At 29.9% G+C, this 72,089-nt stretch overlaps 5 protein-coding genes across 28 annotated transcripts in view; 2 read left to right on the top strand and 3 right to left on the bottom strand.

Annotated features, from left to right (window-relative positions):
• Nucleotides 1-5,586, bottom strand: part of LOC111675201 (S-adenosylmethionine synthase) — a 19,295-nt gene extending 13,709 nt beyond the window's left edge. The window contains exons 1-2 of one of the 4 annotated variants that reach the window (XM_023435926.2): nt 5,556-5,586; nt 2,454-2,741 (exon numbers count right to left, since the gene is read on the bottom strand). In XM_023435926.2, coding sequence (XP_023291694.1) covers nt 2,454-2,574 — 121 coding nt within the window. In that variant the 5' untranslated portion in view covers nt 2,575-2,741; nt 5,556-5,586. Of the gene's footprint in view, nt 1-2,453; nt 2,742-3,168; nt 3,391-3,585; nt 3,737-5,555 lie in introns of those variants that run through there. The other 3 variants (XM_023435923.2, XM_023435925.2, XM_023435922.2) reach the window with 3 other exon arrangements.
• An 8,529-nt stretch (nt 5,587-14,115) lies between these two features.
• LOC111675192 (sodium/hydrogen exchanger 8) lies at nt 14,116-19,108 on the top strand. Its single transcript, XM_023435910.2, has 2 exons — nt 14,116-15,200; nt 16,345-19,108. Exons 1-2 carry the CDS (start codon nt 14,347-14,349, stop codon nt 17,636-17,638), a joined length of 2,148 nt encoding a protein of 715 aa, XP_023291678.2. The 5' UTR covers nt 14,116-14,346; the 3' UTR covers nt 17,639-19,108.
• Nucleotides 19,109-21,104: 1,996 nt separating this feature from the next.
• On the top strand, nt 21,105-24,907 carry LOC111675197 (cysteine-rich with EGF-like domain protein 2). 2 transcript variants are annotated; one of them, XM_023435916.2, is made up of 4 exons: nt 21,106-21,947; nt 23,735-23,968; nt 24,049-24,339; nt 24,555-24,907. In XM_023435916.2, exons 1-3 carry the CDS (start codon nt 21,269-21,271, stop codon nt 24,288-24,290), a joined length of 1,155 nt encoding a protein of 384 aa, XP_023291684.2. In that variant the 5' UTR covers nt 21,106-21,268; the 3' UTR covers nt 24,291-24,339; nt 24,555-24,907. The 2 variants fall into 2 exon arrangements, with proteins under 2 accessions (XP_023291685.2, XP_023291684.2); XM_023435917.2 differs by lacking the exon at nt 24,049-24,339 and having other exon boundaries at nt 21,105-21,947.
• A 1-nt stretch (nt 24,908) lies between these two features.
• Nucleotides 24,909-31,576, bottom strand: LOC111675202 (ionotropic receptor 21a). Its single transcript, XM_023435927.2, has 6 exons — nt 30,887-31,576; nt 27,816-28,150; nt 27,588-27,749; nt 27,146-27,528; nt 26,064-26,256; nt 24,909-25,995 (listed from the first exon to the last, which is right to left on the bottom strand). Exons 1-6 carry the CDS (start codon nt 31,553-31,555, stop codon nt 24,924-24,926), a joined length of 2,814 nt encoding a protein of 937 aa, XP_023291695.2. The 5' UTR covers nt 31,556-31,576; the 3' UTR covers nt 24,909-24,923.
• Nucleotides 31,577-47,524: 15,948 nt separating this feature from the next.
• LOC111675199 (putative mediator of RNA polymerase II transcription subunit 26) overlaps nt 47,525-72,089 on the bottom strand; it is a 163,856-nt gene continuing 139,291 nt past the window's right edge. The window contains exons 4-14 of one of the 20 annotated variants that reach the window (XM_046948061.1): nt 71,192-72,089; nt 67,802-68,090; nt 67,379-67,428; nt 66,280-66,825; nt 60,344-60,739; nt 54,545-54,640; nt 52,587-52,780; nt 52,243-52,471; nt 49,642-50,079; nt 49,367-49,565; nt 47,525-47,936 (exon numbers count right to left, since the gene is read on the bottom strand). The exon at nt 71,192-72,089 is cut by the window's right edge and continues 2,018 nt beyond it. In XM_046948061.1, the coding sequence (XP_046804017.1) occupies nt 47,772-47,936; nt 49,367-49,565; nt 49,642-50,079; nt 52,243-52,471; nt 52,587-52,780; nt 54,545-54,640; nt 60,344-60,739; nt 66,280-66,825; nt 67,379-67,428; nt 67,802-68,090; nt 71,192-72,089 (3,500 nt within the window). In that variant the 3' untranslated portion in view covers nt 47,525-47,771. Of the gene's footprint in view, nt 47,937-49,366; nt 49,566-49,641; nt 50,080-51,636; nt 51,863-52,242; nt 52,472-52,586; nt 52,781-54,544; nt 54,641-60,343; nt 63,737-66,279; nt 66,826-67,378; nt 67,429-67,801; nt 68,619-71,191 lie in introns of all 20 variants that reach the window. The other 19 variants (XM_046948065.1, XM_046948039.1, XM_046948047.1 and 16 more) reach the window with 19 other exon arrangements.

The raw sequence follows: 72,089 nt of genomic DNA, 5'->3' as shown, positions 1-72,089 counted from the left end.
ATTACGTGTATCTCAATATATAGAAAAAGAAACAAATCAAAAACAGAGAGTAAAAAAATATAACAAATTTAAAAAAGCACATGGTGTGCGCATGAATAAGATACATTAAGGTGACCATAGCAAACGACTAAATAAAGGAATTTTAAATTTTTAAATAAACTAATTATTTTAGGGATAATTATTTTGTTTATATTAATATTTAAGCTATTTAAATATACTTTTATTTATTAAAACTTAAAAAACCAAATTTAATATTTTTAACATTTTTAGTTAAGTTTGTTATTTTCCTTGTCAAATAGTACAAACCTAGCCTAGACAATTGGTAAATACTAACATTTCCTTATTTGAAATTGTTTAAGTAACCTTTTTAATTAAATTTAAAATAAACATAATCCTTTTGTTATTACAGCTGGTCACCTTAACAGAAATTAATATCAATTTAAAACATGTACATTTTTCTATACGTATTAAAATTCTAATGTGAAAAAAATATATACACAAACGTATTGAGAGTAATAAATAACGAGTGAATAAAAAGTATAAACATATGTTTTTCCGGAACACAAGAGACCCCTCACAACATAACTTCTATTGAGGTTTAAAGAGGCGCGCGCACAGGTTTTCCTTTTATTTTATTTTTTTTGTCTTTTACTCCTATTTTCCTCAATAATTATTTTTTGCACTAAAGGAATTTGAAAACAGAACAAACAAAAATAAACAGAAAATCAACCAAAAAAAAAAAAAAAAAATAAACGAACATTGAAATAGCCAGACATGTGTAATATAACAAACAAACTTGTACATACATATGTCTGTACATAATAAGAGGTAAGAAATATGATGTTTAAATAAATAATTTGAGATACAACAAGTAAAGTGAGGAGTCAAACGTAGACGCCATTTTGTACTGAGGCGACCACTGACGACGACACAGGGTTTATGTTTGGAAGCCTAAGGCTATAGTACTGAACATTCATATTAAATATATTTCATAACTGAAGTATTATCACATTTTAAGGCATATATACGGGAAGCAAAGCCGAACAATGCCGGGCATCTCCGAATGAAATAGCGAGACATTCCAGGATAATGCTTATTAGAAGCCTTGGATATAACATCTGTCAGGAAAACTGGGAAGTTACATAGTAACTCGATTCGAAAGAAAAAATACAAAAGCTTTTTCTTTTGAATAAAATAGATCAATTCTGCGGCATTCCCCGGCCATTAAGAAACAAATACACAACATTTGTTTTTGTTCAGCTCAAGATCGGTGGTCTCGAGAATATATTTGCTCGATTGCTATGGATCCTCATAAAACATCCTACATATTAGTTCTTAGCAGAACTCATCTGAGTACTCTATTATCAGTTCTTACTGGACATTCTAAGTTCGGAAACCATGCAAGTCGCATTAGTCTTCCATACAATGATTTCTGTAAGAGTTGTCAAAATGAGAACGTATTCTTAAATTTTTAAAATTGTCGAAATAGGTGTGTAATTAAACACACACTATGTTTTACACTTCTGTACAAGCTTTCGATGGCATCTTGATCTATTCACTTTATTCTTCTCTCCTTAATACTATCATTGCTGTCTCTATCGCTGCCTTGTCTCTTTATTTCCTTTCCAGACTTTACAAAGGGACCTAATTAGATCCATGTAAAGCTATACTCGTCTGCAGAACCTAAGCCCCCTGTATTGCTGACGAAATTGAGGCCTGACTACTTGAAAAATAATTATTTGAAATAAACTAAATTCATGAAATAACTCAAAACATTTGTCTAACTATAAGGTCAACATAGTCCATATTATGTATGGAGAAGCAATCTGGGATTAATCATAAGAACAATCTATGTTTTGTAAATCGAACCTTTTAAAAATAATTTTGAAAACTTCAAATTCCTCTAAACTAAATCCTTTAGATTGAAAATTGTTTGAAAATTTCTTTTGTAAATTTTCAAAAAAAGTTTCATTTTAATTTTTTTTAATATTTTATGAAAAAAAATTAAAAAAGTTTAAAAAAGGCCAAAGAATTCAAAAATATATATAATACTAAAAAATTATTTAGTAAAAAAACAAAGTTCTAGAAACAAACAAACTAAAACACAACAAATAGTTATTAAGGGTTTTATTCATTAACATTTTCAAAGCTTTTATTAAAACAGATTTTCATAAAAAACCTTTTTTAAATGTTTATGAATAAGACCTTTAAAATTTACCCCCCTATTCATAAACAAAATTTTATTTTAAAAATGGTTTATAAAACATATTTTGAAATTTTTTTAATAAAATAAAATGCTGTTTATAAAAAAAGAGGTTAACCCTTACAAATTTCAAAAATTTTTCAAAAAATCTAACTAAATACTATGTTTTATTATCATTATTTAATTTATAAAAATCTAGCAATTTCTCCTTTTTTATAAAGATCTAACATAATTAAAACAATCAACTTACCGGGATGTCCTTCACCTACAGATTCGGAAGTGAATAGGAATGATTGTCCATCTTCCATGTCATATTGAGTGCCGTTGCCGTTGCAACCGTTTGAGTGTCCATTGGTAAGTGTTTGTGGCATTTTGTTAAAGTTTTTTTATTAATAAATTCCGGTTCTAAAAAGTAATTTCTTTTGTTTGTTTGTTCTTTTGCTGCTTCTAATTCCTTGTTGAATTTGAAATCGTTGCTGTTGTTCTTGTTGTAGTTTTGCTAGAAGATTTGTGTTCGGTTGATGTGTAGAGCGAATGGCTAAAGAAATGAAATGGAAGGTATATTGTTGTTAAATAAAAAATTCCAACATTTCGTTAAAAAAAAATAAAAGCAATAAGATATTACACACATTATGATGAAATAAGCAACAAAAATAAAAAGAAAACAAAAGAATAATACAAAAAAAGAATTGATTTTTCTCAAACATGCGTTAAATACACAAATTGTTGTTGTTTTATTTTAGTTTTTTTCGGTATTTTTCACACTTTTTTTCAGACAACTTTTTCTTTTACACAATAAGTTTTATTTTATTTCTTTTTCAATAGAACATTTTATGTAACGTTTTTTGGTTAAATGAAGAATTTTTCTGGTTTTTCTTTAACAAATTATTTGCACTAACACTTTAGGGAAAAAATTGTTTTAAAAATATTTAAAATTTGTAAAAAATACAAGCAAAAACACTAACATTTCTGGGTTTGCAATTATTTTTAAGAAAACGTAGTTTTATCCGCTGCGGCCACAAGTAAAATGTTAAATTAAGTTTTATGATTTGTTATATGTATATAAAATTTTATTAGTTGTTCTTTAATAAAAACGGTTGGTTGGTTGGTCGATCGGCTGGCACAACACTCTAACTAGACGTTGACGTCCTCACACCTCGAGGTTTAAATCGTAAAAGAGCGTAAGTTGTTCACATTGTTTTCAATTTATACTCGGTTCTTCTTTCATGTGGTGGCCCAACGCGCCGTCTCCGCTCATTTTGATTTTCTTTTCTTATTTGCTATTACCGCTTCTATTCTAAAGCTTACATTATAATTTTTTATTTTTCCCAATTTCCCTGAATTTTTTCTATAATTTTTTTTTAGTTTATTTTAAAATTTACCTGTTGAATAATTTTTGTACTTTTAATTTTCACTAATATTTGCTAAACTTTGGCTAAAATTTTTATTTGAAAAGATTTCCCTCAAAGAACTTGGCTTCTGCTTTCCATGTGCTGTTGCAATTTTTGTAATTTGTTTTGTGACGACGAGCACTAACTACTCCAAAAACAATGTGGAAATCAGCTGTTTGTTTTTCTGACAGTTTTGCTTTCTTATTATCTTCGTTTATTGTGGTACAAAGGTTACCATATGTATAGGCTTTATCTTGTTTAAATAAAAGGCTGCCAGATAAACTTAGTGTGTTCATAATAAAAACAAACAGTGGTTTAAGCAATTCTTTATTAGGATAATAACTATTGCGAAATAAGGATGTCTTTTCGATTTGTAATGAAATATTTTGTTATCATTTAAATTATCATTTTACACTTATATTATTTATGAGCATTAAGGAGATTTTTTAATACAACAGCATAGGTAAAACCAAGAATTTTGTTATTTAATAGATAATAAATTTCGAACGTTATTGATATTTTTAAATCATTTACTGACGATAAATAGATTTGACGGCAGAGAATTGCATAAATTTTACTAAATACTTTGAACTAGGGTTCTATAGTTGAAACGAAAAGTCGACTTTTTGCATTTTATGAAAAGTCGACATTTCGACTTTTTGCATTTTATGGAAAGTCGACTTTCAACTTTTTGCATTTAGTTAAAAGTCGATTTTTCGACTTTTTTTCATTTAATATTTTATAAATAGTCGACTTTTCGACTTTTTCCGACTTTTCGACTATTTTCGACTTTTGACTTTTTTCGACTATTTTCGACTTTCCGACTTTTTTCTACTATTTTCGACTTTTTCCGACCAGAGTTAAAAATTTATAAAGTTGCCAGAAGTGGTATTATTATTATTTATTATTATTAATAAAAAATTTTATTTATATTTTTTCTATTTGTTGCAATTTTTTGAGTTTTTTCGACTTCTTTATATTTTCGACTTTTTCCGACTTTTCGACTTTTTTCGACTATTTTCGACTTTTTCCGAATTTTTCGACTTCTTTCGACTTTTTCCGACTTTCCCACTTTTTCCGACTTTTTGACTTTTTTCGATTCTTTCCGACTTTTTTTGACTTTCCGACTTTTTTCGACTTTTATTTACAAAGTCGACTTTTTTCATAGACGATAATCGAGTTATCGACTTTTTTGGAACAAAATAATCGACTTCGTCTTTTCGACTTTTTTCGACAAAAAGTCGATTGTTCGATTATTCGAAAGTCGATTTATAGAACCCTACTATGAACTGTAGATTAGATTTACATGAAGATTTACATGAATATATAAAATTTGGAAAACTATTCTGAAATTGTGTTACTTTAAAAATTAGCGGACATTTTTTTTAAATATAATGAATGTAATAAAAACAATATTTAAATATTTCAAAGCCACACATGCCACAATATGTCTAGACAAAAAAATTAATAATCTAATTACGGTTTGTCAAATTAAATCAATTTTAAAATTAGTTATACAATTATATTTCATTTCCGAACACTTTTAATGGCTCACTATCTCTATATTACAGTGACCTGTGATTTAAATTAAAATCTTATAAAGATAACAACTAGATTTTGTTAAGAAATATTTGAATACTTTAAAACTTTGTTCCATAAAACGTTATGGATTTCTTTTAAAATTGGCTTTAGTGCAAAAAAAAATTTTTTAAGGAAAAATTTTATTATAATTTGTGATCACTTTGTATTGCTTAAATCACAATATTAAATTATTAAAAAACTATTCCATTATTAAAAAGCACATACACACACATTTATTTTTTTTAATAATTTTAAGTCCTTTAGAAATATTTTTTAAATTTAACACCACAATTTCTGACTTAACTTTGAAAACTAAAACAATTCTTTTTTTTATTAAACAAAATATTCATAAAATTGTTTTTTTTTTGCATCTAACTTACTCTTCACAACACGACAGTTTAGAATGAAATGTTTTCGATTGACAAATTTCTGTTTCATTTATAACATTTTCTTTCATCAACAATTTATATTAATCACTTTAAAATAAAAACAACTTATTATCAGCGAATAAATAATTAGCTTTCTTCTAAACCGTTTGTTTGTCGATTTAGTTTTAGAATTGTTTTTATTTTTTGACTTGTTGTTATTTTTCTCAAATTGATTCTTTAAAAAATAAAAGACTATTTTATATATGTATGTCTATGTGTATAAAATAAATTAGTAATTAAATTAATATATATTTTTTTTTTTGTATTCAACAGCTCTTTAATATTTCTGATAATAATTTTAAAACTTTTGAGAATTGACAACACTTTTTTTGTTTCGTCGTCAATTGCTCAGTTTAAAAATTTATACATTATTTTTTATTACACTTTTTAAAAAAGGTTTTAAGAAGGAACAATTATATATAAAAGATTTCTGATAATATTAAGGTCTTTCAAGTTCAAGGAACAATATACAATTTTTTTTTTCAAAAAAATATTTAATTCTATTGTGTTTTATGTTAATGCTAAATACAACTTGCAACATGAGTAAGATGATTTTTGTTTAGATATTATAATTTCAATACACTTTTGTAATGTTAAATTTTGACTTTTTTTGCATATTCTAATGTGGAAAATTAAATTTGTATTTTTGAATTTATTATAAATAATTTTCCGAAAAAAATATTGAATAAAATAATTACCCTATATCTCTTACACTTTTTTGAGTTTTGTTAAAAATAAAATGACTTCTCAAATCAGGAGATATTTTGAGTATTATTCTATCACTGTTAGATTTTATTTCAATGATTATTCATCCGCATTATTTTTTTGTTTATTATTCTCATACAAAATAAACAAATTATAACTTATTTTTTTGTTATTTTAAAAATAATAGACCCTCCCTGGAAAATTTTTTGCGAAAACAAAGTTATATATACATGAATGTATAAATATTTCGTCAAAGCTATTTATTATTTCAAAATATCAAATTAAATTTAAAACGTTATTCTAATCTAGGTCATTACGAATTAATAATATTCGAATACAGTATTAGATATTTTTTTGTTACTTAAAAAGAAAATAAAACAATTATTTTTTTTTACAAATTATTTATAATTATAAGAAACAGAAAATAATTATTATCTATGAAATTTTTGGTAAAAAAAATCAGTATGAAAGAAACGTCATAGAAATGTTTTGAATGTTCCTAAAATATTTCCCACACCTTTTTTAATCGATTTCTTCAATAAACTTTTTTCTTGATTTTTATAATAAAAATTTAAAATAAAAATTGTTTTTGATTTTTATTTTTGCTTAAAAAAATCAGTATGAATCTTCATAGAAATGTTTTGAATATTTCTCAGAACTTTTTTAATCGATTTTTTCAATAAAATTTTTATCTTGATTTTTATAATAAAATTTTTATTCTATTTATTTCAATAAAAAATTATTTATGATTTTATTTTAATAATATTCACTTAGTAATTTTTATTTATTGAAACAAAAAATGGAAATAAATCAATGATTTTTATTTTTCTAAACAAAGAATAAAAATCACCTAAAGAATTTTAATTTTCTAATTTTCGAAACAAATTTTTGCAAATTTGTTCGATTATATCAATGGTAAAGAAATTTTACCAATTTTCTTTTAATCTCTGTTTAAACCCGATAATTTTTACTGTCTTTTAAAGGCAAATATCACATAATGACCATATAATACCCTACACCATGAGTATATTTTTAAAATTTTTTACTTTTTATAAAGAAACTTTTATGTTCAATATTTTTTCAAAATATTTAAGCAATTTATTGATAAAAAAAAACTAAAATTTCTAAATGAGGCTTTATATAGGTCAAATTGGGCCGATCCTCGGTAAATTTGGGAAAAGGATATATTTTTAAATAACAGTTAGTTTTGTTGAGTTTCATTGCGATACAAATGGTTACAAGTCAATTTTAGACGTTTAACACATTTTTTGAAGGGGGGTTTGTATGGGGGCTAGGGTCAAATAAGGTCCGATCCTTACGAAAATCTGCAGTGTCATTTATACTTATGTAAAACTTATTTATGCCAATTTTTAGAGAGATAATAGAATATTTGACGTAATTATGGCATAAAAAGTTCAAATCGGGAGGTACGGTTGTATGGGGGCTAGGTGAAATAATGGACCAATTTCAACCATTTTCAATAGGTTTCGTCCCTGTGCCGTCCAAATACGGACGGACATGTCTTGATCGACTCAGAAAATGATTCTGAATCGATCGGTATACTTTAAGGAGGTTATTGGAACAATATTTTTGTATGTTACAAACATCAGCACAAACGTATAATACCCTCCCCACTATAGTGGTGTAGGGTATAAAAATTATTGTCTGATTTTTATTTGTGCCTTATGGTTTAAAAATTATTTGTGTTTTTTATTATTGATTTTTGTTTGAAAAAATTCCCAGTAATTTTTACGAAAAATATAAAAAATACTAATCAAAAGCAATTTGTATTTTCTGAGAAATGAAATACAAACCAAATAAAATTTTTAATTTAATTTTTTTTTTAAATAAAAATAATAACAATTACAGTCTCTGGTTTTTATTATTGATTTTAATTTTTAAAAAAATTCTCAGTAAATTTTAAGAAAAATATGAAAAATACAAATCAAAAGCAATTTTTATTTTCTGAAATTTAAAAATAAAATTTTTAATAAAAATATTAACAATTACTGTCTCTGATAATTATACATAGGTAGATGTATATGATTACTGCTAATCCATCCCGATTTTTTACAATATAGCTTTTTTCTAAGCAATACAATTTTTAATCAACCCTTCTTGGATATTCTGTTACATTCAGAAAAGTAATTTATAAATAAATTACTTTAAAATTCTGAATTCAAATAATTATCACTGCAATATTTTTTGGTCTAAATTTCCAGATGTCAAAATTAAGTGCTGTGACGTGAGCAAATACATAAACTAGTACTCACCAGTATATGGTCCCTATTTTGGAAGGTATATAAATTTGTACTTAAATATATATATATATATATAAGACCATACATACTATTTTGTATTATATGCTCTAATAAAATGCTTATCATTATATTTAGATTATACAGTTTTTTAAGTACAAAAAGAAAAATATTGCAACATATATAAATATTCAAATATTTTATTGAAAACTTTAACATAATAGGTTGTTTATTTATTATTTTCGCATTCATTAAGTTTGACTATTTGACATTTCTTTATTCTAATGACATTTTAAATGATAAGAAAGTTCATTAAATTTTAAAATTAAAAAGAAAAATTTTCTATAAAAAATATTTTATTCGTAGGGGGGGGGGGGGTGTCTTAAAGTTAAATATTAACAATTGATATAAAAAGACCTTCGTTTGAAGAAATTAAAATTTAAATTACTTTTTCTTAAAGTAAAATTTATATTTAAAAAATTCGGATAAAGTTAGCACAAAAGTTATTTACTTAGCACCTTTATTATTATTTTACTTTTATATATTAAATATTTTATTTTACTTTTCTCTAAAAAACTTTCGCCTGATTTTTTTCATAATTAGAAAACTTATTGCAATTTAGTTCTAAACCATTAGTTTTTTATATTTTTATTAACTGTTTGTTTACGATATTTATTTTTCAATTATAAGGACTATTAATTAAATCTATATATTTGAGTAGCTAGCAGAATATTATATTTTAAAATTCTATGTTATTGCTTTAAAGTTTCATATAAATATATCAAAAATATCAAAATATCAAATTATTATTTACGCTTAAAGAGGCACGTTTTTGACCCATTGACTTCTTCAACATATAGAGCTGCCAAAATAGCGGAAATATAATCGCAGACTTGACAACGAAACTTACAATTATCATAAAAATCATTTAAAAAAAATACTTCTTTACAAACAGTTACAAAAATAAATAAAATGTCTGTTGATCAAATTATTCATCATAAACTTTAGGAAATTATTCTGGTATATTCTTTTTTAAAATTAAAACACAGATTAGGCAAACGATCTAAAATGGCATTGAAAATATTGTTATTTATTCTAAAAATTTAATCTAAAAGTCATAAATACTAAACTATGAAATATATATTAATATTTGGTAATCCTAACACTATCAATCTTTTTTTTTTTTTTTTTGAGTAAGATGCTTGCTCTCGTATTGAATAAAATTTTAATATTATATATATTTTTTTGTTAAATCCCTATAAAATCATTTAAATAATTGATAATAAAAACAAGTAGGAAAGTATAGTCGGGCATGGCCGACCATATAATACCCTACACCATGAGTATATTTTTAAAATTTTTACTTTTTATAAAATTTTAATTTTTTGTAAAGAAACTTTTATGTTGAATATTACCATAATTCCAAAATATTTAAGCCATTTATTGATAAAAAACTAAAATTTCTAAATAAGGCATTATATAGGTCAAATATGGGCCGATCCTCGGTAAATTTGGGAAAAGGATATATTTCTAAATAACAGTTAGTTTTGTTGAGTTTCATTGCGATACAAATGGTTACAAGTCAATTTTAGACGTTTAAGTCATTTTTTGAAGGGGGGTTTGTATGGGGGCTAGGGTCAAATATAGGCCGATCCTTACGAAAATCCGCAGTATCATTTATACTTATATAAAACTTATTTGTGCCAATTTTTAGAGAGATAGCAGAATATTTGACGTAATTATAGCATAAAAAGTTCAAATCGGGAGGTACGGTTGTATGGGGGCTAGGTGAAATAATGGACCGATTTCAACCATTTTCAATAGGCTTCGTCCTTGTGCCAGAAAACATGCTTGGTCCTAATTTCATCAAATTATCTTGAAAATTGCGGCCTGTACCTTGCGCACAATGTTTACATGGACAGCCAGCCAGCCGGACGGACGGACATGTCTTAATCGACTCAAAAAATGATTCTGAATCGATCGGTATACTTTAAGGTGGGTATTGGACCAATATTTTTGTATGTTACAAACATCAGCACAAACGTATAATACCCTCCCCACTATAGTGGTGTAGGGTATAAAAATATATTATTATCAGTCAACAAGAGAATGTATCGATTAAATATTCAATACTTTCCTTTAATGCATATTCTCATAAACAATAATAAACTGATTTTTGTTATATGTCATCTTGGGGTCTTCAACTGAAATCTAAGTACTCGTATTATTATTTTTATATGTTCATTGTGTGAAATTGATAACATGCTTAATCAATTAATTTATATTACATGCACAATTAATGTCTGTTTGCTAGATTCACGGTTTTAAGAAGTGTCATAAAATGATCCGACAAAATTCAATTTCAAATTTTATACTTCTATTTAATTTATTTATAATAACGGAAATTTTACACTAACTTCAAATATTTAACATGTTGTTAATAATTAATATTTTTGCTGATATTGCATTATGTTGCACTTAAGGGGTTTAAAAACTTTTAACTATTTAATTAGGGTATTAATTTACACTAGTAGAATGTTTGTAATATTTTTTTATGAAATCGGGTATAATAAAAATCTTTATTTGGTAAAATTATTGTTTAGAAATAAAAAATTATGTATTTGTGGAAAGAATTCAAATTTGGAAAAACTTAAAAATTATGTTTTAGATGGCAGTTTTATATATTTTTTTTTTAAAATTGCTCTAATTACAAAAAAAAAAAAATAATTTAAAATATTTCATTGGAATTTTTCTAAAAATTTTTATGGAAAAAGTTTAATAACCCAGGAAAAATTTTAGAACTTGTTCTAAAAACTACTAGTTCTAGAACGAGTGAAAACATAACCACTTCAGATTCTTAAACAAAAATTGAATGGTACCGAGAGAAGAGAAAGTTTGCTGGTTGTAACGTATATCCATACAAAAAATATTTTAAAAGATTAGAGGTGCGGAAGAATTATATTAAAATTTACGTAAGATATGTATATACATATATGTGCAAGTTTTGTAAATAATATTGGTACAATAATAAAAATCCTCAACAATTTGTCAAAATTTCACCTAATCTTAAAAATTTCAAAAAAAAACGCTAAAAAAGAAATATTTGTTTATACGTTCTCTAAAGCCTCCCTGGAACTAGTTTCGAGATTGACAAATTCAAACAACTATCATTGATTAAAGAACTAGTTCCAAAATCGTTCCATAAAACGAGTGTCGGCTTCATAACGCTTCCGCAGAACCAGTTCCGAAGGTGACAATTTCGAACAAAAATAATTGGTTTCAACGCCAAACTAGACCGGGTTCAGGCTAAAATCATATGTTCTAGAACTAGTTGTAGAACTAATACAATTTTTCCTGGGATCGAACATTTTCTATACAAAAATTATTTAAAATTTTGTTTAAAAAAGGAATATTGAATTAAAAGTAATAATGCCACAGTTTCAAGAAATCAAATATTCTTAACAATTTTATCGAAAAAATACCATTTATCGAAAATTTTCTCTAAAGATAACATTTTAACGAAAATTTCCTATAAAAAAAAAACTATAAGAAGATTTTATGAAAAAATTCCATTAAAAATTTAGCAAACATTTTCAATAAAAAAATATAAATAATTGTCTGTTAAAAGAAATATAAGATGATATTGAAAATGTTCTACAAAAATGTCATTTATTTCTATAAATAAGGAAATAATAAATAAATTTTAAATACATGGAGAATTTGTTGAAAATTTTCTTTAAATAGTGAGAAAAAGCATTGTCCTACAATTTATTTTACAATATAAATTATTATTAAATAGTAATTTATAACTGCTTCTGAAAGTTATTTCAAAAGCAGTTATAAATTGGTTCTCATTATCATGAGAAACAATGGGAATTGAATGAATTATTTTTCAGAGTTAAGAAACTCCTGAACGTAATTCCTAAAAATCTTCCAATCAGTGTTAGTTAGGAATGTTATTTCCGGAATAACATCACTTCCAAGATACTTGGATCTAACTTCGACGAATGCCTGGCAGTGGCAAAGAAAGTGCTCCAGAGTTTCAATGTCCTCTCCACACGCTCTGCATACGTCTGAATCCGCACGTCCAATTTGCATTAATGTGCTCGTAATCCTGTGTGTCCACTCAGAAAACGTACTATCATATTAACTTCAAACTTGCTATTTTTGAAGAGATTTTTCATCTTGCTCTCATCAGGGTCACCCCATAGGATTTTCGTGGTTCTACCCACTGTTTCATTATTCCAAGAGGTCTTATGCGATGTAACACCCAAAAATATTGAACCTAGACCCACCTTAAAGTATACCAATCGCCTAAGAATCAATTTCTGAGTCGATTTAGCTGTGTCCGTCTGTCCGTCCGTCTGTGTGTAAACCATGTAAACCTTGTGCGGACGCTACAGGTCGCAATTTTCAAGATAATTTCATGAAATTTGGCACATACTCTTTTTTGGTTCAAGGACGAACGCTATTGAAAATGGTTGAAATTGGTCTATTATTTCTCCTAGCCCCCATACAACCGAACCCCCAGAATCGGGCCTTTAGGCTAATAATTACGTTAAATGTATTATAATGTCAACAAAAATCAACAAAAATTAGTTTTATAGAACAATAAATGACAATACTAATTTTTATAGTGATTGGGCCTCATTTGACCCTAGCCCCCACACAAACTCCCCTTCAGATAAAGACTTGTAGGTCAAAATTAACTTATAATTACTAATAAAACTATTAAAATCTACATAAATGGCTTTGAAGTAGACGTTAATTCATCTACCAAAATTTATAAGGATAGGCCCATATTTACCCCTTCTCCCCTATGAGCCCTGTTGCAGAAAATCTCTTTTTTTTGTCAACAATTAGTAAAAATATTCCACAATAAAACAAATTAAATGCTTTATTTAAAAAAAAATCGCAATTTTAACATACTGACTGGTGTAGGGTATCATACGGTCGGCAATGTCCGACTATAAATTCATACTTGTTTTAGTTCAGATTTTGTTGCGTCGAATGATTTTGCGTTTGTCAGGTTAATTGTATCGAGCTACCTTCCCTTTAAAGCTAATGCATTCGCTTTTCGAACCCTCCCAGAGGTAAGGTTCACATCATATGGGTACCAGCCCACTCGGGAGTAGTCGGTAACGAAAGAGCGAATGTTAAGATAATTTAGAATTTATTGAAAACTTTGCAAAAATAGTTAAATATGTAAAAATAGTTAAAAATATTTAATTTTGTAAAAATAGTTATAATTTTTCGATATAATGACAATGAAACAAAATTTACTTGAATTTCGTTCGTTTATTTTTTATATTTTTGAGAACATTTTTTATTTTTCTCTTGTTTTACTACTTCTACTAAAAATGTATTCAAACAAACCTTTTATTGAAGTATATTAAATTACTTATTTTCTTATTAATAAAATTAAAATAATCTGGCACCTCATTTCTTTTACATTATTGCAATAATGTTCGTTGGGCTATGTTTTTACTTACTGCGAAACGTCAAAACAAAACGAACATTATCTAAACAGCTGTTTGATTTGATTTATCTTGCTTGTGACGTGTTGTTGTAAAAAAACAACGTAAAAAGAAAAATTAAAAAAAATGTAATTGGAAAAATAACCAACAATTGACATTCCATAACGCACTTAAGCCAAAAATAAAATGATTAATAATTCATTAGAATGTTCGTGAAAATTTACAATTTTTAATTCAATTAAAAAGTTAATTAAGGAAATATCAAAATTTAAAGTTTAACCCCTAAATTTAAAGTGTGTAAAAATGAAATTTAAAGAAAATATGTCGAGAAATAAACAATCATTATGCTGGTTACTATTGCTATTGCTGATAAGCACCTTAAGTATTTTCACGGTTACCATAAGGGCAGAAGATGCTCAGGCAGAAACTGCTAATGCAGTAACAAATAATGAAAATTCCTCTAATGGTGCAGTGGAATTTATCAAGTCCGAACAGAATGTATCAGAAAACAAAGAATCAAATGGAAAATCTACTAATACGGGACCAGACGTAACGGGAACAATAAATGTTACTAATATGAATGTAACCAACACTAATATAAACAATGTAAATAATTCAAGTATGACCTCGAGTGCAAATGTAACAAGTGGAACAAATACCACTACAACTTCCACACAACCAGCACCAATCACTAACTCAACGGTACAAGCAGAAAATGATACCAAAGTTGTAACCGAGCCACCATTACCAGATCATCATGCCGTCGAACAGGAACACAACTCTTCATTATCATTATTTTTTGTTATTTGCGTGATAATGTTGGGTATTTTATTGATACATTCTATGTTACAGACAGGTTTCCAATATTTACCCGAAAGTATTGTGGTTGTATTTTTGGGCGCTTTAATTGGTCTATTATTGAAGATTATGTCTGGCGAAAATGCCAGCTGGAAGAGAGAGGAAGTATTTTCTCCCACAGGCTTCTTTTTGGTTTTACTTCCACCCATTATCTTTGAATCTGGTTATAATTTACATAAGGGTAACTTTTTCCAAAATATTGGCTCCATATTGGTATTTGCCATTGTGGGCACAACGATTTCGGCTTTAGTCATTGGAGCGGGTATATATTTGTTGGGTTTAGCTGAGGTGGCATATCGGTAAGTTCAAAGTTATCAAATGATCTCTTTTAAATTTCAAGATTTTAATTAAAAATTCATCGCAAATTTTCTCTAATAAAACAATTCTTGAAAATTTTCTCAATAAACAAAAATTTATCGAAAATTTTAAATAAAAAAAGAATTTTTCAAAAATTCTCTATTATAAAAGAATTAATCCAAAATTTTCTGAAAAAGAAAAAAATTGTTATCAAATGTTCTCTATAAAAAGAGAAATTATCAAAAATTCTACAAAGAGAAAATTTATCAAAAATTCTCTAAAAAATTGCCAGAATTTTTAACAAAAAAAATTTGTTGCTAAATAAATGAGAATTTATCAAAAATTCTCTATAAAATGAGAATTTATCGAAAATTCTCTATGAAATAAGAATTCATCAAAAATTTTCTATGAAATGAGAATTATTTGAAAATTCTCTATGAAATGAGATTTATTTGAAAATTCTCTATGAAATGAGAATTATTTGAAAATTCTCTATGAAATGAGAATTATTTGAAAATTCTCTATAAAAAGGGAATTTATCGAAAATTCTCTATAAAATGAGAATTTATCGAAAATTCTCTATAAAAAGAAAATTTATCGAAAATTCTCTATAAAAAGAGAATTCATCGAAAATTCTCCATAAAAAAGAGAATTTATCGAAAATTCTCCATAAAAAGAGAATTTATCGAAAATTCTCTATAAAAAGAGAATTTATCGAAAATTTTCTATAAAAAGAGAATTTATCGAAAATTCTCTATAAAAAGGGAATTTAACGAAAATTCTCTATAAAAAGAGAATTTAACGAAAATTCTCTATAAAAAGAGAATTTATCGAAAATTCTCTATAAAAAGAGAATTTATCGAAAATTCTCTATAAAAAGAAAATTTATCGAAAATTCTCTATAAAAAGAGAATTTATCGAAAATTATCTATAAAAAGAGAATTTATTGAAAATTCTCTATAAAAAGAGAATTTATCGAAAATTCTTTATAAAAAGAGAATTCATTGAAAATTCTCTATAAAAATAGGAATTAATTGAAAATTATTTAAAAAAAGATAATTTTTCATAAACTCCATATAAAAAAAGATTTAAAAAAATTTATTGATAATTTTCTATAAAATCTAATATTATTTATTTTTCTTACAGCCTCAACTTTTCGGAATCTTTTGCTTTTGGCTCTCTAATTTCCGCTGTCGATCCAGTTGCAACAGTAGCGATTTTTCATGCTCTCGATGTTGATCCCATACTTAATATGTTGGTATTTGGTGAGAGTATATTAAACGATGCCATATCTATTGTTTTAACCACCACCATTACCCAATCGGCCAATAGTCCAGCCTATGCAAAAATGTCTACAGGTGAGGCTATTTTCTCAGCGTTGAAAACATTTTGTGAAATGTTTTTTGCTTCGGCCGGTATAGGTGTAGTATTTGCTTTGATCTCGGCTTTATTGTTGAAACATATAGATTTAAGAAAACATCCATCATTGGAATTTGCCATAATGTTAATGTTTACCTATGCTCCGTATGTATTAGCTGAGGGTATACATTTGAGCGGTATAATGGCTATTCTATTTTGTGGCATTGTTATGTCACACTATACACATTTTAATTTGTCCACAATAACACAAATAACCATGCAACAAACAATGCGTACTTTAGCTTTTATAGCAGAAACTTGCGTCTTTGCCTATTTGGGTTTGGCCATATTCTCTTTTAAACATCAAGTGGAATTATCTTTTGTAATATGGTCCATTGTATTGTGTCTTATTGGCAGAGCTTGTAATATCTTTCCTTTGGCCTATTTGGTGAATAAATTTCGTGAACATAAAATTACCAATAAAATGCAATTTATTATGTGGTTTTCTGGTCTACGCGGTGCCATTTCATATGCCTTGTCTTTGCATTTAGATTTATCTAGTGATGAAACTAGACATGTTATTATAACCACAACTTTGATTATTGTATTATTTACTACACTATTCTTTGGTGGTTCTACTATGCCTTTATTGAAATATCTAAAACCAGGTAAAAAACGTAGATCACGTAATTCACGCAATGGCAGTTCTTCTTCAACCACTGCCAATAGGCAAAGAAGTAATTCACGTAAACGTTCCAAATCGATTTCTTTGTCAAAAACCCGAGAATGGGGTCAAGCTATAGATTCTGAACATTTATCGGAACTTACCGAAGAGGAAGATGTTTCTTTTGCCCAGACACGTATCGCAGGTTTTGGTCGTTTAGATCGTAAATATTTTATACCATTTTTTACGCGTCGCTTTAATAGTCAAGAGTTGCATGAGTGTAAATCACAAATGGCTGATTTAACTAATAAATGGTATCAGGCTATACGTGTAAGTCCTTTAGATTCAGATGAATCTGATGAAGAAATGGGTTTGTCGGCAAGTACTAGTCAAAGTACCTTAAATGCACGTACCTAAATTAGTTAGAAATTAATTTTAAATAAATTTGTAATATAATATGAGGAAAAGTAATTGATTCCCTTTAAAATTGTTACTCAAAGTGAAAAGAAAAGTTTAAACAAAGTTTTTTTTTTTGTTTAGAAACCTTTAATTTTTTGCTTTTGTAAATGAAAACCGACTGTTTAGTGAAAGTTTGTTTGTTTTTTTTTTCTTTTGGGTAGTTAGCAAATTGTATTTTTTCTTATACTTTTTTTCTAATATTTAATGTATTTTAGTGCTGTGAAAGTGTCATTGATATCAATATTGAAGTGATTATTTCAATATACAAATAGTATTTATAATTAAATAACACAAATTTACTTAGTTTTTTCTTAAGTTAATAAAATTTAAACTGAACATTAGATTAGACTAAATACATTTTGCTTTAAAGTTATATTTATGGTTTTGGGTTTTTAGTTATAGGCTCCTACCACAAAATTATATACTTAAAATTTCACTATCACGTGTTGTATTGTACTTCTTTTTCACAAACATTTTGAACTTAATTTTTAATGGGTCAAAGGACTTTCTTTTGCTAAAAAAATATAAACAAAATTTGCAAATTCATCTTTAGTTATATGTTGCTCTCAGTTGTGACTAATATTTATGAACAAATTTCATGATGGATGTTTAAAAAAATTATTAACAAATCTTTTAACAACTTATTTCGAAACGACAAAATTTAATTCCTAAAATATTTCTAATAACATTCAAACCAAACATATTATTACCTAGTAATTGAAATGATAATAACATTCGACTTAGTTTTAAAAACATGTATTATGTTGTATTAACTACAAGTGAGTATTTAAATCTTATATTCCTGTTTACTTAAAGTTTTCAAATTGTATTTTAAGCGAATAAATAAAAAGAACGAAATAAAAGTGAAATACAATTTGTAAATTACTTACTATTTAATTATACAAATAAAAAAATAACAAAAAAAAAAAACTAAAACAAAAATGAAATGATTTGAAATCGTACACATTACTTAATTACTTCAGATTATAAAGATGAAATCCAAGAAGATTATAAAACTCTCTTTAGATCGGCAGAAAGTAAGTTCTCTCACATTTGTACATGTGAAAGAGTACAAGAGATTTCATTTCAGAGCTCATTGCATTAGATCAACAATAAGTTTTCCATTCGGAACTTTTACTATAGAACACAGTCTTTTTATAAACTTTCCCATAGAAAAATAACTTTTTTCTTAGTATTTAAAATAAACACCTACAATCACAAATCTATGGCATATTTCTTTAATATTTAAACAAAATAATTAAGTACCTTTGCCCAGCTCTGCAAAAACACTTCATTCATAAACTCGCATTATTATTTTTTTTTTTTTTTGTACACAAATATCAGTATTTAATTTAAGTTAATAAACAGTTTTCATTATAAAACTTAAATTTTTAAAACAGCCATTTAAAAATTTAAGCTGAAATAATGTTAACTTGAAAAACAAGTATATTTTTTAATAAAATTTATTTAAAATAAATCTATTAAAGGTTTTTTTTGCTAGAAACACAAATATTTTTTTATAATTATAGTATTTTAATTAATTTATCTTATTTATTTAAATATATTTTTGTGTATTTTTTTTAATGTAAAATTTGAAAGGAAAAAATGTTATTTGTATGTAAACCAAAAAATTTAAACTAATTTATTAAAAAAAATAATAAAAAATTATTTTTAACATTAAATTATATATGAAATATTGTAATATATTAACTAATATACAATAATATAAATAAATTATTAATGTGATAATAAATAAACAAAATGAAACATATTTTATTAAACGAAAAAGGGCAATAAAAGGAAAATAAAAACAATATTAAACATTTTCAATAAAAGGCAATTTATCGAAAATTCTGTATAAAAAGAGAACCTCTATGAAAAGAGAATTTATCGAAAATTCTCTATGAAAACAGAATTTATCAAAACTTCTCTATGAAAACAGAATTTATCAAAAATTCTCTATGAAAACAGAATTTATCAAAACTTCTCTATGAAAACAGAATTTATCAAAAATTCTCTATGAAAACAAAATTTATCGAAAATTCTATGTGAAAAGAGAATTTATGAAAAATTCTCTATGAAAGGAGAATTTATCGAAAATTCTCTATGAACAGAATTTATTGAAAATTCTCTATGAGAACAGAATTAAAAATTCTCTATGAGAACAGAATTAAAAATTCTCTATAAAAAGAGAATTTATCGAAAATTCTCTATAAAAAGAGAATTTATCGAAGATTCTCTATAAAAAGAGAATTTATCGAAGATTCTCTATAAAAAAAGAATTTATCGAAAATTCTCAATAAAAAAATCATCAAAAATTCTCTATAAAAAGAGAATTTATCGAAAATTCTCTATAAAAAGAGAATTTATCGAAAATTCTCTATAAAAAGAGAATTTATCGAAAATTTTCTATAAAAAGAGAATTTATCGAAAATTCTCTATGAATACAGAATTTATCGAAAATTCTCTATGAGAACAGATTTAAAAATTCTCTATGAATACAGAATTTATCGAAAATTCTCTATGAAAAAGAGAATTTATCGAAAATTCTCTATAAAAAGAGAATTTATCGAAAATTCTCCATAAAAAGAGAATTTATCGAAAATTCTCTACAAAAAGAGAATTTATCGAAAAGTCTATATAAAAAGAGTATTTATCGAAAATTCTCTATCAAAAGAGAATTTATCGAAAATTCTCTATAAAAAGAGAATTTATCGAAAATTCTCTATAAAAAGAGAATTTATCGAAAATTGTCTATAAAAAGAGAATTTATCGAAAATTCTCTATAAAAAGAGAATTTATTGAAAATTGTCTATAAAAAGAGAATTTATCGAAAATTCTCTATAAAAAGAGAATTAATCGAAAATCGTCTATAAGAGAAAAAGGAGAATTTATCGAAAATTCTCTATAGAGAGTTGTTGATCAAAAATCCTCCATAAAAAGAAAATTTATAGAAAATTCTCTAAAGAAATATTTATTAAAAATTCTCTATAGAAAGATGTTGATCAAAAATTCTCCATAAAAAAAAAATTTATAAAAAATTCTCTAAAGAAACATTTATTAAAAATTCTCTATAGAAAGATGTTGATCAAAAATTCTCCATAAAAAGAAAAACAAACATTTCTATAAAGATATTTTATTACGAATTCTCAATTAAATATTATATTATAGAAATTCTTTATAAAAACAGAATTTATTTATACATATTTTTTATAATAATGTATAATTAAAAAAATTTATATTAATTAGAGGTTAATTTCCTGCTAATGATAAATGTTAACAACTCTGTTTTTTTAGTTGTCATTAAACAGCTGTTCTTAGATAACCGGCATAATGAGAAGAAAACAACAAAAGAGATAAACAAAAAAACTTGACGTTTCACTACATAGTGAAGAAGAAGAACCAATAGAAAAAAACGAATAAGTTCTGGAAAAACTTTTTGTTGGTGGTTGATTGAATTGTATTGAAGAGGGTAGAAAAAAACGGAGATAAAATAAATAAAAAGTTACACGTAAACCTTTATTGGCTGTTGTTTATCAATTTAAAATAATTGAAGATTAAAAGATTTATTAGAATTGTGATAAAAACATGAAGCTTACTGTTCAAAAATGTTTAAAGTTTTTTGCAATTTTTATATTGTGTGCTGTGTCTGCCGTTTCCGCTGATGACCCATTAAATCCTAAGGAACAAAAAGAGAAATCTACCAAACTACCGCCATGTAAAGCTTGCACCACTTTAGTGACATCTTTTAAATTAGGCCTAGAGAAAACTAGTCGTGGTAAACATGCTGGCGGTGATGCTGCTTGGGAAGAGGAAAAACTACGTTCATACAAGAACAGTGAAGTGCGTTTAGTAGAAATTCAAGAGCAATTGTGTCAAGATGTAAGACGTGGTCAGGATCAGTGTCACAATATGGCCAATGATCATGAACATTTGCTCGAAGAATGGTTTACACACAAACAGACGGAAGAGGAAGATTTGCATAAGTGGCTGTGTATTGAACAATTGAAGGCCTGCTGTCCTAGTGGCCATTATGGTGCTGACTGCAAGCCTTGTACCGATTGTCGTGGCAATGGCAAGTGTAAGGGCGATGGTACTCGCAAGGGCAATGGCAAGTGTAATTGTGATGATGGTTATGCGGGTGAGGAGTGTAATGAATGTTCCAAAGGCTTCTATGAAGCTTTTAGGGATGACAAGAAACTGCTGTGTTCGGAGTGTCATAAAGCATGTACTAAGGATGATGGTTGCAAGGGAGCTGGACCAAAAGGTAAGATTTGAGAAAATGTATATGAAGAGAAAAACTATATAAAGAAAATTTATCAAAAATTCTCGACCAGAAATTATTATTCGATAACGCTAGATGAAAAGATAATTTATAGAAACTTCTCTATAAAAAGAGAATTTATCGAAAATTCTTTATAATAAAGAGAATTTAGGATATTTTGAATAAAAAAGGTTATAAAACGAAAATTTTCTATAAAAAAGAAGAATTTATAGAAAATTCTCTTAAAAAAGAGAATTTAAAGAGAATTAAAAATCAGAATTTATCGAAAAATTTTTTTAAGAAACTGAATTTAACGAAAATTCTATATAAAAGTGAACTTGTCAAAAATTTTCAATAAAAGAGAACTTGCCAAAAATTCTCTTTAAAAAACTTGTCAAAAATTCACTATTATAAGGGGATTCTACGAAAATTCACTATAAAAATAGAATTCTCTTTAAAAGGAAAATTCGTCGAATTTCTCTATAAAAAGAGAATTCATTGAAAATTATCTATAAAAAGAGAATTCGTCAAAAATTTTCTATATAAAGATAATTTATAGAAATTTTCTCTAAAAAGTATAATTTATAGAAATTTCTATATTAGAAGATAATTATCCAAAAACTTTTTATAGAAAGTGAAAATTTTCAAAAACTTTTCAAAAATTCTCTATAATTTTTTTTTTCTAAAATTCACTATTAAAAGGGAATTCTTCCAAAAACCACTATAAAAGTAGAATTCGTAGAAAATTTACTATAAAAAGAGAATTCGTCGAAAATTCACTATAAAAAGAGAATTCGTCGAAAATTCACTATAAAAAGAGAATTCGTCGAAAATTCACTATAAAAGTAAAATTCGTAGAAAATTTACTATAAAAAGAGAATTCTCTATAAAAGGAAATTTGGTCGAAAATTCTATATAAACAGAGAATTCGTCGAAAATTCTCTATAGACAATTTATTTATAAAAAAAATTATAAAATTTTCTATAGAAAGAGAAAATTGTCAAAAACTTGTCAAAATTCGTCGAAAATACACTTTAAAAGTATATTTCGTAGAAAATTTACTATAAAAAGAGAATTCGTCTAAAATTCTCTATAAAAGGAAAATTCATCGAAAATCTTCTATAAAAAGAGAATTTGTCGAAAATTTACTATAAAAAGAAAATTCGTCGAAAATACTCTATAAAAAGAGAATTCGTCGAAAATTCTCTATAAAAAGAGAAATCGTCGAAAATTCTCTGTAAAAAGAGAATTCGTCAAAATTCTCTATAAAAAGAGAATTCGTCATAAATTTTTTATAGGCAATTTATTTCTATAAAAAATATAATATATCGAAATTTCTATATTAAAAGATAATTTATCCAAAAATTGTTTATAAAAAGACAATTCGTAGAAAATTACTATAAAAAGTGAATTCGTTGAAAATTCTCTATAAAAGAAAAATTCGTCGAAAATTCTCTATAAAAGGAAAATTCTCTGTAAAAAGAGAATTCATCGAAAAATTTCTATAAAAAGAGAAATCGTCGAAAATTCTCTATAAAAAGAGAATTCGTCAAAAATTCTCTATAGATAGATAATTTATAGAAATTTTCTATAGAAAGTATTATTTATCGCAATTTTTATATTAAAAGAGAATTTATCCAAAAATTTCTTTAAAAAGAGAATTTATAGGAAATTTTTATGATGAGAAAATTTATTGAAAATTTTCTAAAAAAAGAGAATTTTGTTTTTTTTTATCGAAAAATTTCCATAAATAGAAATAACTTTGATGCAAAACTTCAAATTTCTTACAGCTTGTGTAAAATGTAATGAAGGTTGGCGTTGGGATGATACTAACGGCTGCTTAGATATCAATGAATGTTTAGCCAAAACTCGAGCTTGTCGACCCAATCAATTTTGTGTTAATAATGAGGGATCACACAGTTGCTTAGAGTGTGATCGTTCATGTGAGGGCTGTGATGGTGATGGTCCAGATATGTGTAAAAAATGTGCTGCCGGTTATAGTCTCAAGGATGGAAAATGTCAAGGTGAGTTGAAAGCAAATTTGTATTAAATTTTAACTCATACTTATATGATTTATGTATTTATATGTATCTCTTTGTATCAGATGATTCTAATGAAAAACGTGATCAATACGTTAATATAACACGTTTCCTAACATATTTTGGCTTGTGTGTAGCCACTTGTGTTATCTTCCAAAGTTCAACACATATTGCTTATATTGTTGGTGCCGCTGTTGCCATATACATAGCAGCTTCCGAATATTGGCTTAGCTCAACACCAGCTGGTGCCAATAAACCACAAATTGATACAAAACAATTAGAGGAAATGTTAATGAAATCATTGTAATTATAGCAATGCATAATGATAATGATTTTATTTTTTTTTTAGGAAAAATGTAAGCAAATTTATAAACAATGAAATTGAAACAAAATAAACAAGTATTTATTCTGTGAATAAAAAAATTATAAGAATAAAATATTTAGCAAAAAAAAAAAAGTAGAACAAATGCATAAAAATTGTAAAACTAACATTAAACAAAAACACAAGTTTTATTAATATTTTAAGTAATTTTTTGTTTTTTTTTTGTTTTATTTATTATTATTTTTTTAGTTTTATCTCCGGCACAAGAAGATGAAAATACTAACATTAAGCATGAGGAAGATGAAGAATATACACAAATAGAACCTCCCTATGTTAGAGATGAATTGTGAATAATTTATTTAAGTAGTAATAAAGCACAAAATTCTTCCCTCCACTAAACGAAAAAGACACAAAAAAAACATACACAAATTGCCACTAAGTTAATTTAAGCGCATCAAATGTTAACTATTAAGTTATAAAGCAATTAACAGCAAATTTATTTAGAAAGCCAAATATTTATATATGTTTAACACAAGGTATTTATTAAGTTTAATTTTTTTCTAACAATATTTTTTCCAAATAAATATTTAAGTTTAACACCAGCTAATTATATTCCATTTAATCTTTCTTTTCATTTTGTATATTTTCAGCATTTAAATCATCATTATTTACATTCACTACCTCATTAACATCTTGAGTTAACAAATCATTTTGTTCTTTAAACAATTGTAAATTATCTAAAGTTTTAAATTGTTCATCTTTGTTTTGTACAAAACTACCAAAAACTTCCTCTTCAATTTCATCAAAATCTTGAGAGTTGTCTTTGTGATAAGGCATTAAAGTTTGATCGAATGATTTTAAAGCTTTCTCAATTTCATCATTAAGGAAACTTTCTACCATCTTTTCAATGTTATCTTTGGTAAATTCTTCTTCGACTTCTATAGATTTTTCATGAATTAAAGAAGTTTTGGTTTCTACACTAGACTGTCTAGTTGATGTTTCTAGGGATACATCAGAATCAACTGGATCTTCAACTATTATTTGACCATCTCTAAGTACATAATCCGGCTGTGATTTATTATAGTCACCATACAATTCCCTTAAAGTAGTTTTAGTTAAATTAAATTGTTTTCTACCGAAACCTAGTAAATCCTGATGTGTTTTTTGTGTCTCCTTCTGAGCAGCTTTACGTGCCACTTGCCAGGCCGCATGAGCAAATTCTTCTTGTTTGTCCCGAGGCTTTTGTGGTGGTTTAGTTAAATCACCACTATGGCATTTCGAAGACCAATTACTGGAGAAAGACTGGCGTGAGCGTCTTATAATCTGCCGGCATTTATTTGTTATGCCACCCACTATTTCGGAGATCAAGGCAATAGCACCTATGGTATAGCCTATACCCATTAGCAAAAACATACCCTCAATATCGGCCGTAGTTAATTGTCTTTCCTCTTGTATTGTCTCTCTTAAAGGTGAGGAAGAGCTGGCTTGTAATAGTTTGCCTTTATTTGATCTTTGCATTGACCATTTTACTTCATTTTCGATTTTAATCATTAGACCAGCTTGTTGGGCCAATAATATAAGTGAATTTAATTTGGTTTTATAAACCGAATCTTTTGGAAATATATAACCAATCTGAAATAAGGCAAAACATTCCTCACTTAAGTGTAAAGCTGAACGACGTGAAATATTTCTGCAAAACAACAACACAAAAAATCACGTAAAAAGATTTAAAAAGAAAAATATATAACTAACACCTACTCGTTTGTAAAATTAGCTTGTACCAAGTATTCCAATTGTGATCTGGATCCTAGAAAAGCATAATTCCAAAAAAAACTTTGCGTTACATTGCCAATACCCTCTTCCAGCGTAGCAACATATTCCATTTTGTTAAACAAACGTAAGGTTGGTTCGTGTGAAGAATTCTGGAACCAGGTTTCCCAACCTCCACTTTCTGGGAAATCAGAATAGGAATAGAAGTAAACAAACTTAAGGGTAAGTTCAAATTTTATATATATTAGATTAAACGTGGATTTTAAATTGATCAACAAATTTATAGAAAATGAAATTAAATGGATGAAAAACTGTCGTTAACCTACGAAGAGGTAGGTTTTCGATTTATCTACTTAAGTTATTAGTTTTCTGAAACACCAATAGTACTCCTTTAAAGAATTGATCTGAATCCTAATCACAATTTCTCCATCACATCTGGATTTAAATATATCGAGTAGGGTAGAAGGGCGACCATACGCCGCTTTTTTTTGAGGCGGCCTCAAATTAAAACCACAATATATTTTAACCAAATTTTGTTCTACATCACAAGCATTACATATATTTGGCGTATGTGCCCCCCGGGCAGTTCTGGGGTTTAGTTTCAATTTTTTTTGGAAAATTGAAAAACAATTAATCATGTCTGCCTCCCATCATATGTAAAGTTAATGTTTCAAATTTTCAGGGATGATAGATAATCGATAAACGAAAACAAAATTTGATAATGCGATAAAATCGAATACTCGGTTTTCAAGTTATTCGCATTGACAGATGTGCCCCTATGGTGAATGGTCCCCCTTCTACCCTACTAAAGCTTGAAAAGGCCACATGTTTGTCCATCTTTAAGACGTTTAAACAGCGGGAAGACATCCTAGATTCTATAATGTCATCTTAACGTCCGATCCTAACGAGTTTATGCTAAAAGTGTAACGTGTGTTATATCTGCGAGGTATCTGTCATTATATTCTTAAGAAAAGCATTATTGGATCTCTGGATTTTCACTTTTTTTAATCAAACTTTGTTCATCTTAGTCTATTCTTATCAAATTCCTTAAATATTCCTTTAAAACTTACCCAAAGTTCCGACACGAAAAAATAGACCCAATAAATCCATAACAGAATCTACCGTTTCCGGAAATGCTGGTAATGTAACAAACGCTATAATCGAACCGGTATAACAAGCCGTTATAATAATGGTAAAAATCCAATATGATCCAATAAGTAATCTCGTTGAAACCTTTTTCGTATTACACCAAGAATACTTGCCCGAAAATGTTAAAGAATTGGTAAACATACCGAATACGTACCAAAACATATTCTCAATTTCACCCCAATTACCCATTAAATGTCTTAAAGTTAAACGATCCGTAAAGACAATAGGAAATATAGCACCCAAATAAATACAAATCAAAGCTACCCAAACGGGCCATTGGAAAGGACCCATAATGGCACGATATCTGGAATTATACAATTATTAAAAAAAAGAAACCAATAATATTATTATTACAACTAATACTTGGGTAACGCTTTCGAGGCCAATGTTATAAAGGCAGCACAATCCTTTGAATGACCCACCGACATATCCGTGTTACTTAATCTTTCATTTGTTATATAAGCTCCCAGCATGCCGACATCGGCCAAACGTTGCGTTATGCTAAAGTCTAAATTTTCTGAAACACTAAAAAATAGGTGTGATGGTTTCCCCGTATTCTATCTAAAAATTAATATTATATTTAAAATTTACCTTTTTATACCCAATTTTTCCGGTATATCTATTATGTCTATGGAAAAATTCAATTGTTTACCAATCATATTTAATAGACGATACTCTATACCATCCCATCGCAATTGTGCACCACCTCCAAAGTCTAAACTTTTTATACGAAACATATAGGGCGGTTGATTACCAGACATTACCTTAAAACGATGGCCAGCAAAACCATTAGCAAATTTCTTTGGAAAGAGATCGATGTGCGGTCGTGATAGGGCACCTCTTATCCAGCTCGTTAGTACTACAGGGGAGTTGGATCCCAAGCCATCGGCATATAGTTTGTGGGTATATAAAACATAAGGACGTTCCTAAAGTAGAGAAAAGTAGAGAAAATCTCTTGTTTAGAAGAAGATAACAATATAATATTTCTAATTGTATTTCAAAACTTTCTAATTTTATATCCAAAATGTTTAATTCAAATTGACGAGAATTTCAAATATTCCAGCATCTATAGATCTGTTATTTTGGATTTGGTTGAAAGATAAAAGGATCTATTAGGCCCATAATATTAAGCTCTCATTGCGTCGAGCGGTTCGACACTCGATGGTATAACTTTCCCTTGTATCGATATGTTGCAGAGCTTACCACTGGAAGAATATTCGGTTATTGTTCTCTTACATTCCAATACGTCCTTAGATATAACCTCAATATTGCCTCAATATTTTCTGGCTTTCGGAAAGTGCATTAACCTCTGTTGTATCCACTTTCAATCTAATCCATTTTATACATAACAGGATAGAATGAACTTCTGTCTGGAAGTAAGTGTTGTGATTAGGGCCATGTTGTTTTCTCAGTTAAAGCAATCCTGCAATTTTTCACAGTTCTCCGGTATGCGATACGATCTATATACATTGATATCGGTTTTGATCAATTCGCCTAAAGAAAGAGATCGCTCCGCAATAACATATATATGTTTCTATCGGAATGATATCTAGAATGTTTCAAGAGCTCTCCAATGGGATGGCCTTTGCTAATTCGGCAGCAGTACATATAGTTTTAAACGGTAGACTGAAATGTGAATCCATCGAATAATACAAAGTCAAAGAAAAACTCCGACACTATCATACGAGCCTATGGGTATGGCTAATATCTAATGTCTTTTTTAGCAACAGTACCGAACATATCTAGAATTATAGGTTTTACCGTATGTCAGTCTTTTAACTAACATTTTTTCCCGTAAATTTGGGTTAAAAACCTCCGCCACCACATGCACCAGAGGTATCCTGGGACATTTTTTTTCCCGAAAATTTGGGTTGAAAACCACCGCCACCACATGCACCTGTGGTCTACCGTGGTACCCTGTTATATGGATCCCTTAATCGATCTCAGGTCAACTTATTCCAATGAATGGACAATGATACATTTGACACCATAATTTTATAGTCCCGGAGAGGTACTAGTAGAATCTCTTTTTCGCCGAATTGCAATCACACCCAGATAGTGGACTTACGTCAAGGAAACATGCCACGGCAGAGATAACTTTAAACCATATACATACTGCATGTAAAGATTTTTTCTGAAAATGCTTTATATGCGGTTCATACTTTTAAAGACATCTATCTCCAAACTTGGACAAATATATTTGCTGATGAAATTCACACATATCTCTCCATATTACTTAAATATGATTTATGTCATTATAAAGGCCTCAGCTTTTTATATCCGTAGATTCAACGATAAACGGTTGTCAGATCTTACAACGTTGTCAGCAAAATGTTCAGAAAATGTCTAATAATCGTTTGAACTGATATTTTTTCTTTTGCAACGTTGTCAGAAAAAGCATTACCAAAAATATTACAAGACAAAATTTGTAAGTTGACAGTATTATTAGACATTTTCTGCGCATTTTACTGCCAACGTTGTAAGATCTAACAACCGTGTATACATAGCATAAGTAACTGACATATGTATAAGTGCAAGGGTACAAAAAAACATTTTTTAACCGTACATTAAGATTTTGGAGGTGTTTGTCAAATTTCAGAAAAAACTTGTTCTACTCGGTCCCACCTTTCAGAAAAATATTACCACTTCCCAGCTATTTATGAATGTCGCTTTACTGTTATCCATTCAAAAGTTTTATGAGGAAAAGAGGTTCGACTTATTGGTTAACAAGACTTTGGTCTTGCATATCTCGGCTTTCTAGATTTGTAAATAAATACTATCTATATCTAAGCGGATAAGTTACAACTAGTTTCGCCTCCATCTGCATCCGGTCCTATAGCTTAATATGATTCGAAAATCTCGATTTCACACTTAACCGTGTTAGTTGTAACAAATTCATGTATCTCTCCTAGGTTCCCTTTCTCCCCTATCGGATCCTTCATTCCAAAGTTTTTTTGTGGAAAATTGGACCAGCATATTGGTCACCATGATTTTGATGTCGCTTAACAGGGCTTTCCAGATTTTGAAATAAATACTATTCTTGCATCGTTATCTAAGCGGATAAGTAATAACTAGTTTTTGAGAGATTGCCGGAAATATCATGTCATCCTAAGTATGTTCCAAAAATCTCAATTGCATTTTAGTTGTAAACATTTTATCTCTGATAGCAATCTCTTACTTCCGTATAGGATTCTATGTGGTACCCAATCTACATACCTTGCGAGAAATGGCAGTCGATCGGGAGATTGCAGGAAACTGGAATTTCTGCCTGTCAACAGATTCTTGAATCACATAGCTTTTGGGTAGGAAGTGTTTTATCCCCAACTCGTTCTTTACGCTATCTACTAGACCTCGAAAGATCTGGATCTGGTAAATATAAAACTAGTCTGGTAAAAAATAGTTATTTAGCTAGCCTGTTTCATGATACGATCTAATTTATACTTCTTTTTCTTCTCTCTTAACAATTCTCCCCAACAAAATCGATTTTTGAAGGAAATAGTTCCAAAGTAAACTCCTCTTTCAATTTGAAGAGGTTTTAACGAAATCCCTTTTTCGATTTTCAACAAAAATTTTAATTTATATCACAAAATAACCACCATTTTCCACAAAATCAACTCCAATTCTAATCATGGTTTTTGACCTCTGAAGACCACTTTACTCACCTTATTCGCATCGGCCGTCAAAGATTCACCGATCACCAATAGATTGACAATATTCGAAGATAGATCCGAAGCTAAAAAATCCTTCAACTTCCATTGCGTAGACTTTGATATCACAACAACTTTACTCTCTATCTGTGGGCCTATTATATCGCGCGTCATCAAGGGATCCGATAAAAATAATATATAACTTTTACAATTGTTATCTAGAGAATTTTTTAAATTTTGATTTTTTGCCCTATAATTAACATTTATTTCACCATGCGAATAACTAATGGGAAAAGACTTAAAAAGCTTTTCCAAAAGTAAACTATCCGAGTCCTCAACATATTTGTCGTAATAAATAATCGGTGGACATTTATACAGATATTCCTTGGCTATTTTAAAAATTAACATAACCAATGAATTGGTCTGTTCTTTATTTAAATTTAAATTGAATTTTGCTGCTAATAATTCTGAACGTGGTTTAGGTTTTCCTTTAAGAATAGGTTCAACGCGACGACGAATTCTATTTGAAGTTTTCAAACTTTCACATGATTGATAGAGATCGCGATTTAATTGAAAACGTTGTAGAACATTTTCACTAAAACACTTATTAGTAGTTTCAAAAGTTAGCACTTGATTTAATAAAGTTAAATTTAATAATAAAAATATTAAATATATAGTTCCCATTTTTTAAACGCAGAATTTCCAATTTCTCCTTTTAGGTGTTAACTTGACAATTGTTTTGTTCCGTTTGAAATTTTGATTTAATCATCACACATATTTATGAGTTTATCGTTGAACTGGCTGCTTATTAAAAATATAAATTATTATTTACGATATGATTTGTGCTTGTTTTAGACTTTCCTTAGCCCAAAATAATAATAATAAAGGCAACAACACGCTATAGGTCAGCAACTCTATGAAAATTAAATTCTATTTCATTTTAATGTTTTTTCAATAATTTCCCAATATTTTTTATACCCTCCACCACCATCAGTGGTGATAAAGGGTATATGTAAGTTTGTCATTCCGTTTGTAACACCAAGATATATTCATCGGAGACTCAACAAAGTACATATATATGTTTTATGGGTCCTTATGAAATTCTGAGTCGATTTAGATATATTTGTCTGTCTGGTTAAAACACGCTCACGTTAAATTTAAGACAAACAAATAGACCAATTTCACTTGAAATATTTATTGTTGTCCTAAGCAGATTGGTATTAGAAATCAGCAAAATCGGTTCACAACGTAAAAAGTTATGAGTAACAATTTCAGACTAGGGTTCTATAGTTGAAACGAACTTTTCCGACTTTTTGACTATTTCAGACTTGTCGACGATTTTCGACTTTTTCCGAATTTTCGAACTATTTTAGACTTTTCGACTTTTTTCAAATATTTTTGACTTTTTCCGACTTTTTAACTATTTTTGACTTTTTCCGACTTTTCGACTATTTTCGACTTTTTGTCTTTTTTTTACTTTTTCCGACTTTTTCTGACTTTTCGACTATTTTCGACTTTTTCCGACTTTTTCCGACTTTTTCCGACTTTTTTCGACTTTCCGACTTTTATTTCCAAAGTTGACTTCCGACTATTTTCGACTTTTTGTCTATTTTTTACTTTTTCCGACTTTTCGACTATTTTCAACTTTTCAGACTTTTTCCGACTTTTCGAATATTTTCGAATTTTTCCCACTTTTTTCGACTTTTTCCGACTTATTTCGACTTTTCTACACTTTTCGACTATTTTCGACTTTTTCAGACATTTCGACTTTTATTTCCAATGTCGACTTTTCGACTTTTTTCACAGACAATAGTCGAGTTATCGACTTTTTTGAAACAAAATAGTCGACTTCGACTTTTTTCCACAAAAAGTCGATTGTTCGAAAGTCGATTTATAGAACCTTATTTCAGACTACCTCCAAAAAATACGCTTTTTTCTATTTCTTAAGAAGATTTCTCTGAAACTACGGAAGATAATTCGATGAATTTTGTCACACACTATTTTTTTCTGCTCAGGGATCAAGTATGTTGAAAATCATAATAATTGATTCAAAGTTTCCCATAGCCCCCATATAAAGGTACAATAAATCGTACAGCTGGTTATAGCTCCCATATAAGGTCCACTTCCGAAAAATCACTTAAACGCACATATTTCATTGAATTATAAATTTATCGGGATAAAATTTGACTTGAATATGTTTTGTTTACACATCAATCATTCCACCAAAATGGACTCGGAACGATCCACTATTGGTGGTCATATAAGGTCCACTTTTTTAATAAATTAATAAAGCAATTGGGATAAAATTTGACTTGAACTGATTATGTACGCAAATAAATCATTACACAAAATTTTTTTCATTTGGTCCATAATTGCCCGCAACTTCCATATAAGGTTCATTTTCGAAAAATACTTAAACGCAAATTGTCAATTAAAGTTTTCGAGATTAAATTTGACATAAATTCGTATTTCTGAAAATCACTGTTTGTAAATACACAAATCATTCTCCTATTTTTTGGCTCTTCATGATCTATTTAAAATAAATTATGGCATCCGTACGAGGTCCACAACCGAAACTTTGTCTGGACCTAATTAAAATTATTTCCACACATGCATAAGTGTTAGTACCCTCATTACGGAAACAAAACTTTTGTCGAGTTATCTAATACTTAAATGGGTTTTTGATAAAAATAAGCTTACTTGTGGAGGGTATTTAAGATTCGGTATAGCCGAATGTTTTTATGTTAACGCTTTAGATTTACTAAAGCGAACAACTACAATAGATTAATACTCTTAGATTGCACCTGTTTTTTTCAGTTTGTGGGAAGTTAATGTTTTTAGACGAATTTACGAGTAGTTTTTCAAACAGCAACAAACTAATTTTGTTGAAAGAATTGTTTGCAAAATATTACAAATTATTTGAGCTTTAACCTCTTTACAATATATTTTCATAATATATATTCTGTTGCTTTTTTTTACTATTAAGATTGATTTCTGTATTTTTGAAATGTTTTGTGGATATTTATTTTAAGACCCATACTGTAAGTATTATTAGGAGACTTAAAGTTAAATTCTTTAAAGGTCATTTTGATTTTAACGGTGATGTACTAATTTTAAAGATTACATTTAATTAAAAAAACATTCCTTAATTATGATAGGAGATTAGTCGCTTTTTGAGCATTAAAATAAACTTGCAAACAGTTATTCAAAATTTTCTTGAAATGCCCAAAAAGATAGAAATATTGATCATAGACCCACAAAAGTGTATATATTCTGGGTCTATATTAAATTCTAAGATCTGGCCATGTCCGTCTGTCTGTTGAAATTACGATGGGGGCCCACGGATAGAGCTAGATACAAAAATTCTCTATTGCTAAGGATTAATTGGTATTGGAAATGGTAATATCGGTTCACATTTTCAGATAGCCCCCATACAAGTGGATCCAAAAAAATTTCTTTAACGGCCATTACTGTTTAATATTACACTATGCGACAAAAATAAATGCCTAGGAAGTGATCCGAGTAGAATAAGAATATGTTTTGAGATTTGCCAAACATCTCTAAAATCTTGAGTTACGGATAAAAAACCGATTTTTCGTACTTTTAAGCACTTATGAGTCAGTAACTTAGTTGAATCTGAACCGATTTTAGGGTTCTAGAGCAGAAGCTGAGGCATTTAAAGAACCTGGAGAGATATGTGTGAATTTAACCAGCAAACTTATTTTTATTTTAGTTTTGCACCGTTGTTCAAGTTTGGAGATGTTTTTTGAAACTTTTGTTTTTAAAAATCCGTTAGCAATAGCTTCTTCCTTGTTAGGAATTAGGTCTAGGGTTAATTAAAAAACTCTGTTATACCGATTCACAACACAACTAAGTTTATATAATATAAATCTATATAATATTTCCAATTTTCAAAATGAAATAATTTCCTCTTGAAAAACATATTCACTTTCAGCCTTATTCATAATTATTTATCAAATGTTTATAGAATAAATTTTGTATGAAAATTTGATTTATAAACCTTTGATAAAATTTTACGAATAAGGCCCTTAATGTTTATCTGTTTATTCAGGTCTTTAATATACGAATCATATTAAAAGTTCAATTAATTTTCTTTAACACAAACAGATTTAATGCAAATGATTTATTACTTATGTTTTAGTCTTGTAAATTTATTAACTTATAGTTCTTGGCCAATGACACTCAATAAAATTTAACCTTCAACTTTTTTACAACCACTACATAAAATATTTGAAGTTTATGAAATTTGTCATTTCGTATGTAACACCTTGAAATATTGGCCGTAATCCAAAAGATGATTTAAAGTGTTACATAAAAAGATTTTTAGTTTTTCTCTATACTCACCACATGACTTTTATTCCCCAAAATTTGGTCAAGGACTTTGTATTCAGGAATTTGTATTCATTTCCATTCTCCTTTTATGTTGTTTTCCTTTAAGATTTTTCCATTATTCTATATCTTTATTCTATATCTGTCAGACCCTCATAATAAGAGAATTAGCTTTTTCTCCGGTGTTTGGGTGCGCAAGGCCTATTGAATTTCCAAGTAAAGAACCGACCATGATTTTCACGAGAAATAGCTCTAATTATTAATTTGACCATGAGTCCCTATCTGTTGCGGTTGAGCCTGCGAGTTTAGAAGCTTTTCCATCCTTCTGCATAGGTAATTTGAATGTTTGAAGTATTAGGACAATTTCTACATAGAAGACAGGTTTAAGTCCAGTTTTATACCCTACACCACTGAAGGCCCAGGAGGCCGGGAATACGTCGTTAATGAGGGTCGTTATTGAGTGTTACAAACATCAGCACAAAATCAGTGCTGATGTTTGTAACACTTAATAACGATCTTCATTAACGACGTATTCACGGCCTCCTCGGCCTTCCTACATAGGTAATTTGAATGTTTGTCCCTAAGAAATATGACAATATCTTCTACGTAACAGACAGGTCTCACTCCATTCTCGGTTAAGTCTGGAATTTCAGGCTTCATTGTAAAATGTTCTAAGTAATATTAATACCCTACACCAATGAACGAAGCCTATTGAAAATGGTTGAAATCGATCCATTAATTCGCCTGGCCCCATACAATCATACCCACGATTAGTGCATTTGAGCATACGATAATGTTAAATGTTGTAAAATCTCTACAAAAATCGATAAATCTTAGTTTTATATTGGCCTAAATGATACTGCCAACTTTGGTAAGGATCAGGCCTTATTCTTTGCTTTCCAGGTTAGGGAATAAGTACTTAGAATGTTTACCTATATGACTATAAAATTTGTCTTAGCCGTATATAACATTCTTACTAGTTTTTATTCAGATCAGTTCTAAAAAAACCTGTTGCATTAAATACTCATATTTATGTTTACAAAATTAATTAATCAATTTTTCTAAGTTTGTGGTCATAAACAAAAATCGACATTGAATAAAAAATTGCAAAAGATTTGAGGTGATGGTGTTAAACTTCAAACTAAATCGATTAACATTTATTTAAAAAAAAATGTTAATTGCTAATAGATGAATTGTTTTAAGTCATAGACAATCTTTAACTAGCTAAATATAATTGATTGCATTTTTAAGGTACTTTTTTTTTACTTCGATTTTCATATATAAAAAAGAATAGTAAAACTTGTCATAAAGTATTTTTAAAAGTTAAAAATTGCAATAGTTTAACCTAAATATTTTCACTAATTTAACAATGAAAATTTTTGTTCTTTTTTTAAATATTCAACAAAAACTTTAGTGTTTTTTTTTTTGAACAATTGTTTGGCATCATTTGCGGTTGCGCTTTTATATTGAATATCACCCCCATTATAATGATCTTTTTTTTGGCGGCAACGTAGTCAACTATATGTTTTTATTTGAGTTAAAATATAATACTGACTTTAGTCTTTGTTACAATATTTATTAGTTGACCTCAAGCGACATTGTCTATGAGTTGTATGATGCTGATTCATTTGAAATTTTGCATGAGTTATATGTACCCTATTTCCGGTATATTTGGAATTTCTTGAATTTTTATACCTTTCACCTTTATAGTAGGGAGGGTATTATACGTTTGTGCTGGTGTTGTTTTGAGTCGATTAGGTTAGGTTAGCAGCCTGTCCCTTGCTGTTCGCATTAGGGGCACACTTGGGTCCATGTTGTGATCCCTTTGTGATACCTCAAAAAAGAAAGAAAACGGTCGGCGTAATGAGGAACTCACTTTAACAAGAGAGTACGCGATGGTATTGCCAGGTATCTGTCGATGACCTGGAATCCAATACAGTCCTACTGTAGAATGTTTCACCTCCCCCCGGTGGCATGTTACCTTGGCGAAGACCTCCGCCTTGGTGTTATTGCAATCCCGGGGTATAAAGAGGGCCTGTTGGTTGAACCCAAATTCGCGGGAAGAGAATAAGTGGCGGTTAAAAGACTGATGCATGATAATAGTCAATATTTCGGGATAAGGTTCGGTGCTGTTGCCGAAAATCAACAGATACCCCACAGAGGAGTGACTGTGGGACTAAGCGTTGGAAATGAGTTGGTGTCAATTGTATTGAATATAGAATGAATGTAGAGGTATACGGGACTTACCCCACCCGTATACCTAAATGAATGTGTCGTATGTTTTTCTCTATGAATGTGTCGAATAAATGAGATGTGTGCTGGGTTGAATGATGATGAATGAAAGATATCATATACAAGAGATACCGATTAAGTTTCCTTCCTTGTCCAGATATGTTCAGAGTTTACTCTGTTCATATTCGACTTGCCACAGCGTGTCACTGTGAGTAAGAACGATGTCTACGGCTTATTGAAGGATCGTGCTTCGTTGCACCGGTTACGTCTCTAGGTGCTGTTGCCGAATCAACAGAGCCATAGTAGTGTGGTTGTTTTACAACGTGACTACTTTAGCAAGAGATTAGATAGCTCGAGTACTCCAGCAAAGTACTTGCGCATGGTACCGGTCATATCCAATGTGCAAAAAATGCCACCTGCGTCTTCATCGAAGACAAAGGGGCGATGGTAGACCGTTCTCAAGTCTACCCTGTGGATGAAAAAGACCACCGTGAGATAAGGCCGACACGGCAGGTGCTCACGTTAAAACTCTCGACAGTCTGTAGAATGTTTCACCATAGACACCACTTATAGCCCTTACGGCAGCCTGACTGTCGGTATAAATTCGGTATATCAAAAGATGGTTTGGGGGTGCAGATTTCAATGTTTCCTGGAATTGCTCCTAGGAAGTTGATTATGGTAGAGTGGCCTTACTTAGTCATATGCCACTTACCGATTGTACTGAGTCTAATCGCTGAGTTGAGGGCAACCTCCTGAGCCATTAGATCAACAGGTAACCAATGACATCATGACAAAGAGAGCCTTTGATGGAATGGTACGAAGGGCACCTGTAATCATAAGCGTCGATGCGCGAAGGATTCCTTCAAATCTCTTTCGGTGGGATCCAATAGTAGGGATTTCCACCAGACGAGTGCACCATACAGTAGTATGGGCTTAACTACCATGTCGAAGAGCCATTTGGTATTCTTAGGATTAATGCCCCAGGATTTACATATTACTCTTCTACATGATTATCTAGGATCACTCCTAGATATTTTGCACTATCAGATAACTGTAACTCAACCCCATTCAAGCGAGGGAGAGTGAAAGTGGGTAACTTGTATTTCCTGGTGAAAAGAACAAGTTCCGTTTTGGCTGGATTTACACTAAGTCCACTGTTTGTACTCCAAGTACTGAGTGATCAAAGAGCAGATTCCATTCTGTGCGATAGGTACTTTCCAGATACTACAACAGCATACGCAATGACCCCGAATCCCTTGGACCTAAGTTCCATGAGTCGATTAAGACATGTCAGTCCGACCGTCCGTCTGTCCGGCTGGCTGTCCATGTAAACCTTGTGCGCAAGGTACAGGCCGCAATTTTCAAGATAATTTGATGAAATTTGGACCAAGCATATTTTTTTGACACAGGGACGAAGCCTATATGTTTGAAATCGGTCCATTATTTCTCCCATATAATTACGTCAAATATACTATTTTCTTCCTAAAAATTGGCACTAATAAGTTTTATATAAGTATTAAATACACTGCAGATTTTCGTAATGATAGGCCCTTATTTGAACCCTCTTCAAAAAATGTCTTAAACGTTTAAACTTGACTTGTAACCATTTGTATCGCATTGAATCACAACAAAACTGACTGTTATTTAAAAATATATCATTTTTCCCAAATTTACCGAGGATCGGCCCATGTTTGACTTATACTCCTACATAAAACCTCATTTGTTTTTTATCAATAATGTGCTTAAATACTTGGGAATTAAGGTAAAATTCAACATAAAAGTTTCTTTATGAATAATAAAAATTTTAAAAAATTTATACTTCCCTACTTGTTTTAAATATTAGTATTTGCAAACGGAATGAGGAATGAAAACGGAATGAATCTGTTAAAGACTACGAGAACAATACTTTTAAGAATTAGTTTAATAATTGCTTCTATAATACATGAGTTTAATCTGTGTTCGTTGGAATCAATGAGACGTGTTCGAACTTGTCATTTTCAGAACTAGATCTTAAGTATAAACTTAAAGCTAACATACATGATTAAAAGATTACGAGAACTAGTTCTTTAATTAATGCTTCCGACATAAACTCGTAGTCGTTGTATATTTTAACTTTTTTAAGAAACAAAAAAATCTATTGATCAATATTTTACAAGCAGTTGGTGTCATTTAAACTAAACGTTCATGTATGGTAAATTGAATTAGTTGCACACTTTTTTGTTTGTCACTTACGATCAGTTTCTTTTCAATATAGATTTTACTGTCATTGCAATTTTAACTCTAAAGTCAACTATGAAGTAGAATTCGTACACTCATAGAGATATTGCAACACAGGTTGATTTTTTTCTGGCCTACATTTTATGTAGAAAATAGCAAGTAGTTTTTTTTTGAGTTGAATTTTACTTGACAATTTTTAAAGTTCATTGTTGTTTCAATATTTCGTAGTAACAAAAAATATAATTTTTTTTTGATTTTCCATAAAATTACACATAAATTGTCATTAAAACAAGTTACACCAATAATGTTATTCACATGCAAAGTGTTACTTTTTTGCTACAGTCAGATCAAATGTTTTTACTTTAGTGATTTTGAATTACTAAAAAATTGCTATTGATTATTTGAGCACAAAAAGTTATTGATCACGACTCCACAAAAAAAAAAAAAAAAAAAAATGAATTCCTTCATGTATTTAAACCCTCACAAGATTTGTGTAAATATTTTTTTCTAAAAATGTGGTTAAAAAATGAACTTGTCAGTTGCAAAGCTTTTTCGGGTTATTGCACAAGATTTCATTGAATTTTAATGTGTTATTGGAAATTCAGAAGTATTTACAATATTAAGTAAAAATTTAGCATTATTATACCCTAATCCACTATATTTGGGGGTTATATGCGTTTGTGCTGATTGATTTTGGGTAACACCCACAAATATTGGTCATACGCCCATCTTGTAGTATACCAATAGAACTTGTGCTCACACTACAGGTCTCAATTTTCAAGATAATTAAATGAAATTTGGCACATACTCTTTTTTTTTGGTCCAAACACGCTATTGGCACTCAATTCTCTAAGTCAATGGAGCGTTGACAGCGGCTAGAAAATACAATTTCGATAAGTTTGACCTTCCCCGATTAATCGGGGTCGTACTCTCACTTTTAGATAGTGCGAAATATCTAGGAATGATACTTGATAGAAACTATCACGGCCAGAGTGAATAAAGTCTTAAGAAGGAAGGCCATAGGCAAGAGATGGGGACTAAACCTGTATACTTCTTGACAAGGTTTTAAGGAGGATAGCAATCTTTATAATAGGAGCGCTGAGAACAACATCCACCAAAACTCTATTTGATGTTGCTAAATTGGATCCATACTGATCTGGAAGCCAGGAAACTTGCACTTAGCACTACCCCCAGACTCAATGCTATAGATGTATGGACATATAGGCCATACGGCCATGCAAGTATTATAGAAGAGAAATCCTTTCTTGACTATTGCACACCCAAACCTTTGCTCCACAGAGATTTCGACTACATTATATCCAAAAAATCTGCATCGGAGGAAAATAGCTTCACAAGAATCTCGTCTCATTATATACAATCGGTTCTAAGAAAGGGGAACGAATGGGAGGAGGAATTTTCATCCCTAGGATACAGTTTAGGATACAGAATAATTGTAGTCCACTACAGGTTAAATTATCAGCCATAAAAAGAGCAGCAAATTGGCTTTGGTATTATCAGGAGTATCAGACAGAGATATTAAAATTTAAACCAATAGCCAAGCTGATATCAAATCCCTGATTTGATAGCAGGAATGCCGGGCATCCTTAAACAGGATGGCGAGACATTCAAAAATCGTGCTCAAATGGATACGAGGATTGGATTGGCAACAGTAGGAGCGAAAATAGGAGCCTCAATGCCCGATAGGGACATAGACATCTTTTGCGGTATACCGTTAAAAGCTTGCGTAATGAACCAACTTGTATCAACGCCAGGGAGATATGGACCCATATTTACCCCAACCCTCAAATGAACCGCCTTATGGAAAATCTCTTTTTCTGTCAAAAATAAATAAAATTTACCGAAATTTATGTTAAAAACAAGTTAAATGTATTATTATTAAACAAATTACATTTTTAAAGTATTGACTGGTGTAGTGTATCATATGTCCCCCATGCCCGACTATATATTCATACTTGTTATTGAAATATTGAGCTAAAACCGAATATGACCTCATATCTGGTATTTGAGATAAATTTCAAAAAATCCGGCGTCAAGACAACTTTATTTATAAAATGTTGTATGTCATTTAAAAGTCCATTTCAACTTTTAAATAAATACTTAACATCTGACATATCTTCCTCATTCTGTAAGATATCTTCATCCTATAGACATATAGTGCGGAGGCACTTTGTAATGCTTTATATATATTGCTTATAACGAACACACATATTGGATCCACACCTACCTGGGAATGTTTCAAACGAGTGATTCCGTAAACTTTAACGGGTGATATCTCAGAAACTTCAGTAGAATTTTTTTGATTGTACTAGCACTCAGCAAAGCACTGTGTTCGAACTAGGAAAAAATGGTTGTGGGAAGTATGATAAAGGGAGTAGTGTTTGTAGACATTCATTTTAAATCGTCCTATATCGAAAGTGGCAGGGAATACCTCTTCAGGAAGTTTATTCCATTATAGTGCGGCTGAAGAATGAATTTTCCCTGTAGTGTGTTTTGCGGTCCACTGGCCAATCTACCACAAATGGGTGTCTTCTTGAAGAAAGACGTGTGTTACGCATGAATATACGGGTATCGGGAACAAGTTCCCTAATTCCCCAAACGAACACATTCCCTTGTACGTGAAATACACGTTGCGACGGTGCTCCAGTGAATCGATAGAGTTGGATACCCTACTGTCACCGATAAGTACTTTCACCCTCACTTTTACGCGGTCGAGTAGCTCTAAAATAGACTTTGAAGCTCCGGCCCATATATGAGTGTGTAAATAGTAAGGAGATCAGATGGAATGAAGTATGTCTTTCACCGTTTCAAAAAACCGAGACACTTAAATGCTTCTTTCGACACGTGAAAAATGTGTTTAGTCCAGCGCCTGCCGGGTCTATAAACTGTTAGTGTCAAATGTATTCTCGGCATTTCCTTTTAATGATTTGGCTTTGGGTCAAACTGGAGTACCTAATTTATCTAGTACCACTTGAACGAGTGAATCAGGATGAAGATCGTAGTTGAGGTTTAAGAATAAAGGGAATGATGGTTAGAAGACTGAAGGACGGTGAAATCAGGAAAACTTCTTCGTTGTTTACCCTTCAGAGAAGTGAATGTGAAGCCTAGGGTGTAAATGGTTTGGTGTCAAATTCATTAAACTGATTATGTGAAAAATTTGTGAAATACTTAAAGCGCTCGTTAACGTAATCAATCGTTTGTACTCATGATATAGGAAACTATATTAAGTCCAATGAACATCTTAATATACACTGAAAGAAATCTTACCTTAATATGTGTTTCTCTTCAAATAAAACCCTTAAGACATTTATATTTTTAAAGTTTTTTTTTATTTTATTTTCTTTGTAAATTATCAAGTGTATTTTGTAAGATGACATTTAAATTTATTTTAGATATTATTGTTTTTTTTCATTAAGCACAAAATAAAAAAAATTACAAAATATTCACTCGTTTCATACTGAAATTTTATAATGAAACTATTTGTATAATTATTTTTTATTTTAACCAATTCAAAACTAACTTAAACAATAGTTGAATTAAACAATATTTTAAGTTTTATTTTAATATTTAATTAAATATTGATTTTCTATTCGAATAAATGATAATACTTTCGTTATGTCAACTTATATTTTAGTAATAGATTTTAGGTTTTTGTTTTTCAAATAAATTATAGTTTTAAAATAGTTTCTTTGATATGATTGGCTATTTAATAAAATGGCTAAGTAAAGGGCAAAACCAATTTAATAAATTTTTTTAATTGATAGGAAGATGATGGTGATTGACTTAAACAAGTTTTAATTATGTCAATGCAAAAGATATACATATTTATTGAAGATTATTTTAATTTTAAACGGATTTCTTATGCTAGTATTAACTTAATACTATATTAATATTTTAAAATCTAGTTTCTTTTATTTTTTTTACTAGGATATAACAATTTATATATTTTATATAAATGTTTTACTTTTTTCCTTTTTTCTCATTTTTTAATTTCGTATAAAAATATATTTTTTTTAATTTCCCTTCAACACGTGGATCCACGCCTGTTTTAGAGTAATGAAAAGTGCAAAGTCGATTGTATTTACTGAAAGACAAATATCTCAAAGTATGGCAGATAATCTAAATCGAATCAAAACCTCATGTCTGAGTTTAAATATATATAAGTCTAATAAGTTCCACTTTAATGTGTTATTTGCTCATTTTAAATTTGCGTACGAACTTAACAGTAAAGTATTTAGACTCAAAATATTTTAGATAATCTAAAATATCAAATTTCTATGTTTCAAATATTGAATCAAACTACAGTCAAATCCAAACCAACCTGAACTAATAAAAGTTTGGGCTTAAGTCGGTTTTAGTGACATTTTTCAAATCACGTCGAAAATTTCACCACTAATAGAGAGTTCGTTTGTGAGTGAAATGACGTAAAATTTTTTTGTCGGCCACGCCTACTTTAGAGTGGGCGGGCCTCCAAAGTTCAAAATATTTATGGCTATATCTCTAAAAATATACATTTGTTTGGGCCGCTATATTTATCATGTTCCAAAGTTTGTCCGCATGAAAAAGTTACGGTTTTAATCAAAATAGGGTCTGAAGTTTTTTTTTACAAAGTTTACAGAGGGATCAACATTTTACAATGTTATCAACTTTCGGCCCAACCTGTTTAAACAGAAACGGGAAATGTTTTGAAGATAGTTAAAAAAAACTTGGACCCTGTATTAATTTTGAGATTTAACCACGATCCTGAGTGGTTCAAAGTTTGGAATAATCATGTAACCATATAACTATGTCCGTATGACTGAAAACTTTTGGTCAAAATACAGTCTGGAGTTTGAAAGACGAAAAAAAATCCTATTATTGTAGTTTATAAAAATTTCCTTTAATATCGACGACTAAATCGGTAGAAAGTTTCTTATAACAGAAATTGTTTGTATATAATGTGTCCAATAAACAGAATACTAGGGCACAGGAAAATGTGTGGTCTGTGTGTGCGCAATTCCCATTTCTGTGTTTAGTACTATAAATTTTTAACCAGAGACAGATACTTTTCTAACTGGCTGAGCTGCCTAGAATCTGAAGCTGAACTCAGACATCAACAATGAGATTAAATTTTTGAGATATCATGGCTGAAAGTGTGAATAATTGAGACGTTTCAATAGCTTTGTTTATAAGCCCGATATCTCACTTTTAAAAGCATGTTTCAACCTCTGAACTTAAACCATAAATTGTCAAAAAATCGAAAATTAAAATGTAGTAAATTTTAAGACAAATATTTTTCCACATTTTGCCATACTTTTTCCAAACGGTTTGAAGTTTTCCAATTTTAAAAATCGTTAATATTTTCTGAGATATTGTTCTTTTAGGTTAAGATATCTCAAAAAAGGAAGTAGATATATAGATCTCGGACTTTCATATGAGATTAAAAATTTTATTAATAAAGGCTTCTTCGCGCATTCACAATTCTCCAAATTACCCAAAATGAAGGCGTTTTTTTAAATTAGAACACGATATCTCGAAAAACTGTGATTGGGAAATTCTGAAGACAGATTCTAAATGAACCCCAAAATGTCTGAAAGAAGGTAGTAGATACATAGATTTCGGACTTTCAGATAAGATTTACAATTTTAAAAAATAATGATTTTTCGCGCTTCAACAATGTCTACAAAATATCCAAAAAGAGCGTTTTTTAAATTTATAACACGATATCTCGAAAACTAGTACTGGAGAAATTCGAAAGCCAGATTGGCATTTAGTGCAGCTCAATCATTTAGAAGTGTATAATTTGGTATCTGAAGTTTGACTTTTTAAAATTTGATTGGCCTGTGTAGTCATCGGGGTTTTAAAATTTTCCTTTAGGAATCCGTTTGGACGGTATAACTACATATCGAGGGTTTATATTCATAACATTTCTGAAGGCTTTATGTGGTTTCATTTATATACAACTGGTAGACAAGTGGATTGCATAATCATTATATTTTTAATGAAAATTACATTTTAAGTAATTGTTATTAATGTTTTTTTTTTCAATTACAATTTTTTGCAATTGTAATTAAAGTTTGCTAATTACATTTACTTTTAGTTGTATGTTATTGAAGTTTACAATTGCTTGTAATTACAATTGAAGTTTACAATTATTTATAATTGAAACTGAAAACTTTCCAATTACAATTAAATGTAATTTGTAATTAGTAATACCCAAATTAGAAGCTTAACAATTATAGTAATTGTTAAGCTTCAATTACACATTACATGTAATTGTAATTGGAGAAATTTTCAATTACTAGTAATTGTAAATGGTTATTTCACAATTACTCATTTCAAATAAGTGTAATTGACCTTGTAATGAATTACTTTGTGTTATTATTAAATTGAAAATACATTACACATTTCAAGTAATTGTAATTGATCTTGTAATGGTATACTGACTGATATGCACATGTGACCTATATATTTCACGCTTAGACGGGTAATGAATATACTTTCGATTACAATTAAATTAGAAATAATTTCAATTGAAGCAATACTAATTACAATTATTTGTAATTGTAATTAGAGTCTTGCGAATTACTTGTGATTATGAAGTTTATTCACTTATAATTACATGTAAATGTAATTGAAGTTTTTTTAGCTACAGTAATTGTAATTGAATTTTAATTAAAAATAATTGTAATTGTTTATTGCTAAATTACACATTACAAGTAAATTAATTAATTTATGTAATCATTTCCCTTACAGCTTACACATACATACATACATACATACATACATACATATATTTTCTTATTGAAGGTAATTTCTTAATAGAATGTACTTTTTTAATAGAAGGTACTTTTTAGTGTAAAAAAAGTACTTTTTTAGAAAAATTCTCCAAATTTTTTTTTTAAAAAATAAGAAAAAGAAAAAACGTCTACAACAGAACAATAATATTATGTTAAAATATGAAAAAATTTATTTAAGAAAAAAAGCAACTTTAAAATTACATAAAATGATAAATAATACAAATATAATTGTAAAATAAAAACCAAAAATCAAATGAATAAGATAAGGATAAAAAATAAGAAAAAGGGTACATACACTTTTACATAAATGGATGAGTATTTTGATTTTTTTTATTTTGTCTATGAAGTGTGAAAAAAAACTAATGTTTAAGGACATTTTTCACTTTTTTAGGATTTTAGTTAAATATGTTTTGTTTTTCTTCATCGTTTGATATCTTAAAAATGTTTTCATTATCACATATTCTATACTATGTTTTATGACGACTTATAATTAAAATTTATTTATTTTATAATTATAATACACTCGTTATAGTTAAAGAAAAAAAATAGAAATGACAAAAAATGAATTAAAACAAATTTTTACAATATTTTACAAGAAAAACATTTTTAACAATTTGTTTAATAAAACTAAAATTTAATGTTGTAAATGATGTTAAAAGTTTAAACAAAATATTATTATTATTATTATTATTATTATTATTAATAATTAAATACTAATATTGCGCTTAAATGTGGCCATATTAATGTTGTTTTTTACTTTTTACAAAGAAAACAAATGAATTAATTATGAAATAAGTGATTTTTTCTGTTTTAAATTCTCTAATATTTAAATTAAAAACTAAAACTTATTGATAAAATTAATAAAAATGAAAAAAAAAAATAATAATAAACAAAATTTTGAATAAATAATTTGGTTTAACAAAAAAAATATATTTCTAAATAAAAAAACACACCGAAATGCAGAAAAAAACATAATAAATATATAAATTCTTTTAACAATAACTTTTAGTTTAAATTGAAAATTTTCCTATACAAAATCCTTAACTAAGTAAATTATTATTTAATATGTTTATTTTTTTAAACGTTAAATGTTTGCTTTTTTTGTATTTACTTAGAAACTTTATAATTTGTGCTTAATTTTTTTAATGATTTTAATTTTTTTTATTTGAAAAAAAAACGAGTGAATGTTTTTATGTATAGAATTTTGAATATCTAAATATTTTGTGCCATAAAAAAATTTTTATAAAATTTATTTATAAACAAAAAATTATAACTTTTTGTCCAAATGTTTAATTAGTTATTATTTACGCTGTTTCTTCAATATCGTTATCGATACGTGATGATCGTATGCCAGTCTTGCCGGTCCATGGATAAATGTCTGGACAGGGTTGACAGGTCTTCATGTAACGAACGCCTGATTTATGCCAAAGATTACATACTTTAGGATTGTTGCAGCGTTTGGGACGATCCTGTTAAGAAATTAGAAATAAATTTGCATTAAATAGGATAGAAAATTAGTGTACTAAGGCCACAATTCACGATGTTTTATTGGTTTTAACATTTGAGTTTTATTCCAACAACAGAAAACACACATTACGAGTTTTAAAGATTTTAGCATTAATAGTTTTTTAGGGAGGTACCACAGCCCCCTATTGCTAGACCACTCTTATGTTATGTTGACTTTGAGAATAGTTCGATAAAAGTTTAAACATTTTAACTAAATTAGTTTCCCAGATAAACGAATTTTTGTATTTAATTCATATGGAAAGTTACAAGACCCCCTAATAAAAGCCGCCCATTTTGGCTCCAAATGTCGCCCATTTCGCCTTCACATGTTCAAAGTTATTGGTGCAAAAATTTGACGATTCTAGCTCTAGTAGTTTCCTAGATAAACTTGGATAGTTCGAGTAAATTTTGAGGATTTTAGCTGTAACAGTTTCCCAGTTTCCCGAATTGTTGAATTTAATTCATATAAGAAGTTATAAGGCCCCTAATGAAAGTCGCCTATTTTCCCTTCAGATGTAAACATAAATTTTAAAGTTCTTCGTTCAAAATTTTTAGATTTCAGCTCTAATAGACTTCCAGGTAAACAAATTTTAATAGTTAATCCAAATGGGAGGTGCCACGCCCAATATTGGTAATCCCCCAAAATTATTATCCAAATGTTCACGTGGAAGTCAAAAATGTTGAAGGAAAATTTGAAGTCTCTAGCTCCAATAGTTTCGTAGATAAACGAATTTAATATTTTACCACGCCTATTATTGCCAGTCTGCCCATTGGGTCCCGAAATGTTCACATTGATGTCAAAATTGTTCCTTCAAAATCTGGAGACTTTTGATCTAATAGTTTATTAGATAAACGATTTTTTTAAGTTATTCATTTGAAAGGTGCCCCGCCCTTATTGATAGTCTGCATATTTTTTGTTCTAAATATTTATGATAATACTAAAGTGGTTCCATAGAATTTTTGAGTATTCTAGCGGTTATATTTTCTCAGATATGCAAATTTAAGTTTTCATATGGGATGTGTCACGCCCACTATAGCTAGGCCGCCCATTTTGTCCGCACAAGTTAATATAGATATAAAAGTTGTCCATACAAAATATAAATAACTTCTTTTGAATAAAAACGTAGCACCTTTGCCTACCTATGGTTTCAAAACAATATGTGTCATATAAGACCTTCCAGACATACGGGAAGATCCCGTGAAAAAACCCGCAAATATAATTTTTTATACTGTATAGAAGATAGAAGGATATAAAAAGATATATTTGACAGTGTAATTCTTATAATATTGGATTTTGGTGAATTTCTTTCCATTAAAAATACTGGTCGGGGCCTTAGTATAAAAGGAAACAATTAAGCCAATACTTATTATATTAGAATCATGATCTACTCACCGAATAATCACACTGGAAGGGTTGGAATGAATTGATTCTCGAAATGGGCGTAGGATCTCTAACCCATTGTAGAGCCTGCCAATTGGTAACAATCCAAACATCTTGCATGGCATTGATAGCATCCAAAAATTTAATAAAACCTTCTTTATGATGAGGTTGAGTAAACCAGGCAGCATGATAGAACAAACCAAATGGTGCTCTAAAATCATAAAAAAGTTAAAAAAATATTTATGTAAATAAATATCAAATTCCCAGATTGCTTATTTTCTCCTCACCTGTTTGTTGTATAATGTCTTTCGAAATTCTTCATAATCATTTTCGTTACACCCTCAGCATCCGAAGGATTAGAACAAGCATCACCCATAGAACAACGACCACCATTCAAATCTTGCCACATAACCATTGGTACTTGCCAAACACCGGGATAACTCTTGGTAGGACACGGCGGTATCATACAATCGTGAAAAATTTTATAATCCAAAGTATAGGGCCAAGATGGTGGACGATTTTCATAGACAGGCATTGAAGAATCATAAGTGAAATTGGAATCGTATAACATTTTATACATTTTATTGCCACCCACTGACAAGAAAGGAGCACGCATGCCTCTGACATCGGAGAGTTTAACACCACCATAGGCTGCTAAGATTTCACGTTGTCCAGCTACTTCACGAGTCCATTTCTTTTGCGAGAATTGTTCACCAAAACTATGTCTATAGTTATGGATTTTGTTTTTTTTATTTTTGTTATAGGGAAAAAGGTATTAATTAGTATTAATGAACAATTTTTATTTGTTGTTATTAATAGTTTGTGATATTTTGTGGTGCATGTTGTTTTGTAGTGAAGCATTTGGTGCAGAGAAATTTTTAGTAAAAAGTAAGTGGAGTTTTCGGTTTATTTTGTAGGATCTTTTTGTGGATCTTTTACAAACCTTTTTTTGCTCAAAATGTGAATGATCTTGGTGTTGAACTTACCTTGAGTTTTGTGTTTGTGATTGGATAAAAAAAATCTATATTTATAGTTTTAAAACGACTCAAAGGAGAATGGTGTCCAATAATCTTTTTCGATTATTTTACGATTCTCAATGCCTAGTGTAAGTCCATCGTTTTAAGATAAAACTAATATATAATATTTCTTTGAAAGACTATAGCTAGGACTATAGGCAAGGTTGTAGTCTGGACTATATACAAACCTGTTATCTGGACTATAGACAAGGATATAGTGTGGACTATATATAATAAATTATAAACTATAGACAAAACTATAGTCTGGAATATAGACAAGAATATTGTCTAGACTATAAACAAGATTTTAGTCTGAACTATAGAAAATACTATAGACAAGACTATAGATAAAATAAAAGGCAATAGTACAGTCTGGACCATAGACAAGAATATAGTCTGGACTTTGGACAAGACTAAAGTCTGGACTATAGACAAGACTATAGTCTGGACTATAGACAAGACTATATATAGCCTGGACTATGGATAAGGTTATAGTCTGACTATAGACAAGACTATAGAAGAGACTGTAGCCTGGACTATAAACAAGTCTGTTATCTGGACTATAGACAAGGATATAGTGTATACTATATATATAATAGATTATATACTATAGGCAAGACTATAGTCTGGAATATAGACAAGAATATTGTCTAGACTATAAACAAGATTTTAGTCTGAACTATAGAAAATACTGTAGACAAGATTATATAGTCTGGACTATAGACAAGACTATATGTAGTGTGGACTATAGACAAGACTATATATAGTCTGAACTCTGGACTATAGACAAGAATATAGTCTGGACCAGACCTATATCTGGACTATAGACAAGATTATATTCTGGACTATAGCAAAACAATAGTATGCATTATAGACAAGAATATAATCTGGACTATAGACACAAGAATATAGTCAGGTAAACCTAAATTTTGGACTATAGTATGGAATGTAGACAATACCTTTGCTGGACTATAAGCAACACTATAAAATGGATTATAGACAAGGCTATTATCTGAACTGTAAACAATACTATAGTTTGGATAATATACATAACTATAATTCAATTAATCTTCTTTCTTTTGGCGTTAATTTTGAAATATCATTCCAAATTTTTGAATTTGTGTTTTAATAGTTATTAATACAGTTATTTTAAAAATTAAACAAACTACTAGTGCAAAATTTTTCAATAAAAGTGTAAAAGTGCTTTAAAATCCAAAATCTACAAACAAAAGTCACATCATTTAACGAATATTAAGCAATACTTACGATACAGTATGTGAAGCCATTTCATGACCATCCGAATATAAATTCTGTACTTGACTATAATCGGTCCATTCGTGAGAGACATAAAAGGTGGCCGTAATGGGACAACCATTTGGATTAACACGACCCTTTTCGAATAAATCAATATACAATTGTTTATTCAAATCATTGACCGAATCATCAAAGGTAATCAAAACAATTTGAGGAACTTGTTCCACCGGTAGATCACCTTTTATTTTCGGAAAAGGGCCAAAATACACAACAATGGGGAGGCCAACACAACACACAAAAGACCGAAAAATCAATACAGGTTCGAGGCGTAGGGGTATTTTGGGTAAAATGATTTAATGATTTTTTTCATAGATGTTATGACAGAAAGCGCACAGAAATAGGTTTTTTGAGGGTTGAAAGGGGGATGGTAAATGATGAAGAAGCACATGAAAATAAAAAAACAAGAAAACAAATCATAAATAAAAATATACCAAAAATGATTTAATGATTTTTAGAAATATTTTAAACAGTTTGTTTTCTTTTTGTTTTTAACCGGTTTTTTCTTTTTGATTTAATGTTATAATGCTTGATGGTTATTATAATTTTCAACGAACTTACGATACGGTATGTGAAGCCATTTCATGGCCATCCGCATATAAATCTTGGACCATACCATAATCGGTCCATTCGTGAGATACATAAAATGTACCCCTGATGGGACAACCATTTGGATTTTTACGTGTTTCATTATTAAATATTTCATCATAGTAATCGATATTTAGTGTACTAACAGCATCATCAAATGTTATCAATACTATTTGAGGAGTTTCTTCCAATTTTAAATCTCCTAAATAGTTATTGTAATAAAATTTTATTGTAAAGTTATAAATTTTTGTTTATAGTGCTACAACTTTTTCGCAGTTATTTATCGTTAAAATGTTTTTTTTTTCGTTTAAACTTACCGGGTATATCTCTGCCACCACAATAACAATCGGGTAATAGACACACATCTTTACGGCATTTGGCTGCGGTTTTATCAGGTTGAGGTTGTGGATAGAGGGGCTCGGGTCTGAATGGAGGATTTTTATAGATATCGACAAATTCTTGAGCTTTGCTCACAATTGTACCGGAAGGTTTCAATGTAGGACGAGTACGTCTAGAAAAGTAAAATAATTTTTTAGATATTAGTATGATAGACAGGAATATAATCTAGACAAGACTATATTCAAGACTATATACAAAACTATAGTCTGGACTATATACAAGACAATAGTCTGGGCTATAGTCAATACTAGACAAGCCCAAGTCTGGACTATATACAAGTCTATAGACTGGACTATATGCAAGACCATAGTCTGGGCTATATGCAAGTCTGGACAATAAGTCAAGACTATATTCTGGACTTTAGACAAGACTATAGTCTAGACTGTAGATAAGACTGGACTATAGACAAGCCAATAATACAGACAATAAACAGGACTGTATTCTTTACTATAGACAAGGCTATAGTCTAGTCTATAGTCTGCACTATAGACAAGACTATAGTCTGCACTATAGACAAGACTAAAGTCTGCACTATAGACAAGACTATAGTCTGGACTATAGAAAAAACTATAGTGTGGACTATAGGCAAGACTATAGTCTGGACTTTAGACAAGATTATAGTCTGAACTTTAGACAAGACTATAGTCTGGACTTTAGACAAGACTATAGTCTGGACTATAGGCAAGACTATAGTCTGGACTATAGACAAGACTATAGTCTGTACTATAGACAAAACTATAGACAAGACTATAGTCTGGACTATAGACAAAACTATAGACAAGACTATAGTCTGGACTATAGACAAGACTATAGTCTGGACTATAGACAAGACTATAGTCTGGACTATAGACAAGACTATAGTCTGGACTATAGACAAGACTATAGTCTGGACTATAGACAAGACTATAGTCTTGACTATAGACAAGACTATAGTCTTGACTACAGACAAGACTATAGTCTTGACTATATACATGACTATAGTCTTGACTATATACAGGACTATAGACTGGACTATAGACAAGACCATAGTCTGGACTATAGTCTGGACTATAGACAAGACTATAGTATGGACTATAGACAAGACTATAGTCTGAACTATTAATAAGACTATAGTCTGGACTATAGACAAGACTATAGTCTGGACTATAGACAAGACTATAGTCTGGACTATAGACAAGACTATAGACAAGGCTGTAGTCTGGACTATAGGCAAGACTATAGTCTGGACTATAGGCAAGTCTATACACAAGACTATAGTCTGAACAATTGACAAGACTATAGTCTGGACTATAGACAAGACTATAGTCTGGACTATAGACAAGACTATAGTTTGGACTATAAAAAAGACTATAGTCTGGACTATAGAAAAGACTATAGTCTGGACTATAGACAAGACTATAGACAAGGCTGTAGTCTGGACTATAGGCAAGACTATAGTCTGGACTATAGGCAAGTCTATACACAAGACTATAGTCTGAACAATTGACAAGACTATAGTCTGGACTATAGACAAGACTATAGTCTGGACTATAGACAAGACTATAGATTGGACTATAAAAAAGACTATAGTCTGGACTATAGAAAAGACTATAGTCTGGACTAAGCAAGTCTATACACAAGACTATAGTCTGAACAATTGACAATACTGTAGTCTGGACTTGTCTGTAGACAAGTCTATATTGTGGATTATAGATAATACTATATTTTAGACTATAGACCAAACTATAGTCGTGATTGCATTCAAGTCTACAGATAATAACCAACACTGTAGTTAAAACTTAGTCTTGCGTCGAGGACCTTAGACTATATTTTGGACTACAATGTATATTCTTGTGTATAGCCAAGACTATTAATATTTAGAAAAAAATCTACTTACGGTGGATGTGTTCCACGATTGCTAGTTACTGGTGCCGCATCACGATCCCCTTGATAAGCTGAATTACCGCGATTCCTGTTGCTATTCGAATTGATTCTAATTATTTTCAAATTTCATACAAATAATTTTGTTTTCATAATTTTGTAAGAGAAAAAAAAAAACAAACAGGAATAATAGAAGTTAGAGAAAAAAAAGAAAAAAGACAATAATTTAGAAACAAGGCAGCATAACACATTTCGAAGATAAAGAACAAAACGACACTTTAATAAATATACATATTTAACAAAACAGGTTAGTAACAAATAATAAATAATAAACAAAAAAAAAAACTAAAAATAAAATTTACAATATACAAAAATAATATTAAATATTAATACTAAAGCACAGAACACCTTTATAAATACAATATGAACAATATAAAAATAATAACGAATTAATAGTGATGAGTTCCCCAACAGTGAGTTTTTATTTTCTACAATTAAAATAATGCATGTTTTTAATACAGTGAGAACCAAAAAAAGTGAGAAAGGTTGGTTGTGGATGGATTGATGATTTCTTTTGTACAATTTTTACAAAATATGTTTTTTTTTGAATTTAGTGTATAGTGTATAAAGTTTTTTTCTGTGGAATAATCGGAAACTTTAATTCTAATAAAGGTTTTAGAGGTATGGATGGATAATTCGGATAGTTGATGAGGGTTTTTCTAAAGTGTTGTGTATTTTTTTTAAAGAGGTTTGTTTATTTTTATGGGAGTACGACGATTAATATTCCAAATAAGAGGTAGGTTCAGGTACTAGAGTTCATTTGAAAGTTATATTCCTTGTAGTTAGTTGAGATTAAGTGCGCTGATTTTTTGTTTCTCTCAATGTTATTTTTTAAAGAGTCTCCTAGCTAAAAAGATTTTTCAAAACTTATTTTAATTACAGTTCCAGCTGTACGCTAAGTAAATTTTTAGAGCGGACTTTGCTTAATTTTTTTATAACTTTCAAAAAGTTCCTGTAGATTAGAAACCTAACTGACCTTTTTATATTGTTAAGTGTCTCTAATTAATGAGATTTTAATTGACCATTGTACAATCGGTATCATATTATTGTATTCTTATGAACTAAATGAAATAAACTAAAAGCTTATTAAATCTTTTTAATTAACATACGATGATACAACGCCGTTTGTACAGTGGGCATTTTAAAGCATGATATTCGATTGACTTTTTAATTTAAATGTGTTAACTTTCATGGTCTTTAAAAATGTTACTCAATTCATAACCTATTCTTAATTTCTATTCTATATTATGAAACAGAACAACTGCTGTAGAATTATACGATTTACTACCTACACAATATTTATGAACTAAACAAGTATATGATAAAACTTACAATGATGATTAAAATGAGTATAAGTTTATTTTTTAATGAAAACTAAATGATTCTGATGAAATTTTCAAAATGATTTAGTAAAATTTCTACAACTGATACGAAAAATTACGGATTAATCGCTGCAATGAATTTACAGATATCCTGCTTAATGACGCAAAAATTCAAAACAAAGAGATTTTATATGATTTTAGAAGAATTCACTACAGCCAAGTCTAGACTACAGCCAAGTCTAGACTAAAGTCTGCAATTAGACTATAGTCTAGGCTGTAGTATAGACCAAAGTCTGTACTATACTTTAGACTATGGTTTGGATTATAGTCAATATTAAAATCTGGATTATAGCCGATACTATAGCCGAGACTATAGGCAACTACTTAAATCTATACTTTAGAACAAACAAAGTCTGGATTATAACCAAGTTTGTAAAAAATATAAACAGTCTAGACTGTAGCCTAGTCTGCACTATAGTCCATGCTTTAGTATGGATCAAGAAATTATATTATTTGATAGTCTCTACTATCCCATGACCATAATCTTGAATATAGCGCTGGCTATATTATGTGTTAAAGCCAAAACTTCATTCAGTTCTATGAAAAGACTATAGTTCGGATTATGGCTAAGACTATGGTCTGGGCTATAGTATGGAATATTGTCTGAACAATAATCTGGCGTGTAGTCTGTACTATTGTCTGGACTGTAGTCTGGACTTTTGTCTGGAATATAGTCTGGATTATTCTGTACTATAGTCTGGACTATACTTTAGACTATGGTCTGGATTATAGTCAATATCGAGACTATAGGCAACTACTTAAATCTATACTTTAGAACAAACAAAGTCTGGGCTATAGCCAAGTCTGTTAAAATATAAACAGTCTAGACTGTAGTCTAATCTGCACTATAGTCCAGGCTTTTGTATGAATCAAGAAATTATATTATTTGATAGTCTCTACTATATCCATGACCATAATCTTGCATATAGCGCTGGCTATATTATGTACTATAGACAAAACTTCATTCAGTTCAATGAAAAGACTGTATGGACAAGACTATAGTTCGGATTGTAGATAAAACTATGGTCTTGGCTATAGTCTTGAATATTGTCTGGATAATAATCTGGCGTATAGTCTGGACTGTAGTCTGGACTTTTGTCTGGAATATAGTCTGGACTATTGTCTGGACAATTGCCTGGACTACAGGTTTGACTTATTCTGGACTTTAGCCTGGACTTTAACTTGGATTATAGTCTGGATTATATTCTGGGATATAGTCTGGTCTATAGTTTTGAATATAGTCTGGACCATAGTCTTGATTATACTCAGGTCTTGACTATAATTTGGATTATAGTTAAGACTATATTCTTGACTAAAGTTCGGAAAATAGTGTTGACTATAGCTTGGACTTAATCCAATATAAAAGTCTATAAAGTTCTATAACCGATACTATAGTATGATCTAAAGGCAGTACAATAGTTTGAACTATTACCATGAATATAGTTCAGTTAAAAATATGAAAGACTATACTAGTAAAGACTATAGACAGGACTTTAGTCCGTACTATGACTTGAACTATATATAAGGCTTAAGCCTGTTTTATAATCAAGACTTTAGCCTGTACTATATACAAGACTATAATCAGGATTATAACAGATTAAAGTGAGGATTATAGTTAGGACTACAGTCTTTACTGAAGCCAGTTATAGCGACATCTAGCTAAATTTTATCAAATCGCCAATTGTATTTCCCCTATAATGTTAATCAATCATTAGAAAAATTATAAAAAAAAACGCGATGAATATATAAATAAATTAAGTGTGTTATTTCTTTAAAAAATTCATAAATTAACAAAAGTGCAAAAAAACAATAATTAGAAAAAAAACAAAAGCTAATTAATTGGGGGGGTGCATTTCTACAAAACAAGGACCTTTTTCGGTTCTCACATTTTATTAAGAAATTTAGGTGCGAAATTTTCCAATAATAAAAATTATATTTATGTAGGATTATTTAAAAACAACCGAATTTGACCACCACCTGATTTTTATTTTTCAAAATTTATTGAGTTTTAAAAGTTTAATAAATTTTTGGTGAAAAAAACAACAAATCTCTAAAATATTACTCAGCGTACAACGTGAAATATAAAGAAATAAACTAAAATATTATGCTAAACATTTGCTTTGCAAACTTTTATTAAAATCTAAGGTTTTTAATTTTGAGTTAATAAAAGAGACAAATTTGTGAATTTGCTTTAATAGTTTTGTTTTTTAGGTAGCTAAAGTTTGAGTTTTAGTAGTAAAGATTTTTGATTTCATATTGAAAGTCCCAAATAGAAAAAATAGTGCATTTAGGGTCTAGATCGAAACTATGGATATTAGATAGAGAGTTAAAAATATAGAATTATATTATGAATTTTTAATATAATAAAAATCTGGTGAATTTTTAAAGAGTATATATGCAAAATCGTTCTGATACTTCAGGCATTGGAAATACATAAATAATGTATGATGGGAATCGAATCTACGATCGATAAAAGCTCAGTTAGTTTGAACGTTTCGTATCGTTTCCCTTCTCTAAAGTTTTAGTGCAGTTAGTTTCTACGTAAGAACGTAGCAGCTGATTTTAGTTATAACATAAAAAGCAACTCTGACTTGTTGTGTCAAAAACCAGAGCTGATTTGCTTTCTGCCGATCCACACTAGAAAACTTTTGATTTTGCGATAGAGAGAAAGAATTGCATTCATCTCTCTAGAAACTCGGAAACTTGTTTTGTTTGTGCCGGTCCACACTAGACCTGGTTCATACTAGGAAACTTTTTTTGGGAAACTTTGGATTTTTGTGTGAATGAAAGAGAAAGAAATATCAGCCATCTCTTTCTCTCACACAAAAAATCAAAAGTTTCTCAACAAAAGTTTCCCAGTGTGAACCAGGGCCTAGAAAACTTGTTTTTGGGAAACTTTTGATTTTGCGTGAGAAATATCATTCATCTCTCTTGCGGTACTGAGTTTCTCATACTCGAAAACTTGATTTGTTTTTTTTTTGTTCTTCTCATTCGTACAAAAACAAATAATTGCAATCAAGACTTAGTTCATACTAGGAAACTTTTGTTGAGAAACTTTTGATTTTGTGTGTGAGAGAAGAAGATGGGTGATATTTCTTTTTCCTTCTCTCACACACAAAAATCAAAAGTTTCCCAAAAACAAGTGAACCAGGTCCAACACGTAGTTTCTGAAACAAAAGATTCATTAAGGAAAATTCAAAAGCGAATTGAGAAAAAGGTTCTCAACAAAAATTTCCTAGTGTGGACCAGGTCTTTTGTTATTCTTCTCATTCGTACAACAAACAATCAATGCAATTAATACGTAGTTTCTGAAACAAAAGTTTCTATGTGTGGACATTAGGGAATTTTCAAAAGTGAGTTAAGAAAAAGGTTCTAAACAAAAGTTTCCTAGTGGACCAGGTATTTTTTGACCAATTATTATCAGTTGACACATTCTTTTTCAACTTTTATTGTTTATATCAGCTGTTTATAGCTGTCACTTAACAGTGCGGATTGAATTCCACAGGTTCATCCTCAACGCAATAAACTTCCGAAGTAACGGAACTTGAATTTCTTACAAAGATCTGACCAGGGCTAGTTTAAGTTATTTTGTTGAGAAACTTTTGATTTTGTGTGTGAGAGAAGAAGATGGGTGATATTTCTTTTTCCTTCTCTCACACACAAAAATCAAAAGTTTCCCAAAAACAAGTGAACCAGGTCCAACACGTAGTTTCTGAAACAAAAGATTCATTAAGGAAAATTCAAAAGCGAATTGAGAAAAAGGTTCTCAACAAAAATTTCCTAGTGTGGACCAGGTCTTTTGTTATTCTTCTCATTCGTACAACAAACAATCAATGCAATTAATACGTAGTTTCTGAAACAAAAGTTTCTATGTGTGGACATTAGGGAATTTTCAAAAGTGAGTTAAGAAAAAGGTTCTAAACAAAAGTTTCCTAGTGGACCAGGTATTTTTTGACCAATTATTATCAGTTGACACATTCTTTTTCAACTTTTATTGTTTATATCAGCTGTTTATAGCTGTCACTTAACAGTGCGGATTGAATTCCACAGGTTCATCCTCAACGCAATAAACTTCCGAAGTAACGGAACTTGAATTTCTTACAAAGATCTGACCAGGGCTAGTTTAAGTTATTTTTTTTTTTTCAAAATAAATATCATAAATAATTCTAATTTAAATCTCTCCATCACTATATCCCTATATGATCTCTACAACCCTTATTATTCAGTTTTTATAACTATATAATTTTTTTTAGAAAAGCCAGTGAAAATAATTTTTTGTTTAAATTTCTTAAAGTGGTAAAACAAAAGAAGTTTTGTTTTTGTTGAAATGAAAATTATTAATTTTTTTTAATTGCTTGAATATATATTAATACCTCGTAGGGATTTCATTGCATTTAGCATTGGACGTAGAATCAGAACATTTAACCGTAGAACCCAGAGAGAATTTATTATTTGATCTTCCCGCTGCCGCTGAGGAGGAATTAGGCCCAGCATTATTGTTACCATTGAGCGAGGAGGAAGAGGAGGGGGAGGCAGTAGCAGCTGCTGCTATTGATGATTTTAGAGCATTATTGACTCTAGAGACACGAGCTGGTGGTATGTTAACCGAGGATGAAGATGCTGCTCCCGCTGTTGAATGTTTGTTTGTATGACTGGAGTAGGCATAAGCAGGAGGTTGTGATGGTGGTGGTTGCGGTGTTGTTGTTGTAGTAGTAGTAGTTGATGTTGTAGTTGTTGTAGTTGAGGAGGAAGACGAGGAAGTTAAATAACTATAGGTTGAGGATGGAAATTTGGGAAAGTATTTAGGCGTGGTTGTGGTCGGTGAAGTGAAACTAATTTGATTTGATTTTTGTGTGTTGGCTTTAGCTGTAGCAGATGTTTTTGTTGTTGCTGTTGTTGTTGTAGTGGGTGTGGTAGTGTGTTGTGTGCTTGAGTGTTGTAAAGAATTCAAATTAGTTGTCTGTAATGCCGTGCTAGTGCTATAGGCAGTGGTTGGGGGTTTGGCGGTAGTGGTAGGTCTAAGAGTCGTAGTGGTAGTCGTAGTCCATGAAGGTCTTTGTCCGGTGGAAGCATAAAGATTTTTAATTTCTTGTACTGCTGCCTTAATTTCGGGTTCGGAAAATTCATTAACAAATTGCGGTGATGATGATTCATTTTCATCACTATCCACACCGGCCAAGAATAATTGCAATTGTTCGAGTACCGAAGAGGTTTTAAATTTAGTATTTCCCGGTTTTGTCGAAGATGTTATATAGCCAGCATTTTGTAAACTTTCTGCCAAAGTATGTTCACCGGTTTGTTGTCTATATTTATTGGAGTAGTAATATTTCAATGGCCTCTCTGTTATGGCAGTTTCTTTTTCTGTGGTCTCTGTTGATTTAGTACTTTCGATACTGTTATCCTGATTATTCAATACCGGACCGGCTATTAAAGCTTCAGCTCTTGGATGTTGGTCTAAAGCTTCATTTTCATAATGCTTTTTAAGCTCTTGCTTAAAGCTTTGATAATTCTCTCTAGGTTTAATGGAATTTACCGTAGGAATTCTTTGATTTTGTAGAGCCGCTATACGGGCTCTTTGTATCTTACGTCTGCCCTGTAGTTGAGCACCTGGTGCTGTGGTAGTAGTTATTTCCTCAGCAACAGGTTTGAAACGTTGCTTTGGTACATATGTTGTAGGTTCATCCCTTTCCAATAGATTAGTAGCAGTGGCTGCGGTATACCGTGATCTACCTCGTGGTCTAGGTCTTTCGGAAACTTCATTACGATTATGGCTGTAGACTCTTAAAGAGGAGGTATTCAATATTGTCGATATAGTAGTGGGTGTTGTACTTTCGGTGGTGGTGCTGGTTGTTGGCGCTTTAGTGGTAGTTGTAGTGCTGCTCGTAGTCGTAGTTGTTGTACTTAAACCCGCCTTATTATGACTATTTCTTAGATTTCCGATTACTACATCACTTATACTGATATTCCTTGTATTTGTGGCCATTGTGGCAATTAAGGTCTCATTGATATTTTTCGGTGGGGAAGTTATTATGAAATAGCTTCTTAAGGGTTTACTAGTGGTCTGCAAAAATGGATGTTGTGTACTGGGTTGTGTGAAATATTTCGGTTTAATTGTGGGTCTCACATTCGAAAATGATGATCTTTCATCTTTTTGTAAGAGAGTTTCTAAACTCTTAAATGGTGATACAAAGCGTTGACTGGCCAATGTGGTGGTTTTTTGTAAATTATCTTTGAAATTGGCCGATCTAGCGGTAAATGTTTGTATAGGTCTTTCAGTAGTGGTAGTTGTAGTAGTTGTGGAAGTAGTTGTAGTTCTAGGCGTTGTGGTAGAAGTTGTTGTTATAGGCTTCGGCGTTGTGGTTGTAGTAGTAGTAGTTGTTGTAGGTTTGGGAGTGGTGGTTGTAGTTGTAGTAGTAGTTGTGCTTGTTGTTCTGGGCAAATATTCCTTAGCCAACGATTGTAATTTACTAGATTCCGTTGGTATTCTATAGCTGTAATCATAGAAAGTTTGTGCTCTGGGACTGAAAGTGCTGGTTGAAGTTGGTGGTATAGTTTGTATGGTTGGTCTACCATTGCGCCATGTTCTTAAAGGAGGTGCATATGTAGTGGGCTGTATATCATCATCGTAGTAGGTTTCTACATAAACTATTTCAGTATGTGGTTTAAATATTGGCTTTGCTGTGGTGGTGGTAGTTGTTGTGCTTGTAGTGGTGGTGGGTTTGGTTGTAGTAGCTTCTGTTGTGGTGGTAGTTGTTGTTGTAGAACTTGTAGTTGTAGTTGGAGTTGTGGTCTTGAGAGTGGTTGAACTTGTTGAAGGTATACTAAAGTATTGTATGGCTGGTCTTCTTTCATATAAAGGCTTTGAGGTTTCTTCTATGTGTGGCAACTGCTGGGCTCTTAATGTAAAACCATTTTTACCCGTTTGTAAACTATATTCAAATGGTTTGGCTTCCGTTGAGGTTTTAAACGTTCCCGGATATCTTAGTGTGGTAGAGGAACTGGCACCATTTAATACCTCCGCCTCTTCTTCTGATTCCAATTTACCTCGGGCACTTATTTCCGTCGAGGGCGGTTTGAAACTTTGCGGTGCCACATCTGATATAACATAATTTTTGATTTGAGTTTTAACATCTTTGAAATTTGTTTTAGATTTTTTATCTTCGGTAAATTCATTGCTTTTAAGTCCTCCATATATATCGTAACTTTTTGCTTTGAACTCGTTAGCAGACTTATCGGTTTGGGAACGCACAAGATTACCGCGCGGACTGGTAGCATAGTTTTCGGAGGCGTAAGCACCTCGATCATGTTGTGTGTTTGTTTTAAAATGAGTACCGGAATTGCGACTTTTTGGTGGCTCAGCACTTTGTACTTGAACATTTTGACTCTCATCGAACACAGTCTCAACATCTTCTAGACTCTGTAAATTGGCATCCTTGTGAGTTTTTGAACTTTTGGATGCTAGCACCTGTCTAGAGTGTGGATGTGTTTGTGCAATTACTCTTGCCGTGGAAATTTCCGATTCGTTAACAACCGTTTGAGGGATATGTTGAGGAAGTTTGGGTTTAGTGGTTATCGGGTTATATAAGGTGGGAGATTGGGCTGAAGTGGGATATGATGATGTTGTGGTGGTGATAGGGGAGGGAGTTGTTGTTGTTGTCTGGAATTGTGTGTTGGGTTCTGGTCTTAAATGTTTTTGTGACTTTTGTTGTTGTTGTTGTTGTAGTTCTGGTTGTTGTAATTTTTTATTTGCATGCGTTTGTTTGGATCTGTTGGAGAAATCCACATTATCCGTTAATAGAGTTAGTAAAAACTTTTCAGTTTTATTGGCCTTAATTAAAGGTAGAAATTCTTGTTGCTGTTGTTGTTCTTGTACATGTGAAGTGATTGTAGTTGTTGTTGTTGTTTTTGGTAATTGTAATAATATTGATGATGATTTAGAATTAATCAATTGCAGTGGTGGTTTATGTTGTACTTGTTGTGCATTTCTATTGTTGTTATTATTTTTATTATAATTATTATTATTGCTGTTGTTGTTGCTATGATTTCTTAATTTGCCAATATTAAATATGATTTGCTCATTATCATCATTCTCCTGAGAGTTGTAATGATAATCTAAAGACTCTACTTGTTGCTGATGGTCATTGTTATTGTAAGAGAGTGGGTTTTTATGATAGAAACTACTTAATGCACAAAGAGAGAGAGAGAGATAGACAAAGACAGTGATATAGTGTGACATCAAGAGAATAAGTGGTGAAAACACAAAGGTTATGTGATAAAGATGGAACATATAGAAAAAAACATCAGTTCAATTTGTTATAAGGAAAGGGTACAGTGGTCATGATTTTTTATTCGTTTTATTAAAAAAAAGAAAAAAAAGAAGTTTGGTTTTATGTTAAATTAATTCTTATGACATTTAAAATAATAATAAATTCTAAATAGTTTTCTTTAACTAAAATTTCCTCAGATTTTCACAGACTGTTGAACACTTTTGCTGTAAAAAAAAAATATAATTTTCTTTCTTTCGCTGATTTTGTATTTTTCGAACCCCAACAAAAAAAGGCATGCAGTGGTGGGTTAGATGGTGACAGGAGAATAAATATGCTAGAAATATTTAGCATGCTCATGCATAACACATAAAACATGCAATATTTAATTATAGATTCACACATAAATGAAAGGGTTTTAGTCTCGTTTCATAGTTCTAATTTTGTCTAAAGGACTCGCTAAGGTTTCGCTATAGACTGTTCATGCAATTTAAAAGATTTTTGATTTGTTTTAGTAATGAAACCATAATAAAAACATAAATTTATAAAATTTGAGCATAATTTCTGTTGTTATGTCAATTTATTAGAACTATCGAATTTCATGAAAATGGTTCGATCATTCGTCTTAAAATATATAAAGTATTATGATTAAATTTTATGATCAAAAAATATAATTTTTTTATGAACGTATTGACGGACACACTCTGTTGGCCGATTCTTAAAGAATTTGGAATATAATTTGTGTTGATATGTTAATTTTTTTTAAAGCGATTCGATTTAATGTGAGAAATAAGTAAGAATTTATGATAAAATCTGAAAGTTTAATAAAATTCATTCAGATCTTTTTATGAACGGACAGACAATCACATTCAGTTGGTCGATTCTTGAAAAATTTAAGAGTAGAATTTCTGCTGATATAAATCAGAATTTTTTGATCATATGTGATCTGATCATTAATTTTGTAATACGTGAAGGTTAATGATCAAATCTGAAAATATCATAAAATTTATCCAGATCTTTTTATGGACGAACAGACGGACACATTTAGATGTCAGATTCTTTAAGAATTTAAGAGTAGAATTTTTGCTGATATGTGACTTTTTCAGAACGATTTCATGAAAATGGATCATTCTTTTTGAAATTAGTGAAGGTTTATGAACAAATCTCAAAGAGTTATAAAATACATTCAGAATTTTTTAATGAACGAATAGACGGACGGACTAGCAAAGTACTAGTCTAGTATGTGAAGGCTCATGAACAAATCTCAAAGAGTTATAAAATTCATGAACGAATATACGAACGGACTAGCAAAGTATTTGTGTTAGGGTTGATCCATGATCAGCACCATTCGCGCTACATAACGGACTCAACTTTCAACTTATTATCACAGTATTTCTCAAGCTATATTATTTTAAATGTTTCAATTATAGTTTCACACTAAACTCTCAACACCTAGAAACGCCTAATAAATGCTTTCCAATAATATATAAAATTAAATGATGTAAAAACATATAGATTTCTAACAGGAATAAGTAAAACATGCAACTATAGCTATTATATATTAAAACATGCCTCGCATTCAGTATTAAAATTTTTACACAAAAAGTACAAAATATATATATGTATATCATAAAACAGGACTATTTTCAAATAGATCTCCTCCATGTTTTCTGCGAACATTCTTTGGAATGTGAATGTGTGTTAATTAAGTATGTGTGATCATGAGGTGTTTGGAATGTGTAACTGTGTAGGTAAATGTAAGTTTTATTATGATTCAAGCCAATCAAAACTACAGATATAGATGGATAGATAGTATATAGAAAACTAAAGTGAAAAGACCTAAGGACTTAATGGATTTTTTTAATAAAATATTTCATAAAACAAAAACATTTAAAGCCAAATAATTTTATTTTAGTTTTAAAGCTTTAGAGATGATTTCGAATATTTTTCAACAATATAATGAATCAGCTGATCATTTTGGTTGCAAAAGGTTTAAGAATAAAGATAGTAAGAGAAAGAAAGAGAGAGATTGAGACAAAAAATACCTTGATTTGGTTGTGGTGATTGAAGGACTGGTAGTTTTACTTATTTTTGTGGTTGAAGGTTTGGGTGTTGTTGTAGTGGTGGTTGTTGTAGTTGTTGTGGTAGTAGTGGTGGTAGAACTAGTACTTGTTGATGTTGAAGCCGTCGTTGTAGGTCTGGTGGTTCTTACCGTGGACACAGGAGTTGATAGAATAATTTCGGGCCTGGTATTTATTCTATTTTTTGGTTTTGTATTCTGTGTACTTTGTAATTTTGTACCAATTATATTGTAGTCCTCATCACTGTGATTGTCATTTATTTGGGTCCTAACCTTAGGTTTGTAGGTGGTTAAAGTAGGCGCTGGAGTATGTAATTTATCGTTGTAATAATAATCGGGATCATCTACATATTCTGTTTCGTAAATATATTCATCGGGATCATTTAGATTTAAGGGAGGCAATGGTGTGGTTAAAGTACTATAATAATTGCGCTCATCATTTCCATTAATTAAGCTGCGCACGGTCGAAGAGGGACCACTACCTAAAGTTTGTATAGATACTTGTTCTTTCCTGTAAAGTGTTGATTGTAGAAATTGTTTTTTGGTTTATGTGGGATTTTAGTTTTTTGGTTTTAAGGGATTAAAGTTGTTTTGATTCAGAGGGGCGTTGGGGTAGGAAAGAAATAGAAATAAAAATTTTGATGTTTCTCTTTAGTATTTGTTTTGTTATTTTGTATGTTTGTATGTGTAAAAGTTTTTCAAAACTTTTTCGAGTTATGCAACTGGTGGAGATGACTTTTATTTCGGGCCTATTCTTGGTCTTAAAAGGTACTTAACTTTATTTGTTTTATTTTATTATTTATAAAACAGAAGCATGCCTTTTATTTACTCATGATCCTAAGTTATGATTTAATATTTTTGATCATTTAAACATTTTCTTTTTTTATTATTTTTGGTTAGATTTTTGTTAGCATGTTTCATTTTCATTTTTTAACAATTTTGTTTATTGTTTGAGTAGAACAATTATTATATTAATTAATATTGTTTTAAAACTGTTTATATGTATGTGTATATAATTTTGTTGATTAGCTAATTCTATGAAAATATGTAAAACTTAAACTTACCTTGATGGTGGTGGTCTAGTGGGTTGATCGTAGGCGTTATCTTGTTCGATCTGGAATAAATATATGTTATTAAAAAGATTAAGACTTATATTAAAGGAAAGTTATTGTTATAGATTTAAAGTTCAATTGGTATATAGTTTAGTCTATAGTCTAGTCTATAGTCTAGTCTATAGTCTAGTCTATAGTCTAGTCTATAGTCTAGTCTATAGTCTAGTCTATAGTCTAGTCTATAGTCTAGTCTATAGTCTAGTCTATAGTCTAGTCTATAGTCTAGTCTATAGTCTAGTCTATAGTCTAGTCTATAGTCTAGTCTATAGTCTAGTCTATAGTCTAGTCTATAGTCTAGTCTATAGTCTAGTCTATAGTCTAGTCTATCAGTTGATCAATAAAGTATAAACAATTCCTAAGTACATTTTGACTTACTTGTGCTATCAAATCATCATCATAATCTGCATTATATACCAAAGCTTGTTGATTTGTTTGATAGGTAGGTCTTTCCTGGGGTTTAGGCTGTTGGGGTTTGTAAGTTTCTCGTAGCGCAGGAAGCTGTGGTTGCGGTGCTGGTGTAGTAAATATTTCCAATGGTCGATAAGTCGATTGTGGAGGTTGGGATCTTATGGGTTGTTGATATTGTTGTTGTTGGGATTGTGGACGATGTTGTTGCTGCTGACGCTGTTGTTGTTGCTGCTGTTGTTGTTGATATTCTATATCCCTATACAAATCAATATCATCGTCATAAACAGAATAATAAGTATCATAAGGACTTTGTTCAGATTGTTGAACATTATCGTTTTGTGTTATTAATGATTGTTGTTGTTGGGTTTGTTGTTGTTGCTGATTTTGTAATGAATGTTGTAAAGGTATTTGTTGTGATTGTTGTTGTTGTGGTATATAAGACACAACATTATGATTTGGATAATTATTATTGTTATTGTTATTATGATTATAAGACGCTGATGTATTATAATAATTACGATTCTGACTAAATGGTTGGGGTTGAGCTAATGTTGGTAATGGTGGTGATAATTGTTGTTGTTGCTGATATTGATGTTGTTGTTGATTACGATTTTGAGTTTGTGTTGATGGTATAGTTTCAACAATAACTTGTTGTTGTTGCTGTTGTTGTGGGGGTTGATGTTGGTGTTGTTGTATGGTTGGTGGTCTAGCCGTTTGTATAAAAATGGTTGGCGGTGTAGCCAATTGTATGGATGATGATGATGGAGATGAGGTTTCAATACTACTTGGTTTATTTAGGGGAATGTTTTGTTTTAAATGATGATTGTGTATGTTTTTTTTTTTTTTTCATATGTATTTTTATAACACCCCAATAATTATTTACAAAAATGTATTTTGTATTTAATTTGTATACAGAACAAAATATAATTATAATGATGCATTATTAATTTTAAATGGTTTATAACAATGATATATTATTTAATTTATTTTTACATTTGATACAAACAATTTTGCCATTTTTTGATATATACAAAAGAAAAAATGAAAAAAATAGTAAAAAATGTTTAATTAGTTTTTTTGTACATTTTTTGTTTTTTTTTTGTTTTTTATTAGAATTACTATTTATTAGTAATGATGGAGTTTAGTAAAAGCAGTTTAAAAAGTAAAAGAGAATTGATAGTTATAAAGATTAAACTAGTTAAAAATGAGTTTTTAGTTAAGATTAGTAAATGAGAGAGTTATAAAGTTAAAAAGAGTTAAAAGAGAGAGAGAGAGAGCCAAAAAGATTTAGTTATCGATTATTGATTGAAAATAGAATTGCCATAATATAAATATTTTTAGTTAATTGTTATTACAATATTTGATTGAAACATTAAAACAACTTTTAATTCGTAACTGCGCAAAAATAGGCCGTGTCTTGCTCAAGCTGATTGATCATTGATTTTAAATATTATTTATTTCGAATAAAGATAATTTTTTTAATTTGAAGTTTAGACTAGTGATCAGCATAAACATTTTCTAGAAAGGAGGACCTTAGGTATTTCTACAGTGAGTGAAAAAATAAAGTTGTTATAAATTCACTTTCAGCGTGATGCTCATGATTACTGCTACTACTTTAAACGAACTCACGACAATCACGAAGTTACTGCATTGAGATTTTAGAGCTTAGTTAATCCTCGTTTGAGAGAAATAATATTAAAGTTAAACTTACGATATCATTTTTTTAAATTATTGATTAAAATTGTTAATAAAATTATTGTTGGGTAATAGTGTATTTTGTCATATTTTAAGGAAGTTAGTTATGACTATTAAAAAGATAGATATGTGAATGTTAATTGTGATCTTTGGATTGAGACCTTTTTTATTGGGAAAATTGTGAAATTTTAAAGAAAATAATTGCTTTCTGCAATTTATTTTACCTACTGATCTGATCGGGCTTGATTCCTGATTACTTTAACAAACATCTTTTAGATTATAGACTAGACTATTGACTGGACTATATACTAGGCCTTAGACTAGACTATAGACAAGACTATAGACTAGACTATAGACTAGACCAAAAACTAGACTTTAAACAAGACCATAGACTAGACTAGACTAGACTATAGACTAGACTATAGACTAGACTATAGACTAGACTATAGACTAGACTATAGACTAGACTATAGACTAGACTATAGACTAGACTATAGACTAGACTATAGACTAGACTATAGACTAGACTATAGACTAGACTATAGACTAGACTATAGACTAGACTATAGACTAGACTATAGACTAGACTATAGACTAGACTGTAAAAAAGACTATATACTAGACTATATACTTGACTATAGACTAGACAGCACACTAGACTATAGACTAGACAGCAGACTAGACTGTAGACTAAACTATATACAAGATTATAAACTGGACTTTAGACTAGACTATTCTATAGATTAGACTGTAGGCTAGACTAGACCATAGACTAGACTATAGGATATAAAGTAGACTATAGACTAGACTATTGACATGACTATAGACTAGACTCTAGACTAGACTCTAGACTAGACTCTAGACTAGACTCTAGACTAGACTTATGACTAGCCTAGGCCACATGTTGTACTACTAGTTTTCAGTACAGCTAGTTGAGCAGTCCATAGTATAGCCAATGTATTCCATAGAATCCTATTCAATGCAAGCGTTATAGCGTCGTCAGTGAACTAGTGGTTTAACTAATTAATAGCCTGCTATAAAATACTTAATATTTATAATATTTATTATTATGGCATTCTAATTTCAAAAGGATGATTAATTTGTAAAAGAATTTGACAAAAGCAGTCGAATTAAAACTTATTGCTGCTTTATGGACAAAAAAATCATCTTTTCAATCGAATAACTTAAGAATATATACAAATTTAAAGTTTTTGTCTTTCAATCTCTAACATGAGGTGAAGGCGTCCCTTAAATTTTAGTCAATCTTTTCACATTTTTTTTTGTTTAGGTTTAAGTTCAGTTAAAACTGTACAGGGTTTGTTGGGGGTTAATGTTTTTTTTTTTTTTTTTGGTTTTCAAATTCACACAGTAACAGTATTCACAAAAGTTTACAAAAAAGGTATTTACAGTTATTGTTTTTTTAAAGTGTCGTTTTGTTGTTGCTGTAGGTTTTGTTTTTGGAGAAGGGGGTACAAACATCACTGTTTTAGGATAAACAGGAAGGAAATGATTCCCCTCACACATACATATACATTTATAAAAAAAATAGGGAACAGGGTTAAAAACAAAATTAGTTTTTTTTTCTTTCTTTTGTTTTATTGGATTGTAGTTGTTTTAGAGACATATAGTATTAATTGATTTTGTTTTTGAAACACACTGTACCTGTTGCTATGATTTTGTCCGTTAGAGTTCATATTGCTGCCGGTGCCCATATTGGAGCCCATACTAGTACTAGAAGCCAATGAGGTGGGACGTTTTCTTATGCTTAAAGGTCTTTCCTTTAAGTCTAAAGTCAATGTTTTCATGGCTGTATTATTGTTGTTATTATTATTGCTGTTCGTATTATTACTATTGTTGTTGTTGTTGCTGTTATTATTCGCCGACGATTGCCATCTATTTTGTCCGCGAAAACGATTTGGTCGTATGGTATAACGTATTCGCGGCGTTGTAGCTGTAGTAGTCATGGGTCTTGCAGTTGTGGTGGTAGTTGTCGTAGAGCTAGTAGTTGCAGTAGTTGTTTGTTTGGTGGTGCTAGAGGTCAGTCGTGTTGTCGTTGAGATCGTGGGCTTAACACTAAGTTGAGGTATTTGTGCGTTTTGTGGTCGATTAGGCAGTTTTTGTTTGATTTCCTGGAAATAGTCTGTGGGGAAGTTAATGAAGGAAGGTATTTGATTAGGATTGGCTTGGGCATTCGTTTGTGGTTGATAGAACTGCTCAAAATTGGGCGAAAATAAAGGTCTAGATGTGGTAGCTTGGATATAGCTGGTACTGTAATCATGTTGATTTTTATTGGGATTTTCTGTGGGTTTCGCAGCAGGCATCATTTGTGATCTTGGTGGAGCCATGGTCTCGGTCATAGGCATATAAGGTGGCATTTCAGAGGGTGGTTGTACATCTTCATCGGCATCAATGCCCACTGATTCATTTTCTTCTTCCTCATATTCATCATAGTATTCTTCTTGTTGTTGTAAGGTAGAGGGGAAAGGCTTGTTGGAGCTTGGTTTGATAGTAGTGGGTTTGTTTAAACTATTTAAGAAACTTTCATAACCTTTAATGGGTC

This window comes from Lucilia cuprina, chromosome 2 (assembly GCF_022045245.1).
Source record: "Lucilia cuprina isolate Lc7/37 chromosome 2, ASM2204524v1, whole genome shotgun sequence".
In the NCBI taxonomy this organism is placed as follows: domain Eukaryota; kingdom Metazoa; phylum Arthropoda; class Insecta; order Diptera; family Calliphoridae; genus Lucilia; species Lucilia cuprina.
The sequence above is the reverse complement of the archived record's forward strand: the minus strand, read 5'-3'. Positions and strand labels throughout refer to the sequence as shown.

Bases quoted from the DNA above. Each gene is read 5' to 3' on its own strand.
- LOC111675192 (XM_023435910.2), top strand. From the start codon at position 14,347: ATGAAATTTAAAGAAAATATGTCGAGAAATAAACAATCATTATGCTGG. The intron at 15,201-16,344 runs GTAAGTTCAAAG...TTTTTCTTACAG, and splicing joins TTAGCTGAGGTGGCATATCG to CCTCAACTTTTCGGAATCTT.
- LOC111675197 (XM_023435916.2), top strand. From the start codon at position 21,269: ATGAAGCTTACTGTTCAAAAATGTTTAAAGTTTTTTGCAATTTTTATA. The intron at 21,948-23,734 runs GTAAGATTTGAG...AATTTCTTACAG, and splicing joins CAAGGGAGCTGGACCAAAAG to CTTGTGTAAAATGTAATGAA. The intron at 23,969-24,048 runs GTGAGTTGAAAG...TCTTTGTATCAG, and splicing joins CAAGGATGGAAAATGTCAAG to ATGATTCTAATGAAAAACGT.
- LOC111675202 (XM_023435927.2), bottom strand. From the start codon at position 31,555: ATGGGAACTATATATTTAATATTTTTATTATTAAATTTAACTTTATTA. The intron at 27,529-27,587 runs GTATTAGTTGTA...GTATAATTCCAG, and splicing joins GCCTCGAAAGCGTTACCCAA to ATATCGTGCCATTATGGGTC. The intron at 26,257-27,145 runs GTAAGTTTTAAA...CTGATTTCCCAG, and splicing joins TTTTCGTGTCGGAACTTTGG to AAAGTGGAGGTTGGGAAACC.